This window comes from Delphinapterus leucas, chromosome 1, assembly GCF_059928025.1.
Source record: "Delphinapterus leucas isolate spDelLeu-1000000601 "Yukka" chromosome 1, BTC_Dleu_Yukka2, whole genome shotgun sequence".
NCBI lineage: Eukaryota > Metazoa > Chordata > Mammalia > Artiodactyla > Monodontidae > Delphinapterus > Delphinapterus leucas.
This window is the reverse complement of record NC_143129.1, coordinates 40,697,436-40,762,879: the sequence shown is the minus strand read 5'-3', so window position 1 is coordinate 40,762,879 and position 65,444 is coordinate 40,697,436. Positions and strand designations below refer to the sequence as shown.

At 44.0% G+C, this 65,444-nt stretch overlaps 1 protein-coding gene across 1 annotated transcript; it reads left to right on the top strand.

The window, feature by feature from the left end:
* The first annotated feature begins 5,521 nt into the window (after positions 1 to 5,521).
* On the top strand, positions 5,522 to 36,517 carry NUCKS1 (nuclear casein kinase and cyclin dependent kinase substrate 1). Its single transcript, XM_022593626.3, has 7 exons — positions 5,522 to 5,623; positions 20,946 to 20,995; positions 22,769 to 22,874; positions 25,606 to 25,661; positions 29,068 to 29,220; positions 29,987 to 30,136; positions 31,073 to 36,517. The coding sequence occupies exons 1-7, from the start codon at positions 5,607 to 5,609 to the stop codon at positions 31,270 to 31,272; spliced, it is 732 nt and encodes a 243-aa protein (XP_022449334.1). The 5' UTR covers positions 5,522 to 5,606; the 3' UTR covers positions 31,273 to 36,517.
* Positions 36,518 to 65,444: the final 28,927 nt, after the last annotated feature.

Here is a 65,444-nt window from a genome sequence, read left to right as displayed (position 1 = left end):
GGACAGGAGATGGACACCAATCGAGAAAGAGGTGGGATAGGATTTCAGGTTGGGAAGAAAGGGGGTTTCGAATTTTTACACAGGTTTGAGAAGTAGCCAGTAGACCAAAGGGCTCATGTTGTAGAGCAGTGGGAAATAAGGTTAGAAAGACTGTGGACAGATTATATAGGTCATTAATTAAGCAATAGTGGCACACGTACCATGTGCCAGGTACTTTATTAGAAGCATGGGATGAGGCCTGGGGAAGAGCGTTTATCATGGGAGCTGTAAGGACATATTGAAAATTTGAGTGTAAGAATGCCATGAGTGCTGTGCTTTAGGAAGGTAGCATTGTCTGTTGTATCTACCACATATTCCAAAAAGAGAAGAGAAGCTGTTGCAGTAGTTTAAGCACGAACTGGTGACAAGGGACATGGCGAGTGAAAAGTGAATTTGAGAAATGCAATGAAGAAAGAATCAAGAGGTCTCTATACTGAAGACAGTGAGGGCTTGGGGTGGAGTCAGTGGCACCAAGGGGTTGAGCTCAGGTGATTAAGAAGAAGGTGCTTCTGGCAGAGGTGCAAGAGTCAGGAAATGAATGTGGGTAGGGGAGATAATTTGTTTGGCATGGATAAATTGAGCCTGTGGGTATTCAAGTGGAAATATCTGTTAGGCAGTCAGGATACTCGCTGGAACTCAGAAGCAGGGGGGGGGCAGTAGTTGGTAGAATGATGCCCATACTGGGCATGGTCAGAATACATCAGTTCTCCTAGGAATGGTTAGGAGATAGTGGAGAAAGAGCGACGACGCCTTGGACATTCACCGTGGTCAAACATGACTGTCATCACTGTCACCTTTTCTCCATCTGTATGCTGTGGGCAGTGTTTGTTAACTCTGTTCCCAGGGCTCAGGGATTGTTATGTTCTAGTGGAGGAACAAACCAGCTGTTGGATTTGGGGTTTTTCCTTCAGTGAAGACAGTGTGATCCTTGCTGCCTCCCAGAGTGCTTCACAGTGTCCAAACTATTATACCTTCGCAAGGGAGCCCTTTTTGTTGTTATTGTTATGCCAATCATGTGAAGGCTGTAAGGACCAATATAATTATCCCCATTTTACAGGTGAAGGAGCAGAGGCACAGGAGTTTAAAATTTGCTGAAGGTCACCTAGGTAGTAATTCACAGTGCTCAAGGCCAGTAGTTTTCATTACAAGTTCAGTGCTCTTTTTTGTTATACCTTGGGGTCTCCGCTTTCAGCACTGTTCACTTAAAAGTATTTGTTGGTGGTTTAGATGGATAAGGCTCTGTCTTCTTCAATGTTACAAGGGCAAGTTTTCTATGGATTTTATTGGTGGTGAGCAAAGCAACAAGTATTAGTCTTCTGGGGTTTCTTCTTCAATTTATACTGGATGTCAAGTTGTACATCCTTTTTATTTCAGTGGTAGAAACCCATCTAAACTTAGGTCTTAACATTCTAAAAGTAGAGAGGAAGATGGAAGTCTGGAGCAGAAGAAATATACACTTGAGAAAATGAATGTAAAAGTTAAAACTGGGGACTTCCCTGGTGGCACAGTGGTTAAGACTCCGCGCTCCCAATGCAGGGGGCCCGGGTTTGATCCCTGTTCAGGGAACTAGATCCCACATGCATGCCGCAACTAAGAGTTCACATGCCACAACTAAGGAGCCCATGTGCCGCAACTGAGGACCCCGCCTGCTACAACTAACAAGCCCACCTGCCACAACTAAGATCCAGGAAACCAAATAAGTAAATAATTTTTTTTAATAAAATGAAAATAAATAAATAAAAGTGAAAATTGACTTTGGCCCAGTTTTTTTCTGGCTGTGACCTGAGGCAAGGGAGCATCCTCTTTAACCATGCACCTATCTCCAAGCAGGTTTTTGGCCTCTGGGGTTACAGAAAGACTAACCAGACACACAGCTCTTCTATCCCACCCTTTCTTGTGAGTATTGTGATGGGGCAGAGAGTCAGCAGGTTGGAAGTAGAAGAGTAAAAAAGAAAAAGCCTAAATTTTTACGAAGCTCCCGGCAACTATAGCATAGCGTTGAAGGAAGTGGGTCTTTTTTTTTTTTTTTTTTTTTTTTGCGATACGCGGGCCTCTCACTGTTGTGGCCTCTCCCGTTGCGCAGCACAGGCTCCAGACGCGCAAGCTCAGCGGCCATGGCTCACGGGCCCAGCCGCTCCGCGGCATGTGGGATCTTCCTAGACCGGGGCACGAACCTGTGTCCCCTACATCGGCAGGTGGACTCTCAACCACTGCGCCATCAGGGAAGCCCGGAAGTGGGTCTTTGATAGGGATAGGGAAGAGCCATCAGGCCCATCACCCACATGCTGCCAGATTTTTTGTTTGTTTTTTATTTATTTATTTGGTTGTGCCAGGTCTTATTTGCAGCAGGTGGGCTCCTTAGTTGCGGCATGAATGTAGGATCTAGCTCCCTGACCAGGGATTGAACCCTGCTCCCTGCACTGGGAGCTCAGAGTCTTAACCACTACGCCACCAGGGAAGTTCCTGCCACTTCTTACTGTCTTTAACATATGCAGGGGAGAAGGAAAAGGCTACTTCTCAAAATATAACTAAAATCATAGGAGAAATTAAGCATTGGGTTTCAAAGCCCATTAAATCTCATTTCCAGGGAGAAAGAATAACTGTCTTTTCTGTCTCCTGAGCCTGTTTCGTTTTCACAGTTTCTCATAGTTTTATTGCATGTATTGTCTCTTCAAGGTTAACCGACATGCATCTAAGATCTAACCTGTCATATGATCAGTGTCTTTCTTCAGTTTCCTACACACTGGCTGTGCTTGAGACGTGTCCAGGGAAGATTCTCTGGGGATGCACTGGAAGGATCTGACCTTGGAGGTTGCACTCCAGGTTCTCCTGACAGGCAGGGAAACAGTGCCAGGGCTCTTGTAGGCATAACTCTGTACTTGCCCACTAAAAAGTAAACTAGAAGTTCAAGTCTTACGTTACTTCCTTCTTAAGAGACAGTGTTTGTTGAAATACTGAGCGAATAAACAAGCACATAGAGGGAAGACTTTAGCCAAAGCTGAGATGAGGAGAGATATAGGCTATGACCCTCACCTTGGAAGAGGAAGAGCCTTCATTCAGTGGCCATCTATATATAGGCCTTGAAGTAAACTACAATGCCAAGGCCTGGAAGACCTGTTCTGAACTTTCCACCTGCCTGGACATGTAGACTATGGCCAGTTCCTTTCATTACCTAATAAGTAAGTAACAAGAATTCCTCTGCCTTATCTCACGATAACAAATATTGGTATTTGCTAAATAATGGCAATCTGACCTAATAAAAGAGCCTCCAACAAAGTCACTCGTGATCACTGCACCACTCCAGCCTCTGCACTGGCATTTTGACAATAATATGGATGACAATACACTTAGTCAAAACAGATTCCAGCACCCATTATGCCCCATCAAAAAAAGCAAAATAAATGTTGACAAGATATGGAGAAACTGGAACCCTTGTGCACTGCTGGTGGGAATGTTAAATGGTGCACCTGCTATGGAAAATAGTATGGAGATTCCTCAAAAAATTAAAAATACAATTACTATATGATCTAGCAAATCCACTTCTGAGTATATGCTCCAAAGAATTGAAATCAGGGGCTGGAAGAGAGACTTATACACTACATTCATAGCAGAAATTATTCACAATAGCCAAAACCTGGAAATGACCCAAGTATCCACTGACAGTTGAATGGATAAACCAAATGTGGTATATACATACAATGATATATTATTCAGCCTTTAAAAGGTAGAAAATTTTGATACATACTACAACATGAATGAACCTGGAGGACATTATGCTGAGTGAAATAAGCCAATCACAAAAGGACAAATACTGTATGATTCCACTTATATGTTCCTTGAGTAGTCAAATTCATGTAGACAGGAAGTAGAATGGTGGGTACCAGGGGCTGGGGAGAGAGGGAATGGGGAATTAGTGTTTAATGAGTATAGAGTTCAGCTGGGGAAGACGAAAAAGTTCTGGAGATGTGAATGTACTTAATGCCACTGAACTACACATGTAAAAATGGTGAATTCTATGTTATGCATTCCTTTTTTGCTATCAACAATAGCGTTCAGGGGTGAAAGGGTGGAGTGACATGGAAGAGGAGATATATATATAACTTGTTTAATGCTTTACTGGTGGACCGTGCTGTTCTCTTCCCTTAGGGAAGCCAGATTTTACAAGGGGAGACTTTCAGGAGGCAATAGTGATGGGTTGGTTTGTTTGTTTATGGAGTGTAGCTTCAGTTGGTTATTAACAGGCTGCCTGTGATAGGGATTGAAGTCTATTTTACAATGGTCAGGTAAACCTTGGTCGTTCCCATAGGGATCCTGAGCTCTGCCTCTGAGAGTTTTATGCATCCAACAAATGTTCATGGATTTAAATGGAATGATCTCAGTTACCCTCAGTTATTTGACCTGAGTCTTGAGGCAGCCCCTCCCCCATCCCCACCCAGGGATAAGGGATTGAATTTAACAAATACTTACATTGCACTTACTGTCTGCCAGAGACTGTCCAAAAGCCTTTTCGTATATCAACTCATTTCATCCTAATAATCCTATGAATTAAGTACTATTGTTCCCCATTTTACACATGAGAAAACTGAGGCAGGCACAGAGAGGTAAAGCTATACAACTGTTAAGTGGTGGACCTAAGGTTCAAACTGAAAAACCTTCTGGCCCAGCGCTCATGCTCCTAATCATTAGGCCCCGAAGGTCCATGTCTGGGACTCTAATGACCCTGAAGTGATCTCAAGGTCCAGAATGGAGAATGGAAATTGGTGGTTAAGTTATTCCTTGACTGTGATCCTGCCTCCCTGCTCCAGCAGCGGTTGGGCTCCTGAGGTCTAATGCTTAAGCAAGGAGAAGGGGCTTGTGGGTTTAAGGTCAAAATTTTTGAACCTATGGAATTTCCCTCCAATTCAGAAGCAGCCCCTTGCTGACGAATCAGCTGCCTAGCCCACGGGTTTTTCTATCAGTGGAGTTTCTAGATGATCAAGGCAGGCGAAATGATACATCATTAAGCTAACATTAAATGATATTAAACTCTTAATAAATCTTTTTTCCTAGTCATCCTAAGACGCAACCCAAGACGAATCTGCAACTCTGGAGTGGAAACCAGGGGGCGGGCCGAGCAGCGACCATTTTTGTTTTGCGGCCGTGCGCTCTCAGAGCACCTTGACTAACAGGACCTCACGGAGGAGGCGGAGCCTATCAGTGAGTGGGGCGGAACCTGGGAGACGTGATGATTCAAACGGACGAATGAGCTCTGCGCATCTGGCAGAAGCCGCCAATGACCGGTCGTGTTGGGGCGGAGCCCACAGGCCCTAGCGGCTTTGGTTGTACGGCGGCTTTGGCGCATTTTCGGCTGGTTTGATTCATCCATTTTGAAGAGACAGGGGAGCGGGGGGCTCGTCTGATTAAGGGGCCCTGAACCAAGGAGCGGCGGAGTTTGAGAAGCCAGCAGCTCGGGGTTCGGCGGCAGCGGCCCCCTCGGCCGAAGTTGGGGGGGGTGGGGCGCCGAGCGCGCGGGGTGGGGGGGGTCCTGGTCTTTGGCTTCTCGACTCGGTCCTGTTTCGACAGCGAACATGTCTCGGCCTGTCAGGTCAGTGCGGAGTCCGAGGCCTGGAACGGGTTGGAGGGGGTTGGGGTGGTGGTGAAGGAGTGGGGGACAGAAGCCTAGAGTCGGCCCTCTCCTGTGCCACGCGCGGCCTCCTCCTTTTCGGGGCCCGCGCGCGCCCTTGAGCGTAGGGGGCCTTGCTGGCCCGCGGGGCTGCGTGGGGGTAGCGGCCGCGCGCCCATGCGCGCGCTCCTCCCCGCCCCGCGCCGTTGCAGGGCTCTCGGCTGCTTTGCTGCCTCCCCCACTCGCCGCACTGGAGCGGGCGGGGTGTTCCCTGAACCTCCGTGGGTCGGAGGGGGAGGGGTGTGAAGTCAGCGCCCCCACCCAGGCCCCACCTCCTCCGGCCCGGCCCCTTGGAGCCGGCCGCGGGGACCAGCGGACTGGGTCTCGGACCCCACCTTAATGGGGGGGGGGCGGAGACGCCGTATTGTCCCTTCCCCCCTCGGCTTGCGTGGGGGTGGGGGGGGAACTCAGCCCTTTTTCTCTAGCGGACGGGGGTGTTCCATGCAAAGCAGGAGGGGCAGCTCTGCCGCCGGGCCCCGCCTCCGTCCTCCGGGTCGCTGCAGAGCCCCGCCTCTCGGATCAGGCCGGGCGTGGGCGGGACGCGTTCTTTTTCACTCCGCAGCCGAGAGAGTTCGGGACTAGGCCCTGGAAAATGACTGCTGTGTCTCCCCCAACTCGGAGTTTTGAGCTGGTTAACCCCCGCTCCCCCGCCTCGAGTTCGCTCTTTGCCTCCGACTAGAAATGTCCTTCCTCGGAAATGTCCCTACTCAGGGAGGTGTGGGTTAACTGCACGACCTAAATCCCGTGTGGTTCTCGTTCCCGCTACCTCTCCTCTTCCTCGGCGTACACGTCTCGGATGTTTTTGTAATCTTATCTTTACCTCGAATAACTTTAATAATAAACGGGCTAGATTCGGTTAATCGTTAGACTTTATTCTGAGAATTTCAACAAGTTTGCTGTTCCCCAGCGGACGGTGGAATCGCCCTTGGCCGTCCTCCCGGCTATCGTATGGAATGTGCCATTTTTGGAGGGGTGTGGCTTAATCCAATCTGTTGAGGCCTTACGAAGGAGAGCTGTTGAAAATAAATATTACTTTTAATATAATGTCCTTGGCGCTTTCAATGTAAGGAATTGGCTGCTTTGCATAGTGCTTTATGGATAAATAGGTTTAGTTTCTAAATGTTTTAATAGTTGTTGCTTCCCCTTCATTCCAAGTTGTGAGGAACGGAAGTATTTTGAGCTAGAGTTCTAAAGGGAGGTTTGGAACCCCGGAAAGGGTTTTGTGCTACACCGTTCTGTCTGCAGACTAGAACAGCAGTCTCCAGCTGGTGGGGGTATGGGGCTGCATGCTCCTACGCTCGGGGTGGGCGTGAGGAGAGTGCTAACTAACTACCTGACAGCTTTTCTGCCTAATTTAAACCCACATCTCCGATAACTCACCATCGCCACCGGGAAGAGTTTTGCCTACTTTTTGGCACGGAGTCTGAATAGATATTGCAAATTATAGTTTGCATACTTTTTTTGGCATAATAAATGACCAGTGTATCCCATCAGTTTATGAATAAATGACCAGTGTATCCCATCAGTTTATGTAGAGTATTTTCTTTAGGATCAGGAGAAATAGACAATATCATAATAAAGATTTGTTTCTTCTGGATTGGATCTTCTGTCTTCTGGGAGTAAATTACTGTGTGGTGAAGTTGGACTATTACTTTTCTTTACCTTTTAACTGCAGTTCATTAGGTTTTGATGACTTTTAATTTTATTGTTGTAATTTTACTCATTTGCCTGAGTTTGTGCTCCCAAATTTAGACGCTGGAACACGAACAGAACTTTTTTTTCTTGAAAACTTGGATTTTTAATGTCACAGGGTAGGAGTAAATATATTAAGCACGTTCTAATCAGTTTTTTGAAGGCATTGGGATTTGTGCACAACTTTTTTCTTGCTCAGTCTGTTAAAAGTAATTTTAACTGTATATTTGCCCCTAATTGAAGAATGAAGTTAATATATTGTGGGCTTTTTGGGTCACTTTCAAGTTACTAATTTTAAAGCAACTTGGTTTTTGATTATATATTTTAGTGAAGAAGTCTCTTTGTAACTTTTTTGAAAGCCTTTAACATACTCTTGACCAATAATAAAGCAGAAATAATTAAACTTGACTTTGGTGGTTTGTTAAATTTTGCAATAAAAAAAAGTTCTGCCTTAGGGAAGTGCTTTTGTAATTGAAGAGTCTGTGTACTTGAGGGAATGTAACAAAAAAAAAATAGATGTTGACCCAATATCAGAATGATCAACCTTGTTTAAAAACAAACCAAAAACAGGAAAAGCATGTGTTGGAAAATGTGTCCCTGCAGCTTCTTTTGGGATATGTTTCTGCCCTTAGGCCTGTATATAATTTTGAGGATTTTCTGCTTTTCATTTTTTACTGTGACTATTATTTTCATTTTAATATTAACCTAAGCATTTAAGGAAGATTTAGAAATGTACTAATGGCTGCTTGACACCAGTTTCCAAATGAATGGAATGAGGAACTGACCAGCTACAGCAGGGTTTTCCATAGACATGTGTGCAACACATATCTAAGTAGTTTTGTTCACACTGTATTGCTTTCACCTTTTACAGTATCTGACTCATATATAAATGAGAGCTGAAATATTTTAGGCCTTGGATTCAAATTTATAGCGTAAAATTGCAGTCTTAGAGCCAGAAAAAAAATTAGGCAAATTCATTTTACGAGTGACTTAATGTGGGGACCTGGACAAGTGAAGTGCCTTGCATCACACACTAGTAGATGCCAAGATTGGGCCTAGAACCTAGATTCTTAATTTACAGCCCTGCTTATCCTCATCCTCCCCCCTTTCCACATAATCACTTGTTTCTTCTACCAGATAAGGGTTGATGTTATTTTAGTGTATGGCACTTTTAACTTTTCAAAATGCTTTCATGACTCTTACCCTTGTGAGGTAGGGAAGAAAATGCTGTTACTTTTGAAAGAAAGCTCAGAGATTTACTAACTTGCCCAGCCTAGAAACCAGGTTTTTTTGAAATTTACCTTTGTATATTCTTCAGAAATCTTCCTCCCTTATTGAAAATGGTCCAGATCACTCAGATCAGTCTGTTTGCTCCTTTCTTTATAATGTAAGTGTACCTGATGTCTTGTCTTCTTTTGTTTAGTACTTGAGACTGCAAGGAACCTTTAACATTGAAAGTTTAGATGTGAAAGCATAGGCTTTTACAGATTGATATAAAATTTTTTTGGTCATTTTTTATTTATGTTGAGAATCAGCTTCCCCAAGATTCCAGATTGCTTTCTTTTCAAAGAGAATTCGGTTGGAATGTGTGTGGATTTCTTTAAAAAAATGGATATTTTCTCTTACCAGAAAATTAGTTTCAAAAAGCCCTCGGTTAAAGGGAAAAACTTGGAAACCTGAAAATTCAAGGTAGCTTGGAATTAATGATACACAGGAAGACACTTAAGATTTAGTATACTAGTAAATGTGGTTTTAGATGAGCCTGGTTCCTTGTATCTGATCTTATTCTCTATGTCCAGGTCGTGTGTGTGTGTGTGTGTGTGTGTGTGAAAGAAGTGTGTTTTATTAACCTTTGATCTGTACATTTATTATTACTTTCATGTCACTTTCTTCTAAAAAGACATAAACTCTTCTGTAGACTTTACCTTCAAAGATATCTCACATAATAACTTGGAAAGCCTGAATAATGGGGCAGTTAATTTTATAACAACACTTAAGTATTCAACATTTCCCAACATATATGTCTTTAATCTGAAAATTACAAGAAGACAATGTTTGGAATTCCCTGGCGGGCCAGTGGTTAGGACTCAGCACTTTCACTGCCGGGGCCCAGGGTTCAATCCCTGGTTGGGAAACTAAGATCCAGTGTGCGGCGAGGCCAAAAAATAAAATGCCAAAAAAAAGACTTTAAAGTTTGATTTTTTTTTTTTTGGAGTCATTACCAAATAAACATTTACTAAGAGTAAGTGCAGAGTCAGGTACAGAGGATTTCACTTTATCTTGTTTTATCCTTATTACAACCCTGTAATAGAGGATTTTTTAAAAATTCCCATATAGTAGATGATGAAATAAGCTTAAATAATATGTTACTCAAGGTCACAGAACTGTGAAACAGCCAAGATTTGAACCTAGATTTTCTGAATACAATGCTGGCATTCTTTCTGTGGTAACACTCTTCCCTTCCTAGTGTTTGGCATGAAGATGGTCAAATGCTATTTTATTTTGTAATCTCCAAATAATGGTGAGTGCATTCTGTATGCACTGGTTTTTAAGCTCTATGTAGAAAATATTTGAGGGGAAATATATGGTCAAAATATTTTAAATAGCAATTTTTTCAACTTACTCTTCAAAACAATTCTCAGAATAAGTTTTAATTAAAAGCATTTTTTTTTTTAACTAGAAAGAACTGAGATTAAGTCCAGTTCCTTCAATTTACTACTGATGACTTTTAAGTCTAGGAGCTAAGGCGTAGAAATAACAGTAAAGCTGGATTTAGACTGCGTGAGTCTTACCTACTTAACTCTCCATTAGATTTACATTTATTGTATACATTTGATTCACGTAGAATGTTTTACAGGTAAACAATCCTTAGTTTGAAACCATTGGGGACTATATGTGTTCAGAAGTTCAAATTTTTTCAAAAATTTAAAAAATGGGGGCTCCCCTGGGGGCGCAGTGGTTGAGAGTCCACCTGCCGATGCAGGGGACACGGTCATGCCCCGGTCCGGGAAGATCCCACATGCCGCGGAGCGGCTAGGCCCGTGAGCCATGGCCGCTGAGCCTGTGCGTCCGGAGGCTGTGCTCAGAAACGGGAGAGGCCACAACAGTGAGAGGCCCGCGTACCATTAAAAAAAAAAAAATTTTAAAAGGTAACAGGGCGCCTATACTGTATATATAATGTACCATCACCAGGTCTGGGGTAGTGCTCCTATAATCAAACACATTAATCTCTGTGGTAAAACCTAGGAATTTTCACACTAAAAGAAAATCCTAAAAAGCCCCTCTTGTCTGCCCCACATATGTTTACCACCATATAAATTATGAAAAGACTTGGTTGTCAGAACTTTTTGAATTTCTAAATTGTAGATAAGAAGACTAGACCTTTAACAGCACGGTTCCTTTCTCAATCTTCAATTTTAGAAAAAATAAAATTACTCGAAACTCAATAGAGCCATCACTTAATGAGCAACACTTTTTGTGCCAATTCTGCCGGATACTCCTCATGTTTTTCAAAATCTTGAACAACTCTGAGCAAGGTATATATTATCCCTTGTTTCATATGTGAGAGGGCTGAGGCTTAAATTAAGTAACTGATCCAGTTCACCTAACCATTAAAAAGGAAGCAGGAATTCAAATAGAGGTTGTGGCCAGTGTGGTCTTTCCAATCAGACACTGCCACGGGGTGTTAACTCTTTCTCGTGGTAGTAGCACATTTGGGGGTTATGGTTCATAGCAGGACTTTGGTGGGGAAGACCAACTTTAAAGTGAGCTGGGGGGGCGGGGTGGGTGGAGGAAACGAAAATTTTTTCGAAGGAATAAGAATATGAGAAGGGTTAATTAAAGGAAAAGACACCTGAACGTAGAGGAAAAAGCACTGAAGTAGTGTGAGGCTTTAAAAGTGGGAGGAAACATGAATGTTAGATAAGTGGCATTTAAGTGTATACATAATCAGGGACATTTCCCCCTGACCAAAATAAGTGAATAGATTCCAAAGCCACCTAAAGGACACCACAGAAAATTAATGGGCTCATTTTACGTACATGTATAGATGCAAGAATGCCAAACAGTATTAGCTAACTGAATCCAGTATGTATTAAAAATACATATGATCAAGTAGCATTTGTGCCGGGAATAAAACTTAAAATCTGTCACTGATACATATTAAAAGACCAAAGGAGAAAAACCATAGCATTTGAAAAGATTGAGCACCTATTATAAAACTCGTCAGTATATTACAATTAGAAGGAAATTAAGATTAATAAATTGGGGTTGATTTAACTTGACAAAAGTTACCAAGATAAGTGGTTGAGTTTTAGTGTTTGAAATCATTGCAATACAACTAGTTAGTTAATAAGAAGAAAGTAGTTTTGAATAAAGTAAGGGAGATTGATTTTATTTATGTTTTTGGTCTGTTTTCCCCAGAAATATAAAAACAAGGCCACCATTCTGTGTAACTCTGGGACACCATCTGTGTTACATCCACATTATAGTCCATGTGAATAGTGCCCCTCTGGCACTTAGAGACTGCGGTGTTGTGGTCAATAAGAGAAAACATTTGATTTAGTATATGACCACTTTGGTCAAAATGGGGCATCCCTGTGTTTTGTTTAAAAAATATTACTATCTAGGTTCTAGGAAGTGGAACTAATTGTTACAGAATTACATTGCCATATTTTAAAATAGTATCTAAATAGCCATAATTATAGGTCTTTAAAATATTTTTGGTGAAGAGACCACAGGTTGCCAAAGAGTGTTTCAACTGGCTATAGCATGTTTTCAGGTGCTTCTTAGTGCCTATCTACTTATTGAACTGTGCACCTGTTCAGTTACCTGCAAAGCAGGGTGATCTTCAGGGAGATTTCATGTGTCAAGATAAAATGGCCCAGAAGATGAATTACTTGAGAAACTAAAACTTAGCTCCACTGAGAAGTAAAAATCCAGCCGGCTATTCATTGGGCTGGGGTAACAGACTATCTTCCACAGATATGCTACAACTGGCAAGATTTATAGCAATGCTTCTTTGACTACTGCTTTCCTGCTACGAAAAGATTCTCTAAAATCAGACTGTCAGAAACTTACGCTGTTTGAAATTATATCAATCAGAGTGAAACATCACACTTTTGTCAGGAAAAGCTAACTCCTTTTGACACGGAGAGCTATCCTTGATTTAACATTTTTAGAGCTTCAAATGAGGGGTTGCTGGGCACAAAATTCACATCTACCTAAACTTCTTTGTCAAGAAATAGGACCCAAGGTCCACTTCATTGTCTAGACCTGATGTAGACCCCTTTTCACAGTCTGCTGTGCTTTGAGCCTATCAAGGCACTGCTTCATTTAAGTTTCACCTAAATTGTACCCTTCCCCAAATCCTTTTTAAGTTTTCCTCTGTTTGGTGAGATGCTCCACACTTCTGATGTTCCATCACCTTTATTGTAATGAGTCAGTAAATCTTTTTCAGGCTACAGATTTGTCCCTGGTAGTTGGGTTAAGACAATTGGAAGAGTCCACTGACAGTCCCAAGACTCTTGCTGCAGACAGGACTACTTGGTAATGTGCTTACCTGAGACCCCTTTAATCTCACCTGCTTGAGGTTTACTCTGTTCCTAATTGCATAGTTTTTGCACTAAACTTCTGTTGGGAAAAACCTAGCCCATTTTATTTACACAATACTTTGTTATACTGAGAAATTTGTGTGTGACTTTTAAATAAAATAGTATACTATATGGAGAGAATATGGTGGAACTGAATGTATTTTGGGAATAAGGAGTGCCATATAAGAGTTCATATTTATTCATCTGGACTGAAATATTAGCAAGTTGATAAATAAATTTAGGAGGGCATTGTGACAACTATCTCAAACATATACCTGGCTCATCATTCAGAACTCCTTTATTCCCCTTTTGTGCAGAAATTTACTTTTTCCATTTGAAAAACTTTAAAGGGCTATTTCCTGTAATGTTCTTGATTTTAAATATTTACTTAAAAATTTTTGCTTTCTTGTATCTTGTGACTGTTTTTGAATTGTTTAATTGTAAAAAGCAGAATGATATAAGATGCAGTCAAAGCAATATATCTTAGCCAAAAGGAACATGAAGCTCAAAATAAGCAACTGTGAGAAATTAACCTGAATTGAGTTTAGGTATCCCGGCTTCTATGAACTAATTTTCTTATATCCTGAGAAAACTTGGCATATGAAGAATCTTGAGGGATAGAAGAATGGAGAGAGGTAAATGTCCTAAGTTTTAAGGACATTTGATATGCAGAAACTTTAGTATTTAGCCTTGAAGAAAAAAGTGGAAACTGTCGCACAAATTTTAAGGGCGGCTCTATGCAAGAGGGTTTAGATTTAGACCATGGTGATCCCAGGAGCTAGACAAGACAGAATTGGTCAGTGGACTTAGAGGCAGATTTCACCTCGCTGAGAAGAACTGTCTCATTATCCGGTTTTCTTGGAATTATTTGCCTTGGGAGATCATGAAAGGTTCTCAGTCATGCCCTTCCAGGGACATTTGTTGATAGGACAACACATTTTGGGTAAGATTGGATTAGATTGTCTAAGGTCCAGTAGCTGTAATACACCTGGTGGTGTATCACCCTTCCCTCTGTCCCCCATGGGCCACCAAACTTTGATAGGTGTTATGAGTGCTTAAGTTTAAAAAAAGTGGTTTTCTTTTTTTTTTTTTTAATATTTATTTATTTATTTTTGGCTGCGTTGGGTCTTCGTTTCTGTGCGAGGGCTTTGTCTAGTTGCGGCGAGCAGGGGCCACTCTTCATCGTGGTGTGCGGGCCTCAGTATCGTGGCCTCTCTAGTTGCCGAGCACGGGCTCCAGACGTGCAGGCTCAGTAGTTGTGGCTCACGGGCCTAGTTGCTCCGCGGCATGTGGGATCTTCCCAGACCAGGGCTCGAACCCGTGTCCCCTGCATTAGCAGGCAGATTCTCAACCACTGCACCACCAGGGAAGCCCCCAAAAAGTGGTTTTCTTAAAACAATGAATTAAAATAGGAAGAGATGTTATACTTTTGTGGCCGTGGATTAATAACAAATCGTTTTTTGTAAAGGTGAAACTAAAAACTACTTTGGAAATCATTTTATTCTATAGCAGTGGCTCAGACCTTTTTGATATGAAGTTCCTATAAGATATACATTTTACATTACAATTTGCTACACACAAGAATACAAATACCTGAAACAAGTTTCAGGAACTTGCCAGTTATTTAGGTGTAATTTTCTCTGATATTTTCTATTTGCTTCTTTTTCTTTTAAAATGCTGGTTATAGGGAATTCCCTGGCAGTCCAGTGGTTAGGGTTCAGTGCCCTCATTACCAGGGGCCTGGGTTCGATCCATGGTCAGGAAGTAAGATCCCACGCGAGCCGCAGCCAAGAAAATAAAGTGCTGGTTATACATCAGTAAATTGATTTCAGGACCCAATAGTGGGTTGTGACCAATAGACTGAGAAACATTGTTCTAGATGTTTATCACTTAGGTGATTAGTGAAAAGAGCTATGTTAGCTATTTTGGGTTTCTCAAAACTCAGATTTCAAGTGCACTTTAAGTGCCTAATGAGAAAATTGCTGAATTCTAGAAAATTAGCTAGGTGTTTCTTCTCCTTCCCTGCATTGGTCAGAACAATAGGACTTCTTCAGGGTAAAAATGGAAGATAGCTTGATTGAGCTAAATAATGTAGTAAATTGTCTAAAAGTCTCTCTGATTTGCCTTGAGAAAATGATTTTGTGTTCTTTAATACAAAGCTTAGGGTGTCAATAATTAAATGTGGGTTTCTATTTTAAAGTTCTGCTTCCTCACCTGGAACTTAATTGTTTCTCCATATTTTGATGTGCAGGCTTGTTAAAGAGTAGCACTGAATTTTGTGGTTTTAAGTTGTTTTCTCATGTTTAAGGTTCAAAGGGTTAGATGAGATCATCTCAAAAAATGTGGTAGTTTCCATCTCTGAAATACTGTTGATCCTTGATTCTTTAGAATGTTAGTTTTACATACCTCACATTTCAGGAATATTATTGATTTGGTCTTGGATGGTTGCTGCTGTAAGAAAGAAAAGGCATTTTGGGGGGTAGACTTACCAGTATTTAGTGAAAAGAAGTTGATGATTAAGAGAATGGAAGAAAAAAAAATCCTATTGCTTGAGTTATCCACATTTGGTGCCAAAAATGGATCTTTTAGTGTTCTTTGTCTAGCTTTCAACTTTACCTTTCATTTTTGCACTTTGATGCAAAAGTAAGGGCTTATCTCAAAGCCCTCTGGTGATCATCCAGGAATTGGTTCATTTGTGACCAAGGTACCTTTAGAATCTAAATATAGCGATTATATCAGCTTTTAAAGTAAGAGCAGGCACATAATTGAAGTTTTTCTTTTTCTTTTTTTTAAACTTATTTATTTATTTATTTTTGGCTGCGTTGGGTCTTCATTGCTGCGTGCGGGCTTTCAGTGAGTGGGGGCTACTCTTCGTTGTGGTGCGTGTGTGGGCTTCTCATTGCGGTAGCTTCTCTTGTTGCAGAGCACGGGCTCTTAGGTGCACGGGCTTCAGTAGTTGTGGCGCACAGGCTTAGTTGCTCCGTGGCATGTGGGATCTTCCCGGACCAGGGATCGAACCTGGGTCCCCTACATTGGCAGGCAGATTCTCATCCACTGTGCCACCAGGGAAGCCCCTTAATTGAAGTTTTTGTGTTCTTATAGTTTCTATTTTAAACATTTGTTTTCCTTACTGGGTTACAGTTCTCTTTTCTAGTGCAAACTTTTAGACTGACTTAGATGGAACTCCAGTTGATCTGAGTGATAGAAATCGATCTGACTTAAATGGTGGACTTAAAATAGCTACTGTTGCTACTTTCTCTGGCCTAAATGGCTACTGAAAACTTTATCATAAAGTTGGAAATAATATAAAAATAGGGGAGTATTTTGATATTGCATTTTAATGAAATGAGCAACAAACTCTTAAAGACAATCTTTCTAAATAGCACTAGAATCAATACTCTAAGACATAACGTTTTTATTTTATTTTATTTTTTAAGACAATGGTTTTAAAAGGAGCAGCTTAATCGTGCTGTTCTAATAAATAAGAGTGTTACTTGTGTATTTACATGGGTTCAAGATTGCAGTAGTATTCTGGGTGGAACAAGTGCTTACAAGAAATAATGGCTGCTATTTATTGGATAATTGTGTACTTGGCCCTCGAAACAGTCTTGAGAGATAGGTATTGTTATTCCTATTTTATAGGTGAGGAAACTGAAGTTCAGTGAGGGCAAGTAACTGGCAGAGCCAGGATTTCAACCCAGTTTTAAAAATCTGTGTTTTTAACTTTTATGCTATATTGAAATTTTGTATTGTCCTCCCAGTTCCAGTTTTTGATGCTCATTTTACACTGAAGAGTTGGTTTAGCTTTGGAATTTAATTTAATAAAAATGAGAATGTTTCTTTGTTTTTAGCTAGAGGTAGGGCTTCCTATGCCTTTAGACTTAAATATTGACTTCTTAATTTCAACTTTGCATAGGAATAAGTTCATCAAAAATGTATATCAACCCTGAATAAGGTAAATCTCTAAGTAGTGGAAAACAGTATGTTTTGAATAAGCATCTTTAGAAAGCAGAAAATGAACCAAACGATTATTATAAATCATAATGAGTTTTTGTGAATGACCCTTGTTATCATAGATCTTTTATTTAAATTATTTATTTATTTTTGGCTGTGTTGGGTCTTCGTTTCTGTGTGAGGGCTTTCTCTAGTTGTGGCAAGCGGGGGCCACTCTTCATCGCGGTGCGCGGGCCTCTCACTGTTGTGGCCTCTCTTGTTGCGGAGCACAAGCTCCAGATGCGCAGGCTCAGTAGTTGTGGCTCATGGGCCTAGTTGCTCCGCGACATGTGGGATCTTCCCAGACCAGGGCTCGAACCCGTGTCCCCTGCATTGGCAGGCAGATTCTCAACCACTGCGCCAAGGGAAGCCCCTTTCATTTAAATATTTTTTCTTTTCCCCTCTTTAGCATTTATAGATGGATTTTTTTTTGACTAGTTACCCTTAAGGCAAGAGTGCTTCTAATATTCATATTTTGCTTTACTCAGGTTTTAGTTTTTGTGATAAATAACATTTGTTATGTAAGATAATTCTGGCCATTTTCACATAATTGAAAGTTAAAATATTTTGTGTTTCAAGGGAAGCAGTAGTCTTTCAATTTAGTTTTGAAATTTTTTAATTTAATTGCTTATATGATGTCAGTATAGTCTATGTGACATTTTTGTAGTTTTCCTGTGTTGAAAAGTAGGATAGAAAAAAATGTGCTAAATAATTGCCTTTTAAATCTTTCTCTTTTTTTTTTGGCCGCACTGTGCAGCTTGCAGGATCTTAGTTCCCTAACCAGGGATTAAACCAGGCCACCGCAGTGGAAGCGCCGAGTCCTGACAACTGGACCTCCAGGGAATTCCCCTTTTAAATCTCTTAGCTTTTAAATAACAAGTTTTTCAGTTTGGAGAAAACTAAATTTTCTTTTGTCGTTGGCAGTGGGATTAAATGTCTGATAAGTTGAACACTCCAGTGGTACATGCATCCCCTCTACTGATTCCCTTTCCCACACTAATCCTTTGCAGATGCCAAGTCCAAGTCCATTCACTCATCAAGCCTTCCTTGAATTTGGTGTTCCAGATGAAGGAGAGACAACCCCTGTCCTCAAGATGTTCACATTTAATAGGGAAGACAGACATTTAGTAGTTTATGTAGTATCAATAAGGGAGTAAAGTTGTTGAGAGGTGAGGTTATATCTGATATGAGTGAGAGTGATATGAATAGCATTCTAAGCAAGGGAGCTGCATGACCAAGTGGTAAAAAAAACCACCTGATTGGTGGAATTAAGCCTCCTGGGGTTGCTTGCTTGTTAAGTGGCAAGAGATTAGATCTTAAAAATCTTTAAGGAGATTGGATATTATCCTCTAGAGTATTTTCTAAAATTAGGTTTCTAACAGAGCTCTTAAAATTTGGTCCTAAGAGCAAAAAGTTCAGAAAACATTTGAGTGCCTACTTTTTACCTTGTTCTGTACCAGAAATGTGGATATAAGACATGATTGTTACTTTCAAGAAGCTTAGATTAGTGAAGAAAACAAATGGTACATGTTAAGATGTATGGTGTGCAAAAGGATAGTTGACCATTTACAACTGAAAAAGTCATCTTTTTCATTAAACTTTGATAATTTTATTTAATTTTATAGAGCAGCTTTTTAGATCTGTCAAGCAACTTAGGTCATCAGTTCCAACAGGTGAGGAACTGAGGCCCAGAGAAGTAAGTGATTTGCTTGAAATTCTAGAACCCAGGATTCCTACTAGCAGATTCTTTATCCTGTACTATATAATTCCTTTTTGGAGTGTTTCTAGTGATAGACTAAGGAAGTATCATTAGTAAACTGTTAGGAAGTTCTTTATATTGAACCCACACTTAATCTGATCACCAAAGCTAACATGTTTTCCCTTTTGCAGGTTAAAAATCCCAGTTTATTCAGTAGTTCTTCATATGATCCTTTGCCATATGGTTACCCTCCTTTATATAGTCTCGTAGGATGTATCTATTGATATCAGAAATTGATACCGGAAATTGTACCGGTATTTTAGCTGCAATTCCACCAGCTAACCTAAAATTATTATGCCCGCGATTTCAGAACCTGTACCTAATTGTTAGAGATAAAGATTTAAAACTCCCTCTTCTGGATCCTTTCTCCCTAGTTCCATGTCCCATTTTCCTTGATCCTAAGTAATGCAGAAAATGGTCATCTTTGCACTGTGTTCATAATACTGTTTTTCATGGCATCTGTCATTAAAAATCCCTATTTCCCGGAACATGATAAGCGTTTGGTTACTAGCGCCCCCCAAATAGGGTTTTTTTTTAAGAAAAAATATTTTTATTTTATTCTTTTTTTTAAAATTGTGGTAAAATAACATATTTACCATTTTAACCATTTTTAAATGTACAGTTCAGTAGCGTTAAATACATTCACATTTTTGGGCACTCAATTTCCAGAACTCTTCCTCTTGCAAAACTGAAACTGTACATACCATTGACTCCCCATCCTCCACTACCCCACCCCTGGCAACCACCATTTTACTTCCTATCTCTATGAATTTGATTAGGTAACTCATGTAAGTGGAACTAATAGCAATATTTTTGAAATTAACTTTACTAATAGAATGGTATCTTTAATATATAAACTCAGTTTCTTATAACAAAATATAGTTACAACATATTTTATATAGTTTTGCATCTTGACTCATTGAGGCAGCAAAGTCAGAAGATAATTCATTGTTGGTAGACTAAAGAAAAACAGAATACAAAATTCCTTAAGAGCCTTTTTTTTTTCTTTCTTAAATCAAGGATGTGGCTATACCTTCCTCCACATCTAAGCCCCAAACGTGTTCAGAATTCACCCCACCCTATCATTTTTTGCATATTATATAGAAGTTCTGCCTGCACTTGAATTCTGACTCTCCTGTTCTTGCATTTAAATGGTGTCTTAATCTATAAAACCAGGAATAGTCCTCAACTTAGGTTTAAGTGTAGTTAGTGGCATGTTTCCCTTATAGTTCTTTCGGTTCACTTGTTCAGTTTCCATTTAGTTACAGTACATCTAAGGCTCTTTTAAGTTCCAGGCTGTTTGGATACTAACATGGAAGCTCTTATATCTCTCTAAGAGAGGAATTTTAAACTTTTAAGTTTAGAATATGAAGTAGGAAAATGGAAATCAAATTTGTTTGAGATATTAAAGATGCCTTACCTAGTAAGGAGTACTTAAAAATCACTGAGTCAAAAAAAAAATCACTGAGTCAAGTAAATACATAAATTTGTATCTTTAATAAATGCTCTTTAGGGAGTTCCATGTAGCCTAGTGGTTAGGATTCCAGGTTTTTTCACTGCTGTGGCCCGGGTTCAATCCCCGGTCAGGGAACTAAGATCCTGCAAGCTGCGCGCCATGGCCAGAAAAAAGAAAAAAGGTCTTTAATAACGAGCATCTTTTGAATGAATCCATTTTTTTCCATCCCTTCCTATGTAAGGCTTAACTTACCGTCACCATAGTGACGGTAAGTTAATTAAATATAATTAACTATTATAATTAAAAGTCACTTTGCCGTGAAAAAAACTCAGTACTCACCTTATTTATCAGGTGTACACGTGTGTATATCAGTAAGAATAAAGTAACATTTACAGTTTTGGTTTGTGTGCATATGATATCATCTCTGTATAATGAATATTTATTTATGGTAGTTTGGCTTATTTTGCTGTTTTATGTACTTGTGGGAGGTGGGAGGTTGTTTTGTAGGAAAGGATAGTATTTGGGCTATGCCTCAGATGAGCAATATGAGAATTGTCATTTGAAATACTTTTGGTTTAAGCTATACTTTCCTATAACAAAATGTGACATTTTTTGGCTGAGTTAGGGGCTTGTTGAAAAATAAATTTCAGAGAGCTAGTTCTAATTCTGTTTGTGAAGTAGAAATGTGGGTTCTGATATCTTAGAAAAGTCCTACATTTTTGTGATCTTAATTAGAGTCTCTTCTTTCTACAGAAATAGGAAGGTCGTTGATTATTCACAATTTCAGGAATCTGATGATGCTGGTAAGTTTTGTGATGTCAATAAGTTGTAAATTCGACTGACTAGTGGAAGAATACCCAGTTTGTGTACATTCTTATTATTCTTTTGAAATAGGTTTCATTTTTTATTTTTAGACTGTTGGTGTATATAAATTATGTCAATCTGTGTCACTCAAAACAAACGTTGAACTTGCATGGATTTTAACTTTTCCTTAGTAAATCATTGAAAATAAACACTTGAATAATTTTTTTTCTTATCTGGTTTTGGAGTCCAAAGTTTAAATGTGCGATAATTCTGATGCAGTGTTTATTAGTTTAATATATCTCCTGCTATAATCACGGTAAAACTCATACATTATAATAGGGAGTATGTACATTTTTTGCATAGTAAAGTACGATGAGAGTATTTTGTGAAATACCTTTGATCTGTGAACTAACTCAGAGTGAGCAGTGCATCTTAAATTGTAGCCATAAAAGGTCTTTTTAGAGTATGTCCTTACTCTCATTTTCCAGATGTGTTTACTATTCTTTTTCCTTTATTTTTTTAAAATCTAATTTTACTTTATAAACATAATATTATGTACCTTGGGAAAACCTAGAAAATGCAGCAATGTATAAAGAAGAATAAAAACATAATCCACCCTCCCAGAGGTAATACTAATATTTATTAAATGCTTACTAAATGTTTGCACTTACTCATTTAATCCTTAGATCGATCATTCCTGTTAAAATGGGATTATACTATTTTTATTTCCATTTTACAGATAAGGAAACTGAGGCAGAAATATTATTCAAAGTCCTTTAGCCAGCAGATGGCCATTTTAACTTTTTTGTCCTTTTTTTCCTTTTAAAAATATAGTTGACATCTTGCTATAGAATTTTGAGTTCTGTGCCCCTCCCACCCCACCCCTACTTATCTTTCTTGTGTTACTAAAAGTTTACGTTGGTTAATGGTTGTATGGTATTCCATAATTTATAATTATCCAACCATTTAATAATTGCTGAAGCTTCAGACTATTCTAGATACTCACGATTATATATGATGGCGTAGTAAACAGTTTTGGAATAGTCACTTTTTAAGGTTTTATAGGACTTTTTAAATTGGAGGTATTTTCCTCAAGTGCCAGAGTGTGCTATATATAATACTTTAGTTTAAAAGTAATTTACTTGATAACAGTAATTGTGTTAGGATTGTAGAATTGTGGGTTCTTTACAGTCTAAAATGCTTGTAATATAACCATATTACTATAATAGTTTCCAAATAAATATGAAGATGTGGAAACGTGTAAAAGTCTTTAACAAATTAAAAGGCTAAAAAAAAAAAGGCTAGAATATAAAGTAAGATATTTGACTGTGGGTATATTAAAATATACACATGAGGACTAGAGAGTGATATGCAAAAATGGAAATGATTGAGTTAAGGTGGAACTGGAGTAGAAAAGATTTTTTTTTTTTTTGTTACGTGGGCCTCTCACTGTTGTGGCCTCTCCCGTTGCGGAGCACAGGCTCCGGACGCGCAGGCTCAGCGGCCATGGCTCACGGGCCCAGCCGCTCTGCGGCATGTGGGATCTTCCCGGACCGGGGCACGAACCCGTGACCCCTGCATCAGCAGGCGGACTCTCAACCACTGCGCCACCAGGGAAGCCCGATTTTTTTTTTAATGAAAGAAAATTATTTAGGAAATTCTGCCCTCTCACCTTTTAAATAGCATGAGAGAATTATCAGTAAATAGAGTGGTAATTTTGACATGTAAAAATCATAATATAGTTCATTGAATTTGAAAAATACTTTGTTTAGATGAAGATTATGGAAGAGATTCGGGCCCTCCAGCTAAGAAAATTCGATCATCTCCCCGAGAAGCTAAAAATAAGAGGCGATCTGGAAAGAATTCACAGGAAGATAGGTAAGAGGCATAAGTCTGATTCTTCTTACCCTGTCACCACTCAGATGAGGATAGTGTCTGGTCTCTAAATTGGTAGAATCTTCAGTTACTTTGGGAAAGTGCTTATTGTTCACTTAATGTTGTTTTGCATGTTTCATGTCATCTCAGACAGTGCTTCTGAGTCTAGAGGTTAGCCTCTTTAAGGTCATGGAATCCAAGGTGAGCTGCAAGTATGCCAGAATGACTTTGGTGCTACTTCAAACCTCTGAACACAGGCAGAAAGATTGTTTAAGTATATAATTTGTTGCCCAAGGTTAGTATTGGCATTTTCATTGTAGAAATGCCAAAGAATAAGTGGCCTTTCCTATTCAGTCACAAATCATTGGTAGAATCATAACTAAAGCTTATAGAATGTTGCATTGCCTGCCAAGTTTTACTATCTGTAGTCAATTCTACTTTGTTTAAATAATTTAATCATTTTGGGCTGTTTCCTTTCCCTTAGTTTTATAAATGAATTCAGATGAGTTGTATTTTTAACTGTAATTGCCTCATGAGACAAGGGTATTGTAGCTTTCATCTCTGCTCTTACAGCTATACACATTGATTCACTCTCGTACTCAGTGTAGCATAACTTTAAGACCTCCTTGACGGTGGTGGTGGTCGTGGTGGTGGTGATGATAGTTACCGTTTATGATTCTTATGTGCCAGTATCTATTATATGCTGATTTATATCCATTATCATTTAATTCTCACAAAACCTTTATTAGGGTAAGTAATATTAACTTAGAGGGGTCAGTGATTTATCCAAGGACCAGCAAATAGACCAGTAGGTTTTGAAACCATGTCTGTTGGACTCCAAAGTCCATTTTTTTAACCATTAGGCTATACCACTTCCAAACAGTACTATTAAGTATGAGCAGTTCAAAGAAATGAAATAATAATTCTCACTAGCTCTTCTAAGTTATTTACTTTTGAGCACTAAAACCACTATAATTCCTAGGCAGAAATCTTTCCATTCTGAATTCACAGAACACTAAGTTTGTAAAAATAATACTAATTAATAAATGTACCTAAGTATTTTCTGTTTGCTTGAATCGCTAACATCTAGTATTTTCTTTCCTGGAGAATTTCAGAAATCTGGAGAAATTTTGAGGAAAAATAAGACAAAATTATACTGTAGGGAGACACATTTTCCATAGTTTCATAATATATCTCTCTAATCCAGTTTTATATAGCAGCCCAACTTAGAACTATCTTTCATTATATTTATTTTATTTCTCCTAGGAATGAGCATCTTCATGGCCTCTTGTAATGTCTCATCAATATAATTGATATCTAGCCTAAATTTTTCCTTGTTGCAGTCATCTGGCTTTATTACTCTCTGCTAAGTGTCCAGGAATGGTTGAAATAAATATAGCTTTTGTTGCCATTTGTATTAAGTGCCTTGTACGTTTATTCCCTTAGACCAATATTATGTTGCTTTTTGTGTTGGTCTCTACTTAAACCATTACAGTGAAGTCAAGTAAAAGTTTAGCTTTTACTTGACTTCACTGTAATGGTGCTCAAGGATTAATGGTCTCTATAAACTCAATAATAAAAGAACTAGAGGAAATGATACCGTTCTTCATCATTGTAATAGACTTGTGAATTAAATGCTTACTTTGCATAAAATATTTATATAGAACAGTCATAGGTTTCAGAATTATAGTATATTTGGATCAGATTACTTAGTAAATGTGTTCGGTTTTTCTTTTTGCTTAGGAATCTTGGGTTCAATAGGTGGTCATTTGAGTGTGGTCTAAATTACAGGAATACCAAAAGAGATTTACAGGATCTGCTGTTTGAGAAAAGAAAGCTATCAACTTTTATGTGACTTTCTTTTTTTGTTTGTCAGAATTTCTCATGGAATCATAAAATTTTAGCGCTGAAGAGTACAAGTGATTTGCCTAAGATCATACAACTAAATAATTCATGACAAAGACAGAACACTAGAACCCAGATTTCCAATTTAAGATTTGTGAAGATATAAAATGTGCATCTTTGTGACCTAAAAAGTTATTTTATAAAACTTTCCATTGAAGCTCGTTAACTTCTTATTTTACTCTGCAGTGACCTTTAGCTCACTTTTATTTTCTCCATGATACAAGGCAGGCCTATGTGTTGAGGTTTCTGATGTATAGAAATATTGGATCCTAAATATTAATATTAGGAGGTAATTAATTAATTGATTTGTTTTCATTTTGTTTTAGATAATTTTTTTAGGCATATTGTAATTTATATAACTAAACTCCAGTTTCCTTTAATAATTATAAAGGTGTTTTCTACATCTATATTTGGGGCTATCCATTTACTTGCCTATTTTACCACCATTGATACATTATATAATTTATTTTCAGTATATTCATACTTTGCCTCTGACAACAAAAAATTTTTCTTAGTAAATGTTCCTGAACCAGGTCTTATCCATAGGTGAAAAGTTTTTAGCTTGTGTTTGAGATACTTTCTTTTTTTCCTTTGGGTCTTCAGAGGGAGCAATGTTTTCTAAAAGTAGATAAAATTGTTCTTAATCACCAGCATTCCTATGAAGTAGGGAAATAATGCAAGCAAGCAGTTCCACTCCTCAGCATCTGTTTGAATATTTTATGTATAAAAGAGGTTTTCTTCGGCGTTCTTCTCCAGTCAGATACCAGAGATTTACGTTCACTTGGATTTTGATCTAAGATTTTTCATCTTTTCCCCCTTCCGCTTACAGTGAGGACTCAGAAGAAAAAGATGTGAAGACCAAGAAGGATGATTCTCACTCAGCAGGTAGTAAAGAATTTTTAATGTAATAGGTGTAATTCTATTTATATATTTATTTATTGGGCATTTTAATAAGTGGCTTTATTATAATGCCAGGCTCTGTGGTAAATGCTGCATTACAAACATTATGTGTTTTCATCTTCAAAGAGCTCACAGTGGTTCTCAATCCTGGTGGCTTATTACAGTTTCCTATGAAGGAGGTTTGTTTTGTTTTATTTTTTTTTGTTTGTTTGTAGGTTTTGTTTTTGGGTTTTTTTTTTTGCGGTACACGGGCCTCTCACTGCTGTGGTCTCTCCCGTGCGGAGCACAGGCTCCAGACGCGCAGGCTCAGCGGCCATGGCTCACAGGCCTAGCCGCTCTGCGGCATGTGGGATCTTCCCGGACCGGGGCACGACCCCGTGTCCCCTGCATCGGCAGGCGGACTCTCAACCACTGTGCCACCAGGGAAGCCCTGTTTGTAGGTTTCAAAAAAAAAAAAAAAAAAATTTATTTGGCTGCGCCAGGTCTTAGTTGCATTGCCGCGTGCAGGATCTTCATTGCGGCGTGTGGGATCTAGTTCCCTGACTAGGGATCAAACCCGGGCCCCCTGGATTGGGAGTGCAGAGTCTTAAGCGCTGGACCACCAGGGAAGTCCCTATGAAGGTTTTTTTTGTTTTTTTTTTTTTTTTGGTTTTTCTAATTAATTAATTAATTTGTTTTTGGCTGCATTGGGCCTTCATTGCTGCACGCGGGCTTTCTCTAGTTGTGGCGAGCGGGGGCAGCTCTTCGCTGCCGTGTGCGGGCTTCTCACTGCGGTGGCTTCTCCTGTTGTGGAGCACAGGCTGTAGGCGCGCAAGCCTCAGTAGTTGTGGCACACAGGCTCAGTAGTTGTGGCACACCGGCTTAGTTGCTCCGCGGCGTGTGGGATTTTCCCGGACCAGGGCTTGAACCCGTGTCCCCTGCATTGGCAGGCGGATTCTTAACCACTGCACCACCAGGGAAGTCTGATATGAAGGTTTTTATAATGTACTTAGTATTCATCCCATCCCAGGACTTCTCATTCAGTAAGGTCTAGGTGAGATGTTGGGGCTTTGTTTTGTATAAGTATTTACAGATTATTCTCATGCATAGTCAAAATTGAAAACCATTTACATGAACAAATAAAAGATATCAAACTAAATAGAATAATAAGAGAAAGGGGGAGTGATGACTCCAGGTTGGAAAGCAAACAACGATTAGTTTCAATCTGACTCTTTTTAGCTGGGAAGTAGACCTTTGAAACAGTAGCCACAGAGAAAGTTTTTTTGTAAGAATTCTAAATTAAAAGAATTAATGAGGGGCTTCTCTGGTGGCGCAGTGGTTGGGAGTCCACCTGCCAATGCAGGGGACACAGGTTCGTGCCCCAGTCCGGGAAGATCCCACATGCCGCGGAGCGGCTGGGCCCGTGAGCCATGGCTGCTGAGCCTGTGCGTCTGGAGCCTGTGCTCCGCAACGGGAGAGGCCACAACAGTGAGAGGCCCGCGTACCGCAAAAAAAAAAAAAAAAAAAAGAATTAATGAGGAACTGACTAAATTAAATGTTAAATCCTGATGACTCATTGGTATTTGTTTTTTAAAATGTAACTCTTAAAGGAATTGAGAGTTTATCCCATCTTGCTCCCAACCATTTTAGTTGTGGTCTATATTCCCCTGCTTTTGCCTTCCTGGATCCCCCTTTATTTTTTTTTTTATTTTTATTTTTTTGTAGTACGCGGGCCTCTCACTGCTGTGGCCTCTCCCGTTGCAGAGCACAGGCTCCAGACGCGCAGGCTCAGCGGCCACAGCTCACGAGCCCAGCCGCTCCGCGGCATGTGGGATCCTCCCGGACCGGGGCACGAACCCGCGTCCCCTGCATCGGGAGGCAGACTCCCAACCACTGCGCCACCAGGGAAGCCCTGGATCCCCCTTTAAATGAGACTGCTGGGCTTCCCTGGTGGCGCAGTGCTTGAGAACCTGCCTGCCGATGCAGGGGACACGGGTTCGAGCCCTCGTCTGGGAAGATCCCACATGCCGCAGAGCGGCTAGGCCCGTGAGCCACAACTACTGAGCCTGCGCGTCTGGAGTCTATGCTCCGCAACAAGAGAGGCCGCGACAGTGAGAGGCCCGCGCACCGTGATGAAGAGTGGCCCCCGCTTGCCACAACTGGAGAAAGCCCTCGCACAGAAATGGGGACCCAACACAGCCAAAAATAAATAAATAAACAAACCAATGAACCGACATTTAAAAAAAAAAATTAGACTGCTATTTAGCTAATATGTAGAGAGGGTAGACAGAGTTCCACTGGATTCCCTCCACTGAGCTATTTTGCGTTTGTTTTTTTCTCAAGTCTGCTAATTGTCTGAAAATAAATTATATTAACCTTTTGCACTAGTGCTGTTGTGATAATGTAACGTACACTTTTATTCATCTGCCTTGTGAATCCTAAGTTGAATCTCTTACATTTGTAAGCATTTGAGCAATTCAAGATGAATAACTCTGTACGAGTGTTAAGCTACTGTGAGGTGCGTTTAGTTTTGAGTCTACCAAAGTCAGTTCCGTTCCGTGTGTCTATTTGTCTTCAGGTGAGGTTTTGGGTAGTGAAAGTGATGACTTGAACACTGACCATGGCAAAGCTTATAAGAACCGAGTGTTTCTGGAAGAGTAACAGCTAAACCTTAACAGAATAAGAGAGCCTCAGAGTCCAGAAGGGCTGTAGGTAGAGACTAATAAAAATATAACTTGGTCTAGAGCCAGTAGGCTGGCATCCTGTTGTTTAACCAGATTTATGCACAACCACAACTGTGTGTTGAAAACAACTTTTAATTAATAAACTATAGTATATGAAAGTAATTTTTTTTATAAAATTGTATTGAGATCTAATTGATTTTAATATGTGTTTTAAAGATTGCCCTCAATCTCCTCTAAACTGAAATGGCCACACCTCATTCATTGAAAAGGATAGTAGTTTGGCATTATTTTAGATTCTGTATGTTTTGTATCTTAGAATAAATATCATTGGAAGACAATGTTCCCCGTTCTACTATTTAAAAATATTTTTCTAACTAGTTTCTAAAAACTGTGTAGATAGGTTTGAATGTGATTGCGAATTTCAGGGCAAAGCAATGATACAAGTTTAAAGTATGTTATAGGAAACATGTGCTCACACCTTAATTCAGCTTTATTATTACTTAGAACTACATGCCTGAGTTATTTCATATGTGCTAGTGGGTGCAGAGTCTTATTCAAGCTCATTCTTTGAATTTTAGCTCTTTTGTGTATTTTGTAGAAATTTTTAGGGATAAAATTTACCCTTTTTGAATGAAATAAAGCTGCAGGTTATATCTCATATCGGCTTTTCTAGTCAGCTGTCAAACCCATAACTCTTTGATCATTGCATTATAACTTGGATATTGCAGAGGACAGTGAAGATGAAAAAGAAGATCATAAAAATGTGCGCCAGCAACGGCAGGCAGCCTCTAAAGCAGCCTCTAAACAGAGGGAGATGCTCATGGAGGATGTGGGCAGTGAAGAAGAACAAGAAGAAGAGGATGAGGTGCCATTCCAGGAGAGTACGTAAAGCTGCCTTGTTACTTTGGTCATGGTTGTAGTTTGTGACCTCGATTACTTCCACGTTTTTGTGGATGCTCAGTGTTAAAATCAGTCGCTTAAATTAGATACTAACTATTAAAAGAGATGACCGTTTTGATATCTATGTATATTTTATAAGGTTCAGAGATTCCCATGATCATTATGTCCATCATTTCTAGTCAAATACTGAATGAACAGTTGTTAGACTAACAGTTACATGGTGGGTGTTGTGATTAAGATTTGTATTTTGGCTTGCTGGAGAAGGGTGTAGACCTCTCCTTGCAAAAAAACAGTGTTAACTAAATTTAGATGTTTCATGGGTTACTCAGATTAATTAATTACATGTATATCTGCTTTGTATGTAGTTTCCTTACTTCATTTGTTTATACTTGGGCCAAACACACCAAATCAGTTGTTTCATTTCCCTAGTCTCATCAGGACTATATAGGAGTGATGGAACTACCAAAAGTTACTTGATGGCTTCAGTTTTTATCCAGATTAAGTCTTATCTTTTCCTGTTTTCAACGTACTCTTCAAACAAGTCAGTCATGTAACCCTCATGGTGTGTGCTAAACCATTTTACAGGTGGGGCCAGTGACAGCTCCAACCAGATTGGTAGTATCTGCAAATAGAATCCAAGAGTGTTTGACTTCCAAATCCATTCTCCATTCTTAGCACTCTCTCCCTTTGTTCACTTGGAAGGCTGTATACATTAAGTTGGACGTTGAAATTCTTCTTTCCTCTCAGAAGATTCCGGCAGTGATGAGGATTTCCTAATGGAAGACGATGATGATAGTGACTATGGCAGTTCAAAAAAGAAAAACAAAAAGATGGTTAAGAAGTCCAAGCCTGAGAGAAAAGAAAAGAAAATGCCCAAACCCAGGCTAAAGGCCACAGGTGAGCTCTGCAGAAGTCAGATTAAATTACTGCTTTGAAAAATGTGAAGAACCAATAAACCTCTACAGAAGTTCTTCATTAGGGCTTGGCATTGGCCACGTACTTAACAAAAATAAAAGGATCCTGTGTTCTATACCTGGAAGTATCCCTTATTTATTAATAAGGACTCCAGCCCCTCTGAAATTCTGGTGGCTTAGCCCTGTTCTTCAACTACTGCCATACGAGAGGCAAGATTTGGGAATGACCTATTAGTGTCAGGTACAGTGGTAGAAACACCCCACCAGCATAGCTGTTACTGCCCTTTTTCCCCACTGATATCACAATCCCAGCAGCTAGTAAAGACTTGAAATTGTGAAAATACACACCTACAGTAATACATTTAAGTTCTGTGTTCTGATCCCTACACCATCCTCTGTGCTAGCAAAATAAAACCACACTTGACAGCAAAGATTCATTTTCTTTAGGCCCTTGTGGTTTCTACCAGGTATTCTCCTATTTGAAGCTAGTTTGTGATTAAATCAGAAAGCTGGATTTGCTTTTTCTTTATTCTAGCAAATAGAACTTTTACTCATCATGTCTTACTGTTAGTAATGATGGAACTGTTGAAAGTTATTTGATGGCTTTAGTTTCTATTCAGGTTAAGTTGCATCCCCTCTTCTTCACCCAAGTTTTAAACATAAACAATTTTCAGTTTCACAAGCCACTAAGGATGATGTGCAGTTTCTATAGCATCCTGTTTCTCTATTGTAAACATTACTGCTAACATAACATTACAGTGTTGGTTAAAAGGGTTTGGAAACTAGCACCCACCTTCATTTTTAGTAAGTTAGGGTGTTGTCTTTATAGATTTTTTTCTTACAGATGATTTTCTTTAGTAGCTGATTTTGTTAAAGATGCTTTCTTCCCTTCCCCAAATTGGTATTTTTCTTCTTTCAGTGACGCCAAGCCCTGTGAAAGGCAAAGGGAAAGTGGGTCGCCCCACAGCTTCAAAGGCATCAAAGGAAAAGACTCCTTCTCCCAAAGAAGAAGACGAGGAACCAGAAAGCCCTCCTGAAAAGAAAACATCTGCAAGCCCTCCACCTGAGAAATCTGGGGATGAAGGGTCTGAAGATGAAGCCCAGTCTGGGGAGGATTAAAAGTGATGATGGTTTGGGGAGAGATTTTATTAAAAAAAGAGAAAAAAAAAAGAAAAAAGAAAAAAAGAGGGAAAAAAAAAAGAAAACCTACTTAAGATAGAATATGGTTTTGGCTATGGCTTGACTCATGGGCTTTCAATGCTTTTTTTTTTTCCTTTTGTTGAAAATAACTTTTTCTTTTTCTTTCCTTTTTTTTTTTTTTTTTTTTAAGAAAACCATTGTATGTTTAATTTACCTTTTTTGTCTATGGGTCTCTTTGTCACGACCCCCTCTTTCCCCTCCCCCTCTTTCCCAATGAAAGCCATGTTAAATTAATCACTGGATTGACTGCTTCATCTTTTTATTTTTAATGGAGGGTATGCCACATTTGTAAAGCAATAAGATTTGAGGTGAACACTATGGAAATTTTGCTTTTTGCTAAATGGTAGCAAGTTAAACAGTAATCAGAAAACATAGAAGGTTTTAGTCAAAAATGATTGTTTCTCTACCTGAACTTTTTAAGAAAACAGTCGTCATCTAATACAAGTTTATATTCTATATACAAAAATATGGATGTCTAGAAAAATCATGACTTTAAACTTCCACTGATGGGGTAGGTAGGAGATAAAGATGAATTCAGAATTGTTACTAAAAGTATTCATGTTTTTTTATCCTGGGGCAGCACAGGGAATTGAGGTTACCTGACCTTGTTTGAGGGTGTGGGTTATTTTTTTTTTAATTTCATCACTTGTTATCTCTAAGAGACTCGGAGCCAGTGATCCTTTATCCTGCTACAGTCTTTAAGGAACTTTAAAAAAAAAAAAAAAAAAGCAAGGGCCGCCAAAACTTAAATCTCTCTTGATTTTCTATTTCATTCTCTAATGGTTCATGTTTTAAAATATATATATGTATCTATTCTGTTTCTTGGATAAAATTTTACCAAGGATCAAAAGAAGAAACCCTAGAATTTAAATGGGGAGATCTATATATCACAGTGGATTTCTTCTCAAACTGACAATGTTTAGGTTTTAAGCAAATAAAGTACCAGTTAATGTGAAACTCAATCACAAAGACTTGACATTTTTGCTTTATGAGAACAGAGAATTGAAATTCTTGTATGCCATAAATGTGCATTCAGATCCCATGAACCATGCTCTGTTTTTATCTGGGGATAGAGCGTTTTCCTTTTCATACCCCTGTCTTCCCATTTCTTCGTAGAAACATGGTATGAAGTCATCTCTTGGATTCCTGCTAGGACATAGGACACTACTGCACAGCCCCACCACTAATGTGTACCAGCCCTGCTCTCGGACACGAGTTCTCCTGGCTCTGTTCTTCACTTACATTACCTCCTGTGCTTGACGGGAGTATGTTAAATGCTGCTCCAACACTATTCAGTCAGCAGTTATCTTTTTACTGGTGCCCTTGCTCACTGCTCATGTTGCTTAAAGCAGGAGTTTAAGGGGCTCTGAGGGGCTGGAGAAACCATGTGTTCAGGAGGTCTGTGTGTAGTTGATAACAGCCTGTTACATGCCTTACGAAGGCAGTCACAAGACAGATCTGTGGGTTTGCTCCTCCACATTCTGGTACCATGAGCTAATGGGAACAAGGTTTAGGGGGTCTTAGTGTGCTAATAAGTCGAAAAATCAGTGAAATTTAACCTCTGCCTTTTTATCTAGATTTGCTTCCTCAATATTTACTGCGCAGTTTTCTTTTACCTATTGAGTTACTACATAGTTTTCTCTCATACAGCCTGGTTCTTACAGATGTTCATAGAACAAAGGTTATTTAAGGAATATTTTTACTCTGATTTTTAAGACAGTGTAAGGAATATCCTTATTCTGTGATTTTTTTCTTTTTTTTTAAGAAAGCTCCCAGTGGCAGAGAGTCATCTCACTGTTGGCACTGTGCGTGTTAAAGAATGAATTTGGAGATTTTAGTACTCGGCCAAAAACGCAAAACTTGAACATTAAGTAGCAATTGGATTATTATCTTTCGTGAAGGTTAACTTTATAGTTGTGAACTTTGTAATGAGGTGTTAAAGATTATTCTATTTGCTATATGGGTTTGTTCAGGTATTTTAACAAGAAGGCTTGTGTTCACGTACTGAAAAAACCTATCAGTGTTTCCACCATGCACTTCTATTTGTAGCGGTTTATAACTTTGAGTCTTACATTCCTAGTAACATTTGTGCTTTCCTTAGATTATATTTCGTGAAGATTGGGGGCAAGTGTCTTTTAAAACTTTAGCCTTGGTATTTTATGTAACACCGTCTCTGTAATATATTAATCTGCACTAACATCTCTGTGATATATGCACATCCTTTAGGGGTAATCACATCTTCTAGGTTATTTGTGTGCGTTTGGTTGGGCTTTTTGTTTGGGATTCCTTTTTTAAAGATTAATTCATGAGATTGAAAAATGTATTATATATTTCTAATAGACTGGACAAAGGATCTGTGTCCCCAAGAAAGACAGGCTCTGAATGACCTTTGTTTTCTCCACTTTTTGCTAATGATTTAAAACACTCTGGCCTTCCCCTCAAATCATGCATGCCAATAGGACAGTTGTGGTGTCTCAACTGGAAACAGGTGCTCAGTAGTCAGGCTTGATAGTGATGTCAGAACAGGTTACAAGCGATAAGCTGATAGCGACTGGCCATTGGCACCACCCTTGACTAAATGCCCTCTTTCTCTAGTGTGCCTATGGTGAGGTGGCAGCATTCACTGTCTTGCAGTGCTCAGGAAGTGGGACATTCACTTTGAACGCGCTTGTTTGTATTATCTCAGTTCTCTATGTTAGCTCTGTTAGGTTTACCTCTGGAACATGGATTTCGGCAGCTATGCTAACTGACACTTCGTTCTAGTACTTAAGATTCCTTTTTTGAGACCTCCCCAACACGCACGCACACGCGCACGCACACACACCCACACACACACCACACACACCACACACCCCCAGAAATGGGTAGCTTCCATCGTATTAAATCTATTTGTAGCCTGCTGCTGCTTTTAGCCTTCCCCACCTCAGATTATAATCAATGGAGTGGGCCCAAAGGATACATTTTAATTTCAGTAATGGTATATCTGTCCTGCTTTCTAACACATCTCTGCCTTTCATCCCTCCATGCCCTATTGAGTCCATGTAGGAAAATTAATGGCTGTGTCCTCCTCTATGGAGGTAGTGAGTGAAAAATCTTTAAATCTGGAAGAATAATAGTTGATTTCCCATGTTGGAGCTTTGATACTTTTTTTTTTTCTCACAATAACTGGTTTGCTCCAGGTTCAACCCTCAGTTCAGTACTTACTCTTGGTACTGGTTCACAGCATTTTCTTACAGGTAACTAATCAAGAGTGGAATTTGAGGTTACAATCCAGTAGTTTTTGACATTCTTGTGGATATCAACTAAACTGAACTTGACACTTTTTTTAACGTTTTGTTTTTTTTTAATCCATGAACATTCAATAACAAGTGGCTTTTAGACTAGTGGTTGAGGAAAGGGAATAGTGCTTTTTTCCCTTTCCCTAGGAGATGTTTTGAGAGTGTTAGAAAGGCAGGAGCAACAGGGAAAGCTTTATTAAAGGTCATGTGGCCGTTGTGGCTTTTATGAAGAAAGGGAGTTTTGATTTGAGCAGTTCTTTCTGTGCCTGCATCGCCAGGAGCTATGCTGAGGAGAAGAAACTATCACTTTAGGAGTTTGGAAAGGAAGAAACCTGGCCTGTGGTTTTTATGGCATAGAGACAGATACGTAGAAGGAGTGACACTTTCTGTCACGGGATAGCTCTTGAGGTTGGAGAGTTGTCCTTTTCTCTGTGCATGGAGCTGGATTTATTTGAAAAGGGAGTTAGTTTATTTGAATATTGGGATATCAAACTACCCATAGCCAAATTTCAACGTGCAACTCATTTTCCCTTTTTCTTGAGATAAGCTTGATACAAAATGAGTCTTTTTGAGTCCCAAATCCCTAAATGACACTTTTTTTCAAAGCCTAATTCACAAAATTCACAGTGGTGCTGTGTATTAACCACTATTGGGAAAAATCTTGTAAACCTGCCTGTTGCCATGCCAGTGGAGTGACTGAACTGGCGACATCTGTTTGAGCATGCTTTGTGGCTGGTGGAATGCCACCATTGTGCACACACTTTGTACATCAGGGGTGAAGGGAGGGTTTTCTAGATTATGGGGGGAGGGTAAAATTGGGATTTTTTTGGTGGGGTGTAGGGGTATAGTACTCAGCTTATGCCCTAAATAACTTGTATAAAAACCCCTGAAGTATTGTGTGGGCGTGTGTGTGAGTGTGTGTGTGTTACATGTCTGGCAGTTAAACCTTTGTCTTCTGGAAGTTAGTGAATTCTTTTCTTTTTTTCCTCCAGAATTATTTGTTACAAGATTTGTAAATAAGAGCTCTACTTAGTTTGTTTACCAAGAACATGTTGCAGCAAACCTTCTACACCTGATTCCCTCAAGGTTGAAGGAAAGACTTAAGACTTGCCAGGTTAAGCAACAGCCAGGTTCTCAGTAATTGTTCACCTTAATTCATCTTTCAGACTTCATTTTGCCAGCTCTAAAATTCCCAGTCTTCCTTAATTGTAGTCCTTAACCTTTTACGTTCTGAGCAGGAAGGGTAAAAGAGAAGAACCTGCTTAAATGTATTTAATTGTCCTTGGGCTGAGACCAGGGCATCCCTTAATACTGCAGTGTTGCTGGGTACATGTGATCAGACACCGAGGGTTGGGCATTCTTGCAATACCTTAACAGTGCTGAAATCTGCAGCATGGTACTAAGGAAGTTAAAGTTTGAATGTAACCACTTTATTTTAAAAAAAATTTTTTTTAATTTAAATGAAAAGGGGTTGAAGTGAACATGATTTTGTTGACCATGTTCGTGAATTATAGATGCAACATGCATTGGTAGACTTGTGTGATGGTCTTTTGTGATACTTAATTTTTACATATCCCAGTCTCTGTATGTATCTACATAGACAAAGAAAAAAACAAATTCCTGCTTTCTCTTATTGAAGGGTTTCCAGGACTGCGTGTCTGTTCCTGAGCTCTGTTTTAAGTATGTGTATCCTTTGCTTGTATTTTGTATTAAAAAAATAAGAAAAAGAACCCTTTATTGTTGAGCATGTTGGCATTGTCCCTTTTATTTTTTTCTCTTTTTGGGACACATGAAGCAAGTTATTCTTTTTCTGTATCTTTTTTTCTTTTGTAAACTTTTTTTTGTTTTGTTTAAAAATGGCTTTATAAAAGGGCTTTTGTAACCCAGATGCGTGCTCTGTGTACTTCTTGTAATACTCTCAAGCAAATACACTGACTTACTATACAGCTGACCACCTTGGTCTGTCAGCTCCCAGTCCAGCCTGACTTTAGGGGGAACCCACTATCTGAATGAATTCTTTAGAAATTAGCAGTGACCATCACTGGTGCTGGTAACAAGAAAAGTATGCCTTGTCTTAATTAGTACTTCGGAGTAAGGAATCAAGAGAGGCAGTATATTCGTTAACTTTTGATTAATCAAGGGAGCATTGACTGGGCTTGGTGCATGAGGATCCCTAGTTAACGTTGTTTCTTGTGTTCATGTCCAGGTTATGAAGTCTTATGGAGGGAAAAATTCTTTAATCATATATAATAAAGGATAGTGTTTATACTCATAAAACAGACATCTGCGTTCAATTTCAAATACCTATAAAAATTACACTATCTTGCAATTTATAGTTAAGTATTACCTCTTAGATGGAGAATATGGTACAAGATACTGTAGCTATTAGGGATTTTATCCTTTTCAACCTTTCCCCTTGTTTACATTCTTGCCTTGTCATCTGAATATTGTAATTAACATACAAACTCACCTTGGCTTTGAAATTAAGTGCTTTTTGCATGCTGTTACCCTTTAGTGACTAGCTAACTTGGCATTTATTTCTTACATTGTTGTTTGTCCCAGGTCAAAGTTTACTTCAGAAGAACGTTAACCAGCCACTTTTCCTCATAATCTTCAGGTGTTTTATGATTAACATTATCAAATTTCTGTTTCAGTACAATGCTGAAGAAATAGAGTCTGGTTTAAAGGACTTCAAAAACCATCAGGTAGGGCTTCCCTGGTGGCGCAGTGGTTAAGAATCCGCCTGCCAATGCAGGAGACATGGGTTCAAGCCCTGGTACGGGAAGATCCCACATGCCGTGGAGCAGCTAAGCCCATGTACCACAACTACTGAGCCTGCGCTCTAGAGCCCGCGAGCCACATCTACTGAAACCTGCGTGCCTAGAGCCCGTGTTCCGCAACAAGAGAAGCCACCGCAATGAGAGGCCCGTGCACTGCAACGAAGAGTAGCCCTCGCTCAGCAGCAAAGACCGAACTCAGCCAAAAATAAAGTAAAAAGTAAATAAATTTTAAAAAAGAAAAAAACCATCAGGTAGACAAACAGACTCATAGAGGTTGGGTTTGGTAAAAAACCATTCGGAACTCCCTCACTCGACTCCTATCCATGAGCATTAACTCTACAGTAACTTAACACTGTAGCTGTACAGCACTTTGCAGTTTATGAAGCTTTTTTATTTACATAGTACCTTATTCAGTTTTCCCAGCAACTGTGACTGCTCAGGTGTTGTTCCTCCAATTCTGTAGAAAATAAACTGGCTCAGGATGTGATTTGACGTGGCTAGTATGTGGTACAAGGCTTGAATCAGGTCGTTCTTTAAGTTGTCACAGCTGTTCTAAAACCAGCTCCCATTATCTTATGTAAATGCGTCCCTTGGGGCTTCCTACTGATAATAAACTTTTGAACATATTGCTGTTGTTCAGTGTCACTAAGTAACAGAGATACTTGAACCAGTCCCGTGAGTTACATCAAAGATTTAATGGGAAAAATGTCTTTTCAATGAGATACGAAAATTTCTCATTAAATACTTAAATTTACTTGAAAATCCCTGTGGTCCCTGCATACGAAGCTTCAACTTATGTAAAAACTTTCATTTCTTTTTATTTTTGATTATGTTTTAAGGTAATGGCTATACAGAGGAAAATATGTCATCTTGACTGCACCGCCCTTATCCTTTGCCAGTAGAGGGCGGTATTTGTCCTCCATATACTTAGCTACTGGGACCATTGCTTACCCCATCTCATCTTTAGATACCGACTCCTGGGCTCAGCGACCACAGGTTTTCGGGACACTCTACCACCTGCTTGGGCTAGAGATGTTCTGTGATCAGTGTGCCCACTGCAGCAATATTTTCTGATTTCAAGTGCAAAAATAGGATCTCAATTCATGCACATCTGTCTGCTTGTGTTGTTCCCTTTTAACAGTTCTAAAAGATGAAAGTGTATGTTGAGATTTCAAAAATGCATCTGTGAAAAAAAAAATGCATCTGTGGACGAAGTGAGAGAGTGGCATTGACAATATATACACTACAAAACGTAAAATAGCTAGCTAGTGGGAAGCAGCTGCATAGCACAGGGAGATCAGCTCTGTGTTTTGTGACCACCTAGAGGGGTGGGATAGGGAGGGTGGGAGGGAGACGCAAGAGGGAGGAGATATGGGGATATATGTATACGTATAGCTGATTTCACTTTGTTATAAAGCAGAAACTAACACAACATTGTAAAGCAATTATACTCCAATAAAGATGTTAAAAAAAAGATGCATCTGTGAACTCTTGGCCCCGTTTGGAAACAGGTGTTGCCTTTTGGAATTGCCCTCCAGTTCAAAAGCCTCATTTCTTGCACAGGCAGCACTGGTAACATGTTCGTGTACAGCAATACTGAGACTTCTTTTCAAGGTAACATGGTACCTTGTATTCCTTTATCTTGCTGGCATGCTTCTCTTTCCCTCCATTATTTTAGTATAATGGACAGGTACCCATTCGAGATGCTTTGGCTGGGCCACCGTGAGGAGAAATCAGCATTGCTCGTGGGTGTAACCCCTGTTTCAATATTAAAGTCCTGGACAAATATAGTGAAATAAATGCTGTGTTGATTCTGAGGTCAGAGAATGAGAGTGCAGCCAGAGTTTACATCCTAGTAAAGAAAATAATTACTTAAAAATATGATAATATAAAATGTTAAAAAGTAATAGTTTGCCTTGATTTAGCTCTAAGTTGGCACCCAGAAGTGATTTGTTTAAAAACCTAACTTTGGGGGCTTCCCTGGTGGCACAGTGGTTAAGAATCCGCCTGCCCATGCAGGGGACATGGGTTTGAGCCCTGGCCCGGGAAGATCCCACATGCCTTGGAGCAACTAAGTCCGTGCGCCACAACTACTGAGCCTGCGCTCGAGAGCCATCGAGACACAACTACTGAGCCTGCATGCCACAACTACTGAAGCCTGCGTGCCTAGAGCCCGTGCTCCGCAGCAAGAGAAGCCACCGCAGTGAGAAGCCCGCGCACTGCAACAAAGAATAGCCCCCGCTCGCCTCAACTAGAGAAAGCCCGCGTGCAGCAACGAAGACCCAACACAGCCAAAAATAAATAAGCTAATTAATTTTAAAATAAATAAAAATTAAAATCTATCTTTAAGGAATAAGTAGTAGATCAAGGAAGATCACATATATATTATTATTATTGGTAATGTTTTAGCTATTAAGCTGAATACATATGTACAGAGAGATGGGCATACACACACACAAAAACCCTTTTAATAGAATGTGTGAGACCACTTCCTTGGCCAATGTGGAATGTCATGTGTCTAATGGATGACACTTTTTCCACCTTGACTGGGAACAAGAATACATAAGGCTCTCCTGAGTACATGAGATTAGGGCGGATGAGTTAGGTAAGGCTCTGAAGGAGGTAGAAAGTCACTGGAACAAGAAAAACGATGGCCTAAATTTTGGGGGAAATAACAATTTGGTAACTCTAGATGATTGGTTATGTGATAAAAATTGATTCTCGGGCTTCCCTGGTGGCGCAGTGGTCGAGAGTCCGCCTGCTGATGCAGGGGGCGCGGGTTCGTGCCCCGGTCTGGGAAGGTCCCACGTGCCACGGAGCGGCTGGGCCCGTGAGCCATGGCCGCTGAGCCTGCGCGTCCGGAGCCTGTGCTCCGCAGTGGGAGAAGCCACAAGAGTGAGAGACCCGCGTACAGCAAAAAAAAAAAAAAAAAAAAAATTGATTCTCATCAATGAACTCAGTGTGTATAGTGATATAATTAATAAAAAGTAGATCGTAAAACAGTTGTCTTTACCCAAAAAGTGTATAGAGACAGTCACATACACTGGGTCCTCACTTTGTGACTATAAATTGGTTCTCTAATACGACTTAATGGAATAAGGTACTGATCATTTAAAAAATATGGTTTTACATCTAAAGTAGTTAAGAATGAAATAGCAAAGCTCTTTTCAAAGACACTAAATGTCTTTAGGAGTCATAGAGGACTCAGCTAACATTCTGTTTAGATCTTGGAACATAATCTGGGGCTTCAGTAACCTAACTTCATATCTAATGCATGCCACATCTCAGTTACAAACTCCAAGCTCCTCCTCTTTGGTCTTTTCCTCCTGCCTCTGACCTAATACACCACTATCTCTCTTTTCCTTTTTTGTATTTTTGGGAATGAACAGTTTCTATGGCGTTAGTGTTTCTGAGGTAAATATATTGTTTATACATGAACCAGATAGCCCTAGAAGTGGTTGGGGAACCAGCTGTCCTGTAGAGAGTCACACAGTTGGCCCAAGTACAAGATAAATAGCACTTCCTGGTAAACCTGGACCAATGCAGAACTTAGACTCCAAAGCTCCACTGTGGGGCGCTGCTGCTGTGACCTCAGGTATGCAGGATTTACACGGTGCCTAGTCAAAGAGAGTGCTTGCTGCCCTAGACCTTGCACAATGGGCCACTCTTGGGTTATCACAAAGCAGGTCACTCCTTTCCTCATCTTGCTTTCCCTCATTCTCTTCTCATGCCCTCAAGTGAAGTAATAAGACCTAATATTTGGCTCACGGGCCACTCACTCCAAAGTCAACAGCACTGAGCAGTCGCTGAGAAGCAGGTGCCCTGCTCTGGGAGATCCAAGTCCAAGCGCGGACACACTCCTAATGCCAGACAGTAGAAAAGGGAATTCCTACTACATCTGTTGCTTCTAGAGCTCACCTCTGAATTAGCCAGCCATTTTCAATAATGAAAATTATGGTGACTATATTCCGAACCCAAAATTGGGACCTGTGGTATGATGAAGAGTTTTGTCCTACTCCTCATTAGGAAAAAAGTCTAAGATACAGTCTGGATCTCAAAGTATTAGCATTTCTGTGATATTTTTATAGTTTAAGGAACTAAAGCGTGAAATATTTAAAATGGGATTACTCCAGGAAATGCATGTGACCTGTATAAAAAGTGTAACAGGGCTTCCCTGGTGGCACAGTGGTTGAGAGTCCGCCTGCTGATGCAGGGGACGCGGGTCCGTGCCCCGGTCCGGGAAGATCCCACATGTTGCGGAGCGGCTGGGCCCGTGAGCCATGGCCGCTGAGCCTGCGCGTCCGGAGCCTGTGCTCCGCAACGGGAGAGGACACAGCAGTGAGAGGCCCGCGTACCACCAAAAAAAAAAAAAAAAAAAAAAAAGTGTAACAGGTGTTAACAGCAGAGTTGAGAATAGCACGTAACACCTACTAAAGCATGAGTTTGTTTTACTGAAGCCCCCCATCGCCTTTCCTCATCTTGAGACCTGCTTTAAGAGAAGTTTTGTGGCTGGTTGTAGATGAAGCAGATCTGTTTAGAGTGATCTTGGGCTAGTCACTTACCCACCCAGCCCCCCACCTCTCCACACCCCATGCCTGTTTCTCCTTTTTATAAAATGGGGATAATAAGAGACTGACTTTCCTCTTCTTCAAAGGGACGCTGTGAGCATGAATGAGGCTGTGTGCACGTAACACCTGGAACCTAAGTTGCTGCTGGCTTTGTAGACTAACCGGCCTCAAAAGCAGCAAAGTACCTCTAGGCAAGGTACAGGGCCGGTGAAACCCTTATTCCTGCAGAACTGAAATCCCTTTAGCTTTGTCTTTGAAGTACAAATGAGTTATTTATTAGTGAGAACACTCTTGCAAAAGGGTAAACTTTAACCAGTCCATAATGTAGGGTGGCTTTAGAGGGGAAGGAAGAGTGATAGTAATTCCCACGTCACCTACTCTAGTGAAAGGGTTTTTTAATAGTGGAGGTACACAGAACTGATTGGCGTTCAAGTGTTTCTTCAGCTTCTCATAGGAAAAAAAATTCCACCCAGTGGTTACAAACTATATTCCTAGTCATGGGACATACATTTCAAATGCGGGAACACTCGTTTTCACTGGAAAACTGATTAGAAATACTTGTCAAGAGCATATTTCTGGTGTATGAAATCACTATATGTTTGTATCTTTGGTTTTTCAAGTTTAATACCAGAAAGGAAGCCACAGCACTATCTGTAGTAGCCATTAGCAGGGACAGAACCCCAGGGCTCAACTGAACTGTTTCACCGTTGCAATGTGATAGCCTGTGTTCTCATGATCCTGGAGCCTCACTAGGATGCTTTCTGTGGAGGGCCGGGATCAGGAGACCCTGATGTTTCTTTCTTTTACTGTTTCATCTTTACAGATGAAGAGCATCTTGCAACCAAACCCCAGGGATGAACTGCAAGATGGATGCCTCCCTCTTCCCCCACAAATTCTCTTCAGTCTGTGGGGGAAAAAGACCCAATTTCAACAGATAGGGAAGAGGCCTTTTTTTATTTTTATATTTTATTTGTTTTAATGTATTTATTTATTTATTCGGCTGCATTGGGTCTTTGTTGCTGTGCGTGGGCTTTCTCTAGTTGAGGTGAGCCAGGGGCTACTCTTCGTGGCGGTGCGCAGGCTTCTCACTGCGGTGGCTTCTCTTGTTGCGGAGCACGGGCTCTAGGTGCGAGGACTTCAATAGTTGTGGCCTGTGGGCTCAGTAGTTGTGGCTCGGGGGCTCTAGAACGCAGGCTCAGTAGTTGTGGTGCACGGGCTTAGTTGCTCCGCAGCATGTGGGATCTTCCCGGACCAGGGATCGAACCCATGTCTCCTGCATTGGCAGGCGGATTCTTAACCACTGCGCCACCAGGGAAGTCCAGAGACCTTTTTTAAAAAGTTCAATTTGTATAAGTTGAGTAACAGTTGGACTGTACAAATACTGAAATTCTGGTCAGCAGCCTGTTATCTTGTAATACTCTCTTCCATCAGATTTTTAAGAACACCATTTGCGCTTCTTGTGTAGATAAGATAACTCCCAGAAGTTGAAAGTCCCCCTTGTCATGCTATCTTGCCTAAGGAGATAAAACTGGTTATCGGGGCTTTAGTAAAATTTTCACTTTTCTCAACCCAGTTAGCATCTCTGAGCTCTGTTAATGTGCATGACACATGCTTCCTCCTCATTAGGCGTTTTGGATAAGTGTCAGCATTTAAGGTCATGAGAACTGGAATTTTGTTCCCTCTTAAGAGTATGGTATTAAGAAAACTTAGCTGAACACTGGGATAGCTCTCTCTCTCTCTCTCTCTCTCTCTCTCACACACACACACACACACACACACACGCACATTCTTGTAGAGTCAGAATGCGGGCTGGGGGCAGACAGACAAACAAGGCAGGTTCTCAATAGGAAAGCATCCAATGGTGAAGGGCCAGCATGAAGAATAAGGAGCCTGCCTTCTTGGGCCCCATTTCTCTAATCACTTGGCAGACCAAATCAGTTCTTGCGTGTGTCAATCAGACTTAAAGAGATTTATTTGTTATGGGATGTTTGTTTCTTTTCCTGTTTTCCACATGAAATTCTTAATTGAGAATACACATACTCATTTTCTTATCAGTGTAATAGAGTTAAATGACTAGTAACTAGGACTTCCCTGGTGGTGCAGCGGTTAAGAATCTGCCTGCCAATGCTAGGGGACACGGGTTCGAGCCCTGGTCCGGGAAGATCCCACGTGCCGCGTTTGAGCCTGAGCTCTAGAGCCCACAAGCCACAACTACTGAGCCCATGTTCTACTACTGAAGCCCGCGCGCTTAGAGCTCGTGCTCCGCAACAAGAGAAGCCACCGCAATGAGGAGGCCGCGCTTTGCCACGAAGAGTGACCCCTCTTGTTTTTAAGTGCTTATGTGTAAGGAATCCTCTTGAATGTTTATCATCCCTTCTATCATTGAATCCTCACAACAGTCCCATGAGGTCCAGGTAGTATCACTATCCCCAATTTACAGAGGAAGAAACTGAGGTCTAGAGATGGTTAAACAATGTGCTCCAGATCACATCTCCTGACAAACACAACATTCTGCTACTTTTATTTTTCTGCTACTTTTTTATTGACTAAGGCCAACATTGATCAATTGCATTAGGCTATTCCCCAGAATACCCAGCCTGTAGCCCAAATATCAGGGAGCAGTGAATTGACCAAAATTAGATGAACAAGAGTGATATAATGAAGAAAAATAACAACTTTAGACAGAAAGTCAGGAATCCGGGTTTGAGTTCTCGTTCTCCACCAACCAGACACTTACTTTCCCGGAGTCTCAGTTTTCTCAGACTGTTAACTATGTCAGTAACATCTACTTCTCAGGGTTGTTATGTGGACCATAAGTGAAACTGCCCAGCAAGAGGCCTCATGGTGGTATTTCCCCCCGGGGGGGCGGGGCTGCGGGGGGGTGTGGGATGAGAAGCTAATAATGCATCACTAGCACGAACAAGAAGCAGCCTCAGTTGCCGAGAATGGGACAGCCCTTCATGCGTGCTGCAGAGGGGCATTATATTTCTCTGTGTTTTCTCTTGCAGGTGGGATGATGGTGCAGTCCAGGTGAATGAGGGGATGGGAGGAAGGGCTGGGAACCACCCAGCCAACTTGTCTCAAGGCTCCTGGCTGCCTATCCTCTGTGCCTCCCAAGTGCCTTGCTTCAGGCACTGTCTGTTTATTTATACTTGTCTTGTGAAATAGCTGGCAAACAACAGGATTCTTATGTACATTTTGGTACTTGTGGATGGAGCCAGACAGGGGTCTCTGTTGGAATGCCCTAACATCCAGGAAGGGCACAGGCCAGGCCTGCCTCAGAACAACATTCTCTTGGCTGGTCAGATCTCCTTCGTTAGGCAGTGGGGGTGGTGCATGGTGGAAACATAGAGAAACATCTAATATCCCTGCTCTGACTAGGAAAGAGGACAATAACAGTGTGGGCTGGGGAGGAGGGGGGATGGTTGGGAGGGGTGTGAGTTCCCACTCAGCCCTCCCCCTCCGATGCTGCAGCTCCTATAGAGGAGGAGGGCTGGGGTGGGGAGGCCTGGAGTTTCAGCCATACCTCGGTGGACAGGCTACAACTGCCAGCCTAGCGCAGGCCTGTGGGGTCTCAGTCTTGGGGGAAGCGCTGGTGGTGAGTGGAAAGCGACACGAAACAGGAAGTGGGGAGGTAAAGACCCCAAGGTAGCAGCATCCTCTAGGAAGTTGTTTATGGCTGGCAGGCCCTGCGTCTGCCTGCCTCCTGAATCCATCACGGCGTGCTCCTAATTCAACTAGATTTCAAAGGTATTCCATATATTCTAGGACACCTAGTATTTCTTTTTTTGAGTGTGTGTATGTATAAGAGAGAAACAGGCAGAGCCTCAAGTGTTTGTGTGTTCTGGAGGCTGGGAGGCTGGAAGGCGGGGGCTTCTCATCCCTCTGGAGCCCCTCCTCTCTTGTCAATGGAGCCAAAGGACCCGTTGACTGCGGGGTCCTCCCATTTCCCCGGGCTAATTACATGCCTCTTTATGAAGGGAAATGGTTTCTCCACCGAGCGGGGAAGCCCAGGTCTCTGGTGCCCCCTCTTCGTGGGTATCACGGGAAGGACAAGGAAGGAAGCAGCGGTTTGCAGTCTTCCCTGCCTTCCCTGGCCTCTCCAGGAGCGCCCAGCCCAGCCCGGAGACACGGACTGTCTCCTCCCCGCAGAAGCTCCTGCAACTGCCACCGGGCCTGGCTGTGATGTGACATGGATGCTTTGAGGAAACCCAAGCAAAGGATGTGATTAGGTGGTGGATACAGGCTGTGTGTAGAAAGGACCCTAAGGAAGTTGAGTTGTTTATTCACAGCCCCTCAGCTGCTGCCTGGGAGTGAGAGGGAGTGTGGCTGTCCCCACCCCGGCTGTGTACAGCTGCTGGGGAGGCTGCTTCAAGCTTGGCTGGGGGAGGGGGTGCGGGGGAGGGTGGGGAGGGAGGACAACCCAGTGTGGGGGCGGGGGAGGTTGGCTGAGGTCCCAGGACAGGGCTGCAAGATCTTCCTCTCCCCCAGGCCCTCCTGTCAGCACAGTCCCTGGGAGGTGGTTTTAGAAAATAGCCCCTGGTGGGACTCTCTGTGAGAGGGATGCAGAGGCGCAGTTATGGGAGCAGGAAACAGCTGGGCTGCTGCTTCCCTGCAAAGGTTACTCGTGAGGCAGATTTCAGGATGTGAGGGTTACGGGCACCTTTCCTCTTTCCACCACTGGAGAGACAGACAGACAGACGGACGGGCGCAGAGAGACACAGAGAGGAAAGATCACGAGAGCCACAGTCTCTGCAAGACCTGCAGTGAGATGGAGGAAGCTGCTCAGCTGGGAGAGAGCCGGGCCATGCCGAACCTCAGGAGAGACCATCTCTCCACCTCTTCTCTGTCGCCTTTCTCTGACCGTTTAATCTCAGGGCTACCCCCAAGGTTCCAAGAGCCTCTCCCTCCAATTCTCCTTTTATTTTTATTATTTTATTTTTTCACTTATTTATTTTTGGCTGCATTGGGTCTTCATTGCGGTACACGGTCTTCTCATTGCGGTGGCTTCTCTTGTTGCAGAGCACGGGCTCTAGGCATGTGGGCTTCAGTAGTTGTGGCTCACGGGCTCAGAAGTTGTGGCTCACGGGCTCAGTAGTTGTGGCTCACGGGCTCTAGAGCGCAGGCTCAGTAGCACGAGCTTAGTTGCTCGGCAGCATGTGGGATCTTCCCGGACCAGGGCTCGAACCCGTGTCCCCTGCCTTGGCAGGCATATTCTTAACCACTGCGCCACCAGGGAAGTCCCAATTCTCCTTTTAAAAAATGTCAAAGTTGGAGTTCCCTGGTGGTCCAGTGGTTAAGACTCCACGCTTCCACTGCAGGGGCCACGGGCTCGATTCGTGGTCGGCGATGTTGTGTGAGGAAATTGGGAATGGGGAAATCAGGAAGAGGAGTGAAGATTAACCTGAATTTGTGGCCTTTCAAAGACCATTCAGCAATCTCCTCTGTGAAGAAGATCAGCCCACTCATTTATTTTGCCTCAACTACATTCAACGCAGAGTGCGATAAAGAGGCAGAGAAAAGACACAGAGGACACGGTAGAGACTGTAAGCCCCTTGAAGGCAGGAGATCTCTCTCTCTCTCCCATATTTGAAATTTTTATTGAGATCATTGCAAATTCACATGCAGTTACAACAATAAGATTCCTTGTACACTTTGCCCAGTTTTCCCCAAAGGTAACATTATGCAAACCTATAGTGTAATATCACAACCAGGATATTGATCCTGATACAATCCACCAAACTTATCTAGATTTTCCATGTTACTTGTGCCTGTGCTTGCATGTGCGTGTGCGTGTGTGTGCGTGTGTTTAGTTTTATACAGTCTTATCGCCTGTGTATGTTTGAGCTGTCACAATCCAGATTCTGAAGTTACAACATGACAGGGAACAAGGATCCTTTGTGTCACCCTTTTATAACCCTCCTTCTCCCCCATTCCTGGCAGCTACTATTCTGTGCTCCATTTCTAAAGTTTTATTTCAAAAAATGTTGTATAAAAGGAATCACATAGCATGTGTCTTTTTGGTATTTGCTTTTCTCTCAGCATAATTCCCTGAAGATCCATCCAAGTTGTTGTGTGCATCAATAATTCATCCCTTTTTATCCTTTTTATTGGTGAGTAGTAATCCATGGTATGTTGTTACTAGAGTTTATTTAACCATTCACCTTTGGAAGGACATTTGGGTTGTTTCCAGTTTGGAGCTATTACAAATGAGGCTGCTATGGACTTTTGTGACCAGGTTTTATGTGAACATCATGTGGTTTTTCTATCCAGTGACAGCATCGAGTGGGCACACAGTGGATCCTCAGTCAATGCTCCTTGGAGACTGAGGACATTCTGCTATAGCACTTCATCCAGGAGAGAGGGAGGGAGGACGGGAGGATTATGGTGCATGAGAGGAATTACCCTCAACAACGAACCAAAAATCAAGGCACCGTCTGAAGAAAGGATTGACCAAAAGACACACGGTCATCACTGGCATTAAGCAGTGGGGACAAGGAGGGCAAGATTCTATAGAGAAACAAAGGGCTTCATAAGACTGTGGTGAGGATGAGGACAATTGACAAGCAGCCTATGACAGTGTGAAACGATATACAAGGAAGTCACGGGGATGCTGAGGCAGCTCTAAGAGCGAAGAGAAGAGGGGCCTGGGAAGCAGACCTGATTCATATCCTGCCATCACCATTTTTTAGCTGTGGTCTTCTGGGCAAGGTACTTAAATGTCTCTGACACTCCACTTCCCAATCAGTAAGATGAAGATAAATATCTTTCTCATAAGAGTAATAGGAGTAGGGCTTCCCTGGTGGCGCAGTGGTTGAGAGTCCGCCTGCCGATGCAGGGGACGCGGGTTCGTGCCCCGGTCTGGGAAGATCCCACATGCCGCGGAGCGGCTGGGCCCGTGAGCCATGGCCGCTGAGCCTGTGCGTCCGGAGCCTGTGCTCCGCAACGGGAGAGGCCACAACAGTGAGAGGCCCGCGTACCGCAAAAAAAAAAAAAAAAAAAAAAAAAAGAGTAATAGGAGTAAAGAAAAACAGGGTATATAAAGTTCTTGACTCACAGCAGCCCCTGAATAAATGTTCATTTCCTTCCTCCCTCCACTCCCTAAAGAGAGGTAAGGGGAAATAGATATCGGAGCGGGGTTTAATCGGAGAGACCTCAGAGGAGTCTGGCTTAAAGGAAGCCTGTTGGGGGGCATAAGAGGAACAGGGAAGATCTGAGCAAAGGTAGGGACGTTGGACCCAGCAGTGGACTGGGTTAGATGAGGCGCCTCTCTTCAGCATCAGCGTTGACTCCAAGTAGAGCAGGACCCGGCAAATGGTACTTGGCCCAAGGGATCGTCAGTTTCACTACCACTTGGCTGCATACAGCATGCTGGTTGTTTCCACTTTTAAGGTGAGCTTATCCTTGCTTTATTAAAGGCCTGAGATGAACAGTGGGCATCCCTCTTTGGAATGGCTACCGGATAGAATGACTTCCCCGCCAAACCCTTGCAAATTGTCCACTAACCTACCCCTCCCTTCAAATTCCAGACCCCAAGCAGCCAAAGTCCTTGGTACCTCTAACGCCTTCCAGAAACTGCCTGGCCCCTGCACAGCCCTCCTCCCAGTCCGGCCTTTGATCTGACAAAGATGCTTAACCTTTTGATCCCATCATGGGACTATCCCCAGCCCTAGGCCACCAGAAAGGGAGAAAGAGAACCCTCCTTTCCTTGTTCCTACTCTTGTTTCTTTTGAACAAGGAAGAGAAGGAGATTACAGGCTCTTGACACCCCATTCCCTGTTCCCATCCTGCCTCTGGCGCCGCCCAGGACCAGGCTGGGTCCAGAGGTGTGCCGGGAAGAGCCCCCGGCCTTTGAAACCGGCAGTTGGGGGGCAGGGGGTAACAGACCACGGCCCTTCCAATTGCCTTGGTCTCACTCTACCAGTTCTCTCTCCCCTGACCCTTTGGGTCTCCTCAAATGTGGGGGTGGGGGTGGAGACAGGAGAGGGGAGATGGAGGCAGAGCTCCCCTTGGGTGTGGCCGGTCCCAAGGAGCCCTTCCCACCCCGTTCAGGGCCCTCCAGGCCGCTCCCGCGGTCACAGCAAAAGTCCGGTCCTGTTCCAAACGTCTTCGCACCATCATCACTCTTTTCGCTGGAGTTATTGATACTTCTCCCTGCCAAACTCAGACCTCCCGAAGTGTTCTTTAAAAACGTAAATGAGATCACCTCAATCCTCTGCCTGGCTCCTTCTAGAGTCCTCCTGTTGCCCAAGAATGAAATCCACACAGTCTGGTTTCTGCTCACGTACCCAACCCCATCTCTGCCTCCTTCTCCTCCCCTGGCTCTCTCTCCATTCCTGCACTCATCTGCCTCGTAGGCTGGTCCTGCCTCAGGGCCTTAGCATTTGCTCTTCTATTTTCCTAGTCCTTTCCTCTCAGATCTTCCTGGAGTGGGCTCCTCCTTAATTTTCCAGATCTAGCTCATATGTCAACTCCTCAGAGGGTCCTCTCTTCCTTGACCTCCCTCCCCATCTCCTCCCCACAGGCCCTCTAACTCATCATCTTGTTTTACTTCCTTCATAGCCATCTGAAGTTATTTAGCTACGAGTCTGTGTGGTTTCCCTCTGGAATGTATACTGCAAGACGTAAGGACCTATAGTGTGTCCCCAGCATCTAGAAGGGGCTTAGCCAATATTTTGTTGGATGACAGATGGATCCTCTGAGGTTGTAGTTGGGCTGAGAGAGGCCCATAGTGTGGGCAGAATGCTGGCTGCAGAGACTAGAAAACCAAGTATAAGTTTGCAGCTCAGCTTTGCCATGTATTACCTGTGCAGCCCCAGACAAGCTGCTTTACCGCTTTGCATTTAATTTTCCTCATCTGTAAAATAGAAATGCTACCACTTGGCGAAATAAGGTTGTGGTGAGGATGCGAGAATTACGTGAAAGGACAAAATAGATATGGAATGAGTCCTGGTTTAAAAATAAATCTACATGGTTATCCAAAGATAGTAAAATAGAGCCTAGGTACTCTTTCACACTAACCTCTTCACTTCTTTAATCAGCTTTATCATTTTTATTTAAGGAAGCTGGCACACAGGACAACTCTAATGGGAGGCTAAACAGAAAACTACCACCCACAGGCCAAGTCCAGGGCATTGCCAGTTTTTGTATGGCCCATGAATGATGAACGGTTTTTGCATTCTTAAGTGGTTAAAAAAAAACCAAAAGAAGACTATTTCCTGACACATGAAAATTGTATGAAAGATTCAAATTTCAGGGTCCATAAATAAAGCTTATCAGAACACAGCCATGCCCACTCGTTTATGTGTTGTCTGTGGTTGTTTTTGTGCTACGAGGGCGGAGTGGAGCTGTGACAGAGGCCACCTGATGGTCCCTAAAATATTTACTATTTGACCCTTTAAAGAAAATGTATGCGGACCCCTAGCTGATTTTAAAAAGTGAAAGGGCAGGTCTGAGAGGCTGCTTGGAGACAAGGAGAGGGACAGCGTGGCCCCTGGGGACCACTCCTCTTTCAGGGCTCTCTGTTGCTCGCTGTGGAAAGCCCTGGTCATGGAGGCAGCACCAACTTCCCCGAGTCCAGAGAGGCACTGGGGGCAGCCGTGCATCTGTAAGCCTCTGAAGAAGGCCCCCCACGGGGGTGCCCCACGGAGCCCCTTGCCGGGCTGCAGCTCCTCGGACCTCCCTTTGCTTTACTTCTAGAATCTGGCGGGGGGGAGGTTAAGTGGCTTAACTTCTGGGACATCAGCTCTCAAAGACAAAGGTAACCTACCCAAGGGAGGAACCCTAGGCACCCTCTTTCCTCCCAGAGCTGTTCCACGTCCGCACTGCCGGTCCCCGTAGAGCAGCCTGCAAGAGCTCTGATAGATTCTTCCTAGAAAAAAACAGGAGAGCTAGCTGCTTCGAGGATGTGGAAAGTCTGCTCTTAATGACAGGCCTCTCTCTCCAGGGAGCTTATAATCACCTTGGGAGGCTCCCCCTTCTTGGCAGAGACTCAGGGTTGATGGAGCCTCAAGATCAAGGAGGCTGCTGTGTGGCCTTGGGGGCGGGCTGTGGAGGGAAGTGACGAGTCAAAATGCAAACGCAAAGGCTCAGGCCTCGAAAAAGCTGGGGTGCTGTGGTGAACAGGAAGCCAAGAGCAGGAGGGGTCGGGCTGCCGTCCTAAGGTCAAGGCGGGGGCTCCGTGCAGAGGGTGACACCCGGTCCCTCTCCTGGTCCTTCCTCCACCATCTCTGGGGGATTGGGAGGGCGGGGCCAGACCCCCCACTGCTCTGCTCCTTCCAAGGAAGAAAAGGTCCATTTTACCAAAGACTTCTCGGGGAGCAGAGACAGAGCGTGTCTGTCTCCCTGCGCTCCGGTCCCAGCACCCAGCAGCCTGTGCGCCTGTGGCTCACCTTCCTGAGAAGCAGTCATGGCCAGAGGGCCAGGGGTCAGGCCAGGCTCCAGCTCGTATGGCTGTGTGGCCCTAGCAAGTCACTTTCTGTTTCTCCAAGTTTACGTTTCAGTCCTTTACCTGTGTCCCAAGGTCATCGTGAGAACCAAATGACACGCTACACGTGAAACCACTTTGAAAACCATGAGCCCAGGAAGGAATGTTCAGGGGAACAAGCTGTGGTCTTTGTGCCCACACCACCCGACAGACAGGGCGATCCTACCGTTACACTAACGGTGAGACAGGGCCCAAGTGGCTGAGTGACTTGGAAATAACCTAAACATAACATGCCCTGAGCAGAGTTAGGGGGGCTGGAGGCCTTGATTAGTGAGGTAGGAGGGCCGGTCCCAGAGCTGGGAGGCCCTGGAGATGCTATCACAGCCTCACATCACAGTCAGGCCCCTGCCTGTGGTCTGATCTCAGCATCTCTCTGGTTGGGCCCAGCCTTCCTGGGGCAGCCGCAGCAGTTAGGCAGAGATGGCGGTCTGCTCCTGCCAAGGCTGGTGCAACGGCTTCTCCCGGTCCTCTGCTGCTCTCTGCTCAGGGCTGGGAGGGTGGAGAATAGGTTGTTGGTGTGTGGATTTCGTGAGACACCCGCCTTCCCCTCCTTTATTCTGGGAAGGTGTTGGTAAAATTCTAGAGCCCTCACCCGCTGCCCTGTGTGACCACTGGGGAGCTCAGCACCAAGGGTGCGGGCCTTGGGTTCTAGTCGGGTTCTGCCACCCTGTAGCCACATCACCCTTGGTAAGGACACACCTCTCCAGGGCTGTGTCCTCGTCCTATAAAGTGCAGAATTGACGCCTTCCTGTCCACTGCTCAGGGTAGTGAGGAGCACATGGAAGATGTCTGTGCGGGTGCTTTGAAAACAGGACTCCTATTGCCACGGAATGAGGGATGGGGAAGACAGGGAAGACGGGCAGGGCGTTGGGGACAGGCCACGGCCCTGTGCCTGGGGTTGGAGGCAGGGGACGGTGGTGGGAGGATGGACCAGGGTCGTGATTATTTACGGCTCTGTGACAAGCATGAAACTCAGCACTCTGATTCTCACACAACTCTGTGGGATGGATCCCAACACCCCCATTTATAGGGGGCAGCCTAGGCTCAGCAAAGTCATTTGCCCCAAGTTTACCCCTAGTGAGGCCAGCAAGCCCAAGCCTAACTCCAGAGTCCATGATCTGTGTACCCCACCAAGTACCTGGTCCTGGTCCATCATAGGTTCCAGGGCTACTGCCAGCCCCTAAAGTGCTTTCATGCAAATTAGGGAAAGGTAGATGCAGCCATGAGCCTTGCCTAGTTGTGCTTGTGAAGTGAATAGCATGTATCTATACCACTGCACCTTGTAGCCCTGGGAGGGACTTTGAAATTAATTAAAGAAAAGAAAAACCAAACAAAATCCAGGATATAGATTTTGTGGCTTGTTACCCTCCATTTCCTGTCCTGGGAGCCCAGCAGATGGGCCCCTCCCACCAATTCCTTCTTTCCTCTGGAGCTCCAGAGTCTGGGGGCTGGTAGCCCTGCCCAGACACCTGAACCAGGCCTGTGCCTCTCTTCCCCACAGGCCTGGGGATAGATTGTGCAAAACTGGCGCCATAACCTAAGGCAAGAGGTTAGTTCACAATCTAGTTATTAATTACGCACTTGCTTATTATCTTGAGCATTGCATCAGGACCGTGAGAATGGCTTTATAGACACTTACATTAGTATCAGCTCCCCTCTCCCCCCAGACACACACACAGGTCCGGGTACAGCAGTAAATCCTGCCAAAAGTCACTCCAGCCTCAGCCTATTGCCCACAACTCCTGGCACATTCAGGCCGTCCCTGCCAGAATGGGAAACGCTGCCTAGCCAGCAGGATTCCCCACAGCAGCCCCCGGAGATGGGGCAAGCTGCAGGTCACCTCACCCTGATGCGTGGGCTGTGCACTGCACTGGACTTGGAGAGCTTGTGGGGGGGGGTCACTTAAGGAAAGGAGGTTAGAGATTTCACACCTTACCTCAGATGCCCGGGGAAGTCCCTCCTCCAGTCTGACTCCCATCCCTCTTGCTGCAGTTCTAGTGTTTTCCCTCTTGTTTGGCCCTCCTTGTCTCTGGTTGAGTAAAGACTGTGAGAGCACCTACCAGTGGGGATAGCAGTCTCCTCCTTTTATTCCTGCCTTGCAGTGGAAAAGTCAGCCCTACAGGGAGAATGGGAACAAGACCTTGAGACCTCTTCCCTTGTGCCCTCCTGCCCCTCACATGACCCCTCTATCTTCCCCACTCTGGAGACTGTGGAGTCACAGCTGGCAACTAAATCCCCTTTGAGCTCCTCGGCCTCCTGATCTGGACCCTGTCCACCTGCTGCTGCTGGAACACAGCTGAGTGAGTAAGCGCTGAGCTCTGCCCTCTGCTGCCGGACAGGCAACCAGGACTTGGATTCGCCCAGATGAGGAGCCTCAGGCCCTCCCTTGCTTCAGCTCTGCCACCTTGGGCAAGTGACTTGACCTCAGTTTCCCCATCCATAAAAGGAGGTGGCACCTGCCTACCTTAGAGGTACTTGTAAGAACCAAACCTGCTGATGTCAGTGAAAGTGTTTGTAAATCCTTAAGTGTAGCACAGAAGCAAGTAATTATCCCTCACCTTCACCAGCCTGCTGGCCTTAAAAACCCAGCTTGGAACTTCCCTGCTTCCCTGGATTTATCCCAGGGATACATGGGATAAATGAACTCCGATCATGTTTGACCTCTGGAACTGGTTTATGGCCTCGACATTTTTGCACTTGCTGATGTGTCCCACCACTTTCTAGTTCCCAGAGAAGACTAACCTCCATGAGGTACCTCATATGTCCTTCCCATCTCCTAAATTGCCTTTAGGATTCTGTACATAAGACAGCATGTACGGGACTTCCCTGGTGGCACAGTGGATAAGATTTCGTGCTCCCGATGCCAGGGGCCTGGGTTCAATCCCTGGTCAGGGAACTAGATCCCACATGCCTGCCACAACTAAGAGTTCACATGCCGCAACTAAGGAGCCTCAACAAAGACCCTGTGCAACCAAATAAATAAATAAATAAGTTTAAAAAGAAAAGAAAAAGACAGCATGTACAAACATGGGTTGAGATTCTCCTCTAAATACATTATTTATGCAGTAGCCTTGCATTCTTCCCAACAAGCTTCCTGCATAAGAATTAAGACTCTGAGATTAAATGACTTGCTCACAGGCATAAAGTTACTATACCTTAGCTCTGAGCCTGATTCGTAATTGTTATTTAACAAATGTTTGTTGAATGAGAAATGAATGCCTGGATGCGTAGTAAATAGCACTGGATCTGTCTGATTCCAGAGCCCACATTTTTTCCACTGGAGCGTAGAGCTTCTCAGGGGCTAGCTGGTGCAAGATCTCCGTGGGGGCGTGGAGCTGGCAGAGCTCTGTCACATCTGGCTGTCCCTCCCCATTCTCCAACCAAACCCAGCCCAGTAGCCCCTCAGGCAGTCTGAGCTCCGGAGTAGAATCCTGGGTATTCACAGTGACATAATCACCTCCTTGCTCCAGGCATTTTAGAACACAGCCCAGTTAACTAATTGTCTTTCCCACTAAAGACTTATAGGGGAGTCGTCTGCTTCACTCCTGAACCCTTAAGGGGAAGGAGACAGCATTATCTTTTTGCCTCTGCCTCACTGCCCTGAGCAAGTCCCGTGAAGCGTTCCACCCCCAGTTCCAATCCTTCCTGTTACTTAGGTTTCTAAAACTAAGCCGTCGCGGCTCCAGTTCTAGGCTCCCTGACTGGGAGCTAGAATTCTGCTGATGCCGCAGGAAAATCTAAGAGGCTAAAGAACTCAGTTGAGAGGAAAGTGGGACGGGTTTCATTGGTTCTTAGAGCTGGAAAGGGCTATTGTGTTCATCCAGGCTCACGCCTTACCTGGTGCCTGAGAGCCCTGCAAATGTCCCCGCCACGCTTAATCTGTTGAAAGCGGCTTGGGTCCTGCCCCTTTGTGAACTCACCTATGATCTGACTCCCCGTGACTCTCTCCGCTGGTCTAGGCTGGCTGGCCCTCTGAAACCATTCCCTTTTTTTTTTTGCGGTACGCGGGTCTCCCTCCCGTTGCGGAGCACAGGCTCAGCGGCCATGGCTCATGGGCCCAGCCGCTCCGCGGCACGAGGGATCTTCCCGGACCGGGGTACGAACCCGTGTCCCCTACATCGGCAGACAGACTCTCAACCACTGCGCCACCAGGGAAGCCCTGAAGCCTTTCGCTTTTGACAGTGACTTTGCTGTTGCCTGGAAAAGCCAACACCTTTCCATGGAAGAACAGGCTCAGCATTTCCCTCCCTCTGCTCCCCACTCAGCTGGATTTCTCTGCTTTGGAGGTAATTTTGGTCTCTCCCCCAGTTCCCCATGGACCTGGGTGGGGCACGGGGAGGACTCAGAAGGAGGTTTAAATCCAGAGGAAAGTTCTCTTCGTAAAAGAATTTCTGTTTTTTCACGGTCAGAGGGAAGTTTCCTGAAGAAAGTACCCTTGAAGGTGTTTGTTGTTGTTTTAAAAACTTCCCTGCGTGGGGTACCACTCGGATTGGACTGTCCCCAGCTGCGAGGTGGGGGGCCTCATTCGCCAGCAATTTTAAGGCTTTGCCTTCTAGCAGTGATAGTCAGGGGGGAGCACGGAGGACCTCAGGACCTAGAGGCCATGGCCATTCCCAAGCTTGAGGTTTGAGAGGGAAGATGCAGCTGTCCAGTTCTTTCAGTGGTTTCAATATCTCCTGGCTGTGCCCACGGAGTGCTGGTGATGGTGGAAATACCATCCAAGCGCGAGGGTAGACGCCCTCCACCCTTCTCAAGCTGCTTCATCTTATTTCTTCACCCAGTCCGTTCTAAACGTCTCAGTTAAGGAGGCCCTGGGGGTGGTTTTCCTTGTCTGGTCCCTGATCTCCCCAACCCCTAACCCTCTGAACAGAAATGAGGTGCGAGAGTCCACACTGGGAGCAGCCCAGGGGTGATTTCTCATTCCTCTTTCTTCCTCCTTCGTTTTATTTATTTTTTCCTTTAAAAAATAATATTTATTGATTCTTTTTTTTTTCTGTTTACGAAAGCAATTTATGATCCACATAGATTTGGAGATACAGAAAAATTTCCCTAGTGCCCCCTCCCCTCAAAATCATCCGTTCTGTTCATTGAAAACCAGTATTCAGCTTCTGGTTATGTCTTTTTTAAATCATTTCTTTTCTATAGATATACACCTAATTTTAAAACTCTTTAGTTTGTAATAATTTTAGATTTACAGAAAAGTTGCAAAGACAATAGAGTTCCCATATACCCTTCAACAAGTTTTCCCTGATGTTAACATCATAGTACAATAATCGAAACTGAGAATTAATACTGGTGGAGTACCATTCACTAAACTGCAGATTTTATTCGGATTCCACCAGTTTTTCCACTTATGTCCCTTTTCTGTCCCAAGATCCAATCCAGAATATCACATTGCATTAGTATATAACTAATTTTTTTTTTTTTTTTTTGCGGTACGCGGGCCTCTCACTGTTGTGGCCTCTCCCGTTGCGGAGCACAGGCTCCGGATGCGCAGGCTCAGCGACCATGGCTCACGGGCCCAGCCGCTCCACAGCACGTGGGATCCTCCCGGACCAGGGCACGAACCCGTGTCCCCTGCATCGGCAGGCGGACTCTCAACCACTGCGCCACCAGGGAAACCCCTATAGCTAATTTTTAAAATGTGTATCCCACTATGTGCACTATTTTGTACCCAGCTATTTTTGTTGGTAATATACCATAAGCATTTCCCCATTCAGTTAAAATTCTTCTATGTCATTACCATTTTTTGTAAACATACTTATTGGAGTATAATTGCTCTACAATGGTGTGTTAGTTTCTGCTTTATAACAAAGTGAATCAGCTATACATATACGTATGTCCCCATATCGCCTCCCTCTTGCGTCTCCCTCCCATCCTCCCTATCCCACCCCTCTAGGTGGTCACAAAGCACCGAGCTGATCTCCCTGTGCTATGCGGCTGCTTCCCACTAGCTCTCTATTTTGCGTTTGGTAGTGTATATATGTCCATGCCCCTCTCTCACCTCGTCCCAGCTTCCCCTCCCTCCCCGGGTCCTCACGTCCCTTCTCTACAGTCATTATGGCAGCATAATGTTCCATTACATGGATCTGCCGTAATTTGCTTATAGCCAATGGCTTATTATTCCACATTTAAATTGTTTCTAATTTTTCACTCTTATAAAGAATGATGAGGGCTTCCCTGGTGGCGCAGTGGTTAAGAATCCGCCTGCCAAGGCAGGGGACATGGGTTCGAGCCCTGGTCCGGGAAGATCCCACATGCCACAGAGCAACGAGGCCCATGCACCACAACTACTGAGCCCATGTGCCACAACTACTGAAGCCTGCACACCTAGAGCCTGTGCTCTGCAACAAAAGAAGCCACCGCAATGAGAAGCCCGCACACCACAATGGAGGGGTGGCCCCCGCTTGCCGCAACTAGAGAAAGCCCGCATGCAGCAACGAAGACCCAGTGCAGCCAAAAATAAATAAATTTATTTTTTAAAAAAAAAGAATGATGAGATGAACATCTTGTACATACTTCTGATATACGTATCTCTGGTTTTTTTGCCATAAGAGAAATCCCAGAAATGGAATTCCTGTGTCCAGGGGACCGATCCTTCCCCCTTCTAAGTCCACGGTGAGGATTTGTGTCTGTTGACGGCCTTTATGCCTAAAGAGACTGTTGACCCCTCATCCTGAGACAGGCAGGGGAAGAAGCAAAGAACCCTCTCAAAGGGGACCACCACCTTTGGGTGGTAGAGATAGCAAGAGGAGGAGGAAACATCAAGGGAACTCCAGGTCCTTCATGGCTTCTCGGGCTTTTTCCAGGCTACCCAGCCCCAGATGGGTATCTTATCTCGGTAGAAAGAGGACGATGCTCGCTCTGAGCCCAAGGATAATGGGAAGGGGCTATGGGTGGGGGGTGGAGCAGAAGCTGCTAATGCATTTTTGCCAGCATCTTTGGTTTCTCCAATATCCAGCCAGACTATTAGCAGTTCCCCAAGGATGGCCTTGCTCCTCACGTCATCCCCCATTTCCTATAAATGGGAAGTGGCTAGGGAGTAGGGTGTGTGCGTGTGTGGCGGGGGAGGGAGCGGGGATGAAGGGAAAGGGACATGGTGGTTTTCCTACAGCTGACTTAGTGGGGAACTGAAACCCAGAGAAGATGTTACTAATCCAGAACGACCCAGCATTGTGGGGAATAGTTTGGGTGTTAGGACTTTCATTAAGGCTTGGAAGTCACTGGTCAGGATAGATGAGGGATTGCTGCCTCTGCCTTGTTTCTGGGGCCCTAAGACTCTGTGTGTGAGTGTGTGTGTGTTTGTATTAGTAGTAGCTGTAGTGGTAGTAGTAGTAGTAACTGGACTGAGGGATTGCTTCAGTTTCTTTATCTGAAAATGGTACCCATCTCTTGAGTTGTCACAAGGATTGAATGAGTTAATACATGAGATGCATTTAGAACAGTGCCTGGCACAATCAGTAAAAGTTAACTATTACTACATGAGGCTACACCAGCAGAAAAAGGGGAGGGAGCATCTTCCCAGCAGAAGCCCCTACAGCACCCTGTGCTGGGTGGGGCCTGGAGACTACATCCAACTGGCTTGGTAAAGAAGGGTCACCTGCATTAGGGAAGGGTGAGCCAGGAAAGGGGTCGGTGGCCGGCCAGGACGACGCGGGGCGCTCGGGCGCAGGCCAGCTTGCTTGGGGAGGAGTGAGGAGTTATTAAGGAGGGAAAGGCGGCTGATCCCTGGCACTTATTCAGGCGGCCGGACCCGCTGGGTGGAGTCCAGTATCTCACAGTAGGCTGTATGCTCACTCTCCTAAGCCCTGCTCCCCTTTCCTCGCGTGGGAGGGAGGGTTCCTATTCCCTGAGCGGGACAGCTCCCGCCTGCTCCCGCAGTGCCCCTTCCCCAAGCCTGGAAAATACCACCATCCACTCTCTCCTGGCTCAGTAATTTTCCAGCTGACCTGGAATTCCCTCTGACTCCTGCCCCCTTTCCTGGGGCAAAGGAGACACCAGCTCAGGGACCCAGGACTCCACACAAGTCTCTCTGCTGTCCACAAATGGGTGTGCCAAAGGCTTTGGAAAGCCACTGGGGCACTGGAGGGTCACCTGCTGGCAGGTGGGGGGGGCGAGTGTGCCCAGAGACGCAATGCTGAGACCGTTTTCCAGTTAAACTTATTCAGTGACCCAGAAGGTAGATTCTTGGTTTTTCTCCCTCTGCTCTCTCCTGCACCCACTCTCTCTTCCCCACGGCCACCAGGGCTCCACTATTCCCCCCTCCTTTCTAGATTTCCCATTCTTCTCTGCCTCCAGTTGGAGGTGCCCTTAGAGACCCTCTGGCCAAGTCCTTCTTATCAAGGTTCAGAATATGGAAGGGACTTGCCCAACATCACAGCCGGTTGGTGGCAGGGCCAGCACTGGAGCTCAGTGCCCCAGTGCGCAGTCCATGGCTCCAGTCAACGAGGTCCTCCCCTTCAAAGCCATCTTCCTCCGATTTTTGTAGCATTCAAGTCAACAATGCACACAAATTGGAGTTCTCTCCACTCTAATAAAACTCCACGGAGGAAGAAAGACACAGCTGGGCCTCCCACCCCAAGGCCAGCCTGGGCCCCCAGTGATCTCCCACTTGCATTGTTCACTCTTGTCAAGGCATTCTGGAAACAGGTATCTTTTGGGACCTTGCTCAACAGCTGACAAAGGGAACATTTTACTGTCAATGTATCACCTCCTTTCCCCATACACACCCGTAAGGAAAAAAAAATTTGAAATTTGGCTTTTAACTTCAGGAAGAAGGGCTGAGTTAGCTATCAGGAAGCTCTTTATGCCTCGGAGAACAGCAAACAGTAGGAAGAGTAACTCCGGGAGAATGTGACATCTCCTTTCAAGGCTGGTCCTGGATGGGTGGGGTGCTGCTCGGACCGGGGACAGGGGGATGGCCGGAATAGCGCGTGAGGGTAATGGTCGCAGACTGGCTCAGGGGAGGAGAGGCGCCCCGCGGAGCCGGGCAGCTTTCACCTAAATGTTTTGGTGGCGAGGGGGCGGCGCACTGCCCTAGGTAATGATAGGGCAGTCTGGGAGCCACGCGGAGGCTGCCTGTCGCGGTCGCGGCTACAAAGACAGCTTGGAGACCTCCCGCTTTCTTCCCTTGGGTACCAGCCCCACCCCTCCATACCCCCTCCCAGCACCCCCACCTCCGTCCCGCCTCGCCCCGCCCCCTCCTGGCCGCCCCAGCGCGCATGCTCTCTCCCCCCGCGGAGTAACCTGGAGATTTAAAAGCCGCCCGCTGGCGCGCGTGGGGGGAGGCGGGGGGGGACGAGCTCGCACGCGCGGGCCCCGGGTGACAGCCGCGCGCCTCGGCCAGGTAGGGGCGCGCCCGCCCTTCTCCGCGGGGAGGGGGTCCCGGCGCGGGAAGGGGAGGGGCGCTGCGCGGCCGAGCTCAGTGGTGTCGCGTGTTTTGCGCCCCGCGGGAGGGGGCCGCGCCGTGGCTGTCCCGGACCCGCGCGCCCAGCCCCGTGAGTCCCAGGGGAGCTGACGGGGCTGCGGGCGCCCAGGCGCGCCCCCTCTTCCTGCACCGGGCCGGCTGCGGGGTGCTCGGGTCTCCGTGGAGGCGGGCCGGGCTGGAGGCGCCGGGTCCCCCGCGTCCCGGGCCGGGCGGCGGGGTGGGCGGGGAGAGGCGCCTCCCCGGAGCCCCGGGTCGGGCAGACGGCGGGCACAGCGGCCGCTCGCTCCTGTTGCCGCCTCCCGCGTCAGAGTTTTCTTTGGAAAGTTGCATTTATTTTCTTCCCTTGTCTCGGCTTCACCGGAAAGGGGCAGGATGAGTCACCGTGGCGCGCACAGTCCGGGACCTGGGAGCCGGGAAAGGGGTCGGCGGTCGGGACGACGCGGGGTGCTCGGGCGCGGGCCAACTTGCTTGGGGAGGAGTGAGGGGTTATTAAGGAGGGAAAGGTGGTTGAGCCCTTTCGGACGTTAGTCTTGGGGCTTGGCTCTGGGCAGAGAGTTGGGCTGGAGTGTGTGCCCCGTCCTGCGCATCGGTTATCCCTCATGGGAGGAGGAAAAAGAGAGGGTGTCTTTATCCTTGCCTCCCGGGCTCAGGTAGGGATGGTGAGAATCCTGAGATCAGCAGACAGGTGTGATGAGGTGATATCTGGGCACCCACTACAGCTTCTCAGGGCTCTGGGCTTAGGCATGGCAGGCCTGCTGGAGAAGGCCCCAGGGACCTGCAGGGTTGCTCCTGAGTGAGGGTCAGTCCTTCCTATAGTCTCCTGTTCTCCCCAGGCGCTGCAGCCCTGTCAGTTGATCTTGCCCTTGACCTCTGAATCAGTTTCCTCTTCCTGACAGACACCCTTGACCTGCTCAGCTTTTCCCTGGCTCCCCAGGGCCACACCTTCCCCTTTCGTTTTTCCCAAGGGGCCAGAGTTGAGGGTAGGGAGGGGTTTGGCATGGTGGGTACCTGCTGAGGACTTGCCCTTCAGCTGTTACACGGACCCGATCCCAGTGGAGCAGGGACTAAGAATAGCCCAGCTGCTGTCTTGCTGCCCTGGAGTCTGCAGCCGGGCACAGCCAGTGGACCGGGGCCTAGAGTGACCCTTGCTGGGCTCCTGAAAGCGTTGCTCAGGGGTTGGGGTGAGGCCCTGGGGGCTTCTGGCTGCCTTTCATGATGCACTTAGCACTTCAGAGCGGGACAGCCTTGGTGTTGGACTCACCTGCCCAAGGCCTGGGGAACAGGCTGGCATATGGGGGTGGGGAGGGCAGGGCCAGGAAGTGTAGGCTGGTGATTTCCTCAGGCTTCCCTACAGAGCAACTTCTAGGGTGTGAATACAAAGTTATTTGAGGTCACAGTCCTTTTTGTTGGATGGGTCTCATCCTCTCATTCCTCCCTTATCTCCTCCCCACAAGCTTGTCTGGAGCTGGGACTCTGTTGTTCTAAGAGTGCTCAGAAAAATGGAGCTCGAGTCAGCAGGATGAATCTGAAGGTACAGATACAGTTGTGGGTGAACGTACAGCTGTGGACATTCAGGCCCCACCTTAGTGGAGATGTGACTGGGGCGGGGTGGGGGGAGTTTTCCTTCGTACTCACGGGGTGTATAGTGAGCTCGCCCGTTCCTCCTGGCTCTGAGGTGTCCCGAAGGAGGAGCTGGACAGTGATCCTTGGTGGCCCAGTGAGGTACCTCCAGGCCACTGGGTGGTGGGAGGATGGCATGGATTCCCCTCTCTCAGCCTGGGTAGGGCTCTGGAGGCAGAGAGGCAGGGATCGTCTCAGGACTCCAAAAGTGAAATTAAGCTCTATCATTTGGACCATTGGAGCCTGATAACACAGCATTATGGATAACAACCCAGACTGTCAGGTGTTTATATCCTGGCTGCTCCGAACTGGCTGTGGGACAAAGGGCAAGTTACTTAACCTCTTTTAAGTCTCAGTATCCCTGGCTGCAAAATGGGGTTGATAGCAATAATGATAATATCTACTCTGTAGCTTTGTTATTTATTAAATAATAAATAGAACAAATATATATGTAAATATATAATTATATATATCTAAAACGTAAAAAAAAACACTATAGCTTTATTAAACCATACATATAGAGCACTGGACTGTGTGCCTGGTAGGTAACAAGTGCTCAGTAAATATTAGCTGGTATTAACTATATCTACTATATCTACACCTGTGACCCAGTGGACAGCAGCACCCAGCCTGGGCATCTGTTCTTGGGTTCTCCTGTAGACCTTTGTTTCTTTGGGACCAAGGCCTCCTGGACTTCGGGGAGTAGGTATGACTCGTTGAGACTGGCCTCTAGCACTCAGATGCCTGGGTCTGAATCCCATTTCCTCTTGCACAAGTTACTTCACCTCTCTGTGCTTCAACTTCCTCCTCTGTAAAATGAGGATAACAGTACCTACCTCACAGTATTGTGAGGATTAAACGAGCTGATTTAAAGCTCTGAGACCAGCAGCTGCAAGTAAAAAGAGCTTGATAAATGTCAGCTGCTGTCATTCGGTAACAATGGCGGCAATCATTGTGGTTTACACTCAGGAACCAAAGTTTCTTAGCAAGGGAATTATACCATATACAACTATACATAAACTGTGAATGACACATTTGCAGTTGAACTTGTGGTCTGGTGCAAAGAACACACCAGGACTTGATGTCCTGGTCTCTCCCCTGTCAATACTGTGTGTGGTTTGTTTTTTAATCAGTCCAGAAACCGCTGCCCTGCCTGTTGCCTCAAGATGGAAGAAAGTGCTATGAAGTGATGGAGGTGAATATGTATCCTGAAAGGTTGAGTGCCTTCTATGCAGAAAAGGTTATTTGTTCTGGTTTTTGGAGAAGTTGTATGAGAGGGAGGGAGTGCTCTGCTCTGTCCTCCCCACCCCCACCCAACCCTTAGGATACTTGGCACTGCTTTCTGGTGTCAAGAAGAAAAACCCAGCCTGGCTTTCTGTGAACAGTCAGTGGCCCTGTTTGTTGGATAGCAAGGGTGGAGGCTGGACCAGTTGGTACCAGGCCCAGTGTCTTGAACGCTGATGCCACTTGACTCCCAGCAAATAGAGCTGGAGTGTGGAGCTTTGTCCAGTGTATTAAGTGTCCCTGCTTGGGGGCAGGGGCTGGTGACAGAGCCATCACGGGATGGTCCTGATGTCTGGCCAGAACTTCCTGTTTAATCCCTTTCTCTGCTACGTGGTCTGTGTTTCCTCCTCCATGGGAAGAAGTCCACAGTTTTGTCACTGACCCTGAACGACTTGTGGGTCGCAACGTCTTGCGTCCGATGTTGGAGACAGGCCTATACCTCACCTGCTGGCCTTGGTTTCTGTGTCTGTAAAATGTAGATGATAATATTCACCTTGCAAAGCTATGGTGAGGATTAAACGAGACTGCCATATTTAGCAAGGAGCCTGCATAGACCAGGTGCTCAGTACAAGTTTGTTGCTTTCCCCTTCATTGTTAATTCTGGAGATCACTGTCTCTGGGAAGCTGGGATGAGCCAGCAAGAAGGAG

Excerpts from the sequence above, each read along its gene's own strand:
- NUCKS1 (XM_022593626.3), top strand. Across the intron at positions 20,996-22,768 it reads TCAGGAATCTGATGATGCTG|ATGAAGATTATGGAAGAGAT; the intron begins GTAAGTTTTGTG and ends TACTTTGTTTAG. Across the intron at positions 22,875-25,605 it reads AAGAATTCACAGGAAGATAG|TGAGGACTCAGAAGAAAAAG; the intron begins GTAAGAGGCATA and ends TTCCGCTTACAG.